Below are 72089 nucleotides of genomic sequence, written 5' to 3'. Positions count from 1 at the left end.
CGCGCGACAAGAAGGTCAAGATTAGTAACAATAGTAACAGTGGCTGTAAAGGGAAAAAGAACGAATATCCTTCTTCTTCCGGAAACACCTACTCTAGTAATAGTGTTGGTACTTTTGACCTTAGTGAGATCCTAGCCATGGGTAATCGAAAGCAACTGAGAAAGGATTTCACCCCTATTGGAATTAGCTACGATAAGACTTTCGATCGACTCCATGCCAAAGGACTCATTACTCCCATTGGACCTATTCAAGATCCCCCACTTGAGAAGAGATCGCCTATTTGGAATCCAGACGAACACTGCAAGTACCATCAAGGTAGGGGTCATGCTACTGAGAGATGTTGGAAGCTAAAGGAGGCTATCCAACATTTGATTGATAAGAACAAGCTTCCCATGCCTCCAGTTAACAAGAAGAGCGAGTGATGATAAAGGAAACAACACAAGACAAGAGGCGAGCTTCAACGACAAGATTTCGTGACCTCTTTTTTCTATTTCTTTTTTATTTACCCTTTCCCCAATAAGTCTAGCATAGGCACCTTTCTATTCTCTTTAGATTTATTTTGTAGGATCATTATTTATTTTCCTTTAATAAAAATGAGCATTTATTTCCTTGCACATGATCATTTCATCACATTGCATTGCATAAAAAAAAAAAAAATATCCATGTCGAATTAAGCACAAGGTATACCAATGATTTGAGGCACCCCTTGTAGCCACATCATATCTCCTTTCACCATTCAAATATGCAATCCTTTCTTCATAAACCACTATGAGCCTCGTCTAACGATAGACCTTTTCTTTTTTCAATCTACATCTACCTAACCTTGGGATGGGATGGTGTGCAACTTATGCAATCCTAAAAAAGGCTTGAGTGAATTCAAAAGAGTAAAATAGCAAAAAATAAGTAAAAAATAAATAAAGTGTACAAAAGGGCAAGTGTTCCAATGTCTTTGATATGAAAATGTCCTTGATAAGAACACGTCTCAGATTGCGTCTCTTATCGAGTGCTCGGTACTGTGCCTGAGAAACATGAATGCCAAGTGAGTGATAGACCGCATGATCAGGATTGCCCACACTTATTAAAATAAAATAAATGCTAAAGCAAAAATAGCTAAAAAAGAGTAAAAACTCAAGCATAAAAATATAAAGATTCAAAAGCGAGGTTGCATACCTTGGGGGCTTATCTAGGGTCTTGAGCCTTTTTTATCCCTTTCTTCTTTAACCTTTATCCTAACCACGTTACAACCCTTAAAAAGACCTTTTTGAGGTATACACACTTGTGCGAGGTTTGGCTAGAGCTACGTTCGGCCTGATTCCTAACGGATACGTAGGCAACCTCACATCGAGGTGCGGCCGTAATAAACATGCATTCATATTCACATTCACACACTTACACCATGATAATATCAAGGGATCTCCAATTCTCATCCCTTTTCATGTAGAGCTAGACTTGGGGGCTTGATCCTTATATCATTAGCTTACCTAGCCTAAGAGTCACCATCATTTGACTCTTCTTGAAATAATATCTTTCCACGCACTTAGCTCTTGCGGCCTAGCTTTAGTGTCAATTTCACACACTGCACAGATACATGACCAAATATACTTCCCTTAGGAATCCTTTGTCATGAAATCTTAACATTGAAGCATTCCTTGTCATATCAAAATCACTCATCGGTCATAATTGTCATTGCATCACAAAGTATGAAGTGCTTGGCCTCCGTGCCTAAGTTACCCAAATACTTTCATCATTGAGTCAACAATTGAGATAGCTTAGGATGAATTAATCCTTGCACCTTGAGAGATAGTATCAAATGACATTTGACTAAGCTCATTCAACATGCATCTTCAAACTTTGATTCTTTTTTCGCGTCTTTCTTTTTCGGTAGAAAGTCGGTACCCTCCACAAAAATGACGGAATTTTTTTTTTTTGCATTTTCGAGTCGCACGATCACATTACAATGCACATACGAGTCATGTACACATTAATTCATGTCGTGTCATATCAATTTGATTTGAGTCTAACACATGTGTCAAACAGTTTGAGTCGAGTCAACCTCGAGTCAATCACAGCGAGTCAAGTTTATACCTTGAGTCGTGTCAAGTCAATGAGTCAAGCAATAGGTCAACCCTAAGACAATTAAAGAGATTAGCAAAGTTCTATAGTCAGAAATAAATACAGGTACAGCAGAACAGGGAAGACCCTACTCCAGCGCCAGACGAAAACATTTAGCGTCTGGCAATAGCTTTCAGCGCTTGGCGCTAGATCACAGCGTTCGGTGACAGAGTCAATTCTTGGCGCCAGAGATATTTCAGCAGCGATAGAGCTCGAAGCCTCTCAGAAAGGTGATTCCGACCTCATACAACAATTTTGGGTTCCTTGGTACGCCAGTTAGCCCCTATAAGAAATTTGACATGATTAAGTAGTCAGTTTGATTACAATCACAATAAGTGGTCGACCTGATAAAAGATCGTCTCACTTAGCTTAAAGCGCCTAAGAATTGGCTCATCACGGAGACACCGACATACTGGTTTTAGCGGAAGCAAAGTTCAGGCGAGCTTTAGAGATCGACAAACGTTGGTCTTCGGAAATTTTTCTTCAGAATATTATCGCAACAAACGTTCAAGTACCGAAGCTCTTTTGTTCAGAGACGCGTGAACATCTCCATCAAAGCTCTTTGCTCCAGAGACGCGTGGGCATATTATTCAAGCTCTATTGTTCAGAGACGCGTGAACATTTCCATCAAGCTCTTTTGCTCCAGAGACGCGTGGGCATATCATGCAAGCTCTTTTTTTCAGAGACGCGTGGACATTTCAAAAGCTCTTTTTGCTCCAAAGACGCGTGGGCACATCATCAAAGCTCTTTTGTTCAGAGACGCGTGGACATATCATCAAAGATCTCCTATATTCTAGCTCTTTCGCTCAGAGACGCGTGGGCATCCTATTTTCAAGCTCTTCGTTCAGAGATGCGTGGTCACATCATTCAGAAGATCATATAAAAAAGAAGCTCTTTGTTCAGAGGCGCGTGAACATATCCCAAAAAAAAGAAAAGAAGCTCTTGTTCAGAGGCGCGTGAACATATCAAAAAGAAGCTCTTTGTTCAGAGATGAGTGAACATCAAAACAGCAAGGTGGCGTTCCCTAGATTGTGGAGAGTTGTCACAAACAACTGAGGATTGTTTCAAGAGAAGCAATCTTCGATAGTATTCCCTTGGACGTGGAATATTATCATAGCGGAGGAGGATAATTTCAGGCGAAGCAATCTTCTAATTTGGAAGCAGTTATAGGCGTAGCGGTTTTCAAGCGGGATGACATTCTCCAGCTTGCAGGAGGTCATCAAAACAATCAGTTACTTTCAGAGACGTGTGCTCGACGGTGCAAGATACGCGTTTCTTAACTCTTTTATCTGTTTAACTAACGCTAGTTTGTAGGTATCGACGTTACAAGAATGATTTCGGATCGCAGAACGTTCTGAATCATTCTCCGTCCCTATCGATACTTTGACTTTTGTTTTCGAAACTCGCGTTTCTCCAAACTCAATCAAAGTGGGGGCTTCTGCAGACACCCATTTGTGTCTCCCCAAAAACAAACTCAGTGATGAATACCTTTCACGTCGAATCATAATCGAATGAAGTGAAAGTGTGGAAAGTCTAGTGTTGCGGATAGTTTTAATTCTTTTCTCTTCTCTCTGTTTTTGAAAACTTATTTTAAGAAAACAGCCAATCCAGTTTGGTTGGTCCATAATATGGGTCCAATAGTAGTGTAGTTGGATGGGGCTTGACAAAATCTTTCCAACGATATATTATAAGCCCAATTCCGATGAATATTGAGGAAGTTATGGCCAATTTACCAAATTGGGCCCTGTTTGAGCCTTATATGCGGCCCAATGATCTAGGGGAGGGCCTAATATGATTTATCATTCCTTATGAAATTAGGAATGGTTTTAGTCTTCTAGATTCTTCTAGAAGGTTCTTTTCATTCCTAATTCAATTAGCATTGATAAATTGACTTTTGTTGACTTTTCAGAGTTTTAATTAAAATCAAAGAGCATTTTTGAGGAAAATACGATTTTATCTTCCTGTACGGTAATTTTTATCTGATTTTAGAAAACGCGTGAAATTATGAAATCAGCGCCAAATGCCAGCTGTAGCGCCTGGCGCTACGCTTGGCGCCTGGCGCCAGCCTTGGTGCCTGGCGCCAGTGTTGGTGCCTGGCGCCAACAACCAGCGTTGGCGCTGGTTCGGTTTTATGTCCGCTAATGCTCTGTTTTGTTAATTTTATCTTTTTGGCTGATTTTCTCTATAAATAACATATTAAAAACTTCGTTTTCATTCATCAACAACCAGCTTTTCAATTATATTCACCTACAACCAGTTTTCATTCATCAATTCTCTCATTCACCATCTTTCTCTTTCATCTCTCTTTCTCTAAACTAGCTTTTTACATACAAATTCCGCATTCATTAGATCTAGAAACACCTAGCCATATTCGAAGTTGCCTTTCGCCCTAGACGTGAAAGGTTTAATTTATGAGGATTTGGTCCCAAATCTCTCTTTCAATTATTTAATTTAATTGTTTATTATTTTCCTTGAAGTTACTAACGTGTGTATTTTGTTATTAGAAAGAGGTACGAGGCATCAAAGTAAGTACTTTAATTGATTTATTGATGTTATGATGTAGAAATCATGTTTAGATTGTTATGATATTCCTATTATCATGTCTAGGGTAATTTTAATATTAAATATGATTGTTATGATGCTTCCTATTTTCTTCCTAATATTTATGATTGTTAGTATCATGTTAGGGTTAAAGATTTGATTTTTATTGCTTAGTGATATGGTAGGATTTGTTATAATATGTACAAAAAATATAAATATAACAAATTAATACCTTCGCATCATCCATTAGGATTTTATTTGGCCAAATTTGACCATGACAACTCTAGATCTAGAGTTTTCATGGTCAAATTTAGCCATAAAAACCTCAAGAGCTTTAATAGATATGATGAAATTAAAAAAAAAAAAGAGAAACGATTGAAAGGGATTCGATGGAAAGGAGAATGGGAGGCGGCGGCGAGCTCCGGCAAAGTTCGCTGGAGAAAACAAAATTACAGCTTTATTTAATGAAATTTACAACAAAATTTTGCAAAGAAATCCAAAAACCTGGTTTGTTGGATTGAAGGTGAGAAAATAGGGCAGAAAAATGAAGAAAAGAGGGAGTAATTTGAAGAAGAGCTACCGGTTTGTTGGATTGAGAGGAGAGAAGGAAAAAGCTTGTTTAGGAGAGACCCACAATGGTGTTGGTTTTTCTCTCTCCTGTGATGTATTGTCAGTTGGGAATCTTGGGATTAGATACTTAAAAAAATCAAAAGTTTAGGGAGTTTACCTGGGGTTATGGATGGCAATAGGGCGGTCAGATGCGGATGATGGTACCTCAATACCCATACCCGCCTAAAAATCTTATACTCATCCCCGCCCCACCACCCGTGGTGGGTACAATATCCACATCCATACCCGCCCCACCGGGTACAAGATATGATCCATCCCCGTCCCATCACCCACTTGGATATTCACACCCACCTCATACCCGCCCTAAAATCGTCTCAAACCCTTTGACATGATGCTCTATTGTATCACATTAATGACGATTATATCAAATTAGGTTAAGAAAATTGGGACTTTCACTATTCAAGTTTATTGGGTCTTAGGGGGTATCATGTTTCATAAATTCTCAACTCTTCTAAAAGAAATATGGTGCGGGTATAAGGTGGGTACGGGGCGGGTCTACTCTAAAATCCATACCCACCCCATCACCCATGGCGGGTACACATTTTATACCCATCCCTACCCCATCACCCGCCAAACCTCCCATCATCCCCGCCCCACTTGGGCGGGGATGGGGCGGGTCTCCCATTTAACCCGACCCACTGTCATCCCTACCCGGGGTAACCAGTTACTACCAGATTTTTTTACCTCCAACGACCGGATGAGTGAGTAACTTGCAAGTTTTGTAAGTTTAGGGAGTGAAGTGCAACATTTAGCTAAGTTTAGGGAGTGAGTTTGTAGTTTAGTCAAACTGTAACACTTATTAAAACGCGGAGGGAGTAACAATAATTCATTTTAACTAAATTTTGATGGTTTAATTTTAACTAGATTTAAATCCGTGCTATGCACGTTATTTATTTATTTTTTGATCTATTGGTATCCTTAATAATTATTTTTATATTCTAATTTCTTTTACATAAATCGAGTAAATAATTTTTTTTTTTACTTAAAGTCTAAGATTTTTTAATTATTAAATTAACAGTATTGACAGTATTATTCATTGGTACTGAACTATTGATGTATAAATTCCCATTATATTGTGATCAAATTTTAATAGAAAGGTAAAATTTATATATTTTTTAATGTAATTAAAAACGTGAGTTCATTTGTTAAGACATATGAATTATTCAAAGTAAAATAAAGGGTTTTTCTAAGTTATGCCCTCAAACTTCATCGATTTCTAAGCTGTGCCCATGCTTTTTCAAACGTCTAATCTATGCCCTTAACCTAACTAATTTTTATTAACAATAACCTTTGACGTTAACAATAACCTTTTTTTTTTATTTTGTTTTCTGATTTTAAATTTTTTTTAAGCGTTAAACCAATTAGAACGGGACACGTGTCAAATTAATAATGTCACGACACCATTGTTGATAAATTAACTTAAATTTCGTTAAAGGAAATGGCTGTCAAAGGGTATTGTTGATAAAATATCGTGAGGTGGAGGGCACAGCTTATAACTTTGAAAAAGCATGGGTACAACTTAGAAATTCAATAACTTGGGGGGCATAGCTTAGAAAAACCCTAAATTAAATTTGTGAAAATTCTTTCACGTAATATTTATCGGATATTTGGATAAAATCTCTAATATGAAAATTTCCTTTTTAATTATTTAAATCCTCAATCACTATTCGTCGTTTTTAAACTACGTGGTGATTGAATTTAAAATCTTAAATCTCAAGGCTTGTTTGGCATCATTTTTTGTTTTTTGTTTATAATTTTTTTAAAAATAAAAAACCAAAAACAGGAAACAAGAAAAAGGTGTTTTCACTTTTTTGTTGTTAGTTTTCGAAATTATCATGATCTTAACAAATTTGAATAATTTTTTATTCATTATATGACATATATCATATGATTTTGAAAAAAAAAAAAAAAAAAGCAGTGATGCCAAATGAACCCTCAAATGTTAATTTTGTTGGCGAATAAATTTTTTAATTCCAAAGTAAAATATAAATCATATTTTTCTTTGGCCGAAATAATATTTTTGCTTATGTAGTGTGACGAATGCTTTCGAAAAATGCCTCCATTAATTTTGAACAATGTTGATGATAAAAAAATACATGGTTAAGTCATGCTCATAAGAGTAAATCTAATCCTATCTTCACCTCCCTCATTAGATTGTTACCAAATATATTTAACTTAAATTTTGCTCTAGCATATCCTAAGCTAATCAAATTCATTTCTTTACGTGGAATCCAAAGATGATAAAAGATTAGCTAAATCCTAGTATAGTACTTTGTTAAACTCAAAAGCAATACTAGCAACCTCATCCAAATTAAACAAAATAGCTAATCTCATTATCATTCCGTTGTCAAATTCTTAATAAATCCGTAGCCACGTCCATCAACAATAGAGATAAATTCAAATATGTTCCGGTGTCAAACAACATAATAATAGGAAAGACGTTATTATATATCACCAAAAGTCGTTCATTTGACATATACACTGCATGATATTTAGGATTTGCTAATATGTTATTTTGGGTGAAGATAAAAAGGGTTTAAAAATGTGATAAAGTAGTTCGAAAAAGGGTGAGGTAAATAAGGAAGGGGGAAAATCATGAGTTAAGTTTGAGTTTATTTTTGTGTATGTATATAATATTAGGAACAATAAATATTTGGTATTTGATTACAAAGCTAAATATACAGTATTGCAAATAACATATAGGACCGGACCACTATATCTTATACACACTAAGAATCTAATATATTTTTAATCATAAAACTTTAAACAAAAATTATATTATATATAATATATTCTATATAGTTAAACTCATAAAGCAACAATAGCAACCTCATCCAAAATGAATTAATATAACTTAGTTATTATAGAAAATCTCATTATCATAACTTAGATTACAAAGCTAAATATTCAATATTGCAAATAACATATATTTCATACCACTTCACACGAAAAAATAAAATAAAAAAATCTTGTTGTATATAGCATAATGTATCTTATACACACCAAGAATGTAATAAATATTATTAATCGTAAAAATTAAAACAAAATTTATATTATATATAAATCTAATATAATATATAATATATTCTTTCAAGTGGAATCCAGAGATGACAGGAGAGCAAATAATACCTAGTTGAGTAGTTAAACTCGAAAGCAACATTACAATCTCATCCAAATTAAACTAATGCAAGTACTAAGTATAACTTAATTATAGAAAAACCTCATTATCATTAGATGTTCCATTGTCAAACATCATAGTAGTAAGTAAGACTTTATTATATACCACTAAAGTCGTTCATTTGATCTGACACATATACATTAGTTAGGATAGCCTCGTAGTTTGTTAATCTCGATCTTATTTTGGGTGAAAATAAGGAGGGTTTGGGAATGTGACAAATTATTTCGATTAAGGATGAATAAGATGAGGAAGAAGAAAGTGGGCAAATGAAAGTCATGGTACTTGGATTACAAAGCTAACACGGAAAAGAAATGGATTCATGGTGTGTATATTATCATGTATCTTATACACACCCCAATAGTGTTGTAATATATCATATACTCTTTAGGTAGAAATTTGGAATCCAAAGATAATAAGAGAGTGATAAATTCTAGCAGAGTAGCTAAACTCAAAAAAGCAATATTAGCAGCCTCATCCAAATTAAACTATATGATATAACTTAGTTATAGTAAAGTTCATTATCATTCCGTTGTCAAGGTAGAAATTCTTGATAAATCCACAATCGCGTTTATCAACTATGGAGATAGATTAGGTGTCGAACACCATAGTATGAGGGTAGACTTTATTATATAATATCAAAAGTCTCATTTAATACATAAACAAACACCATAGTAGTAGGGAGGACTTTATTATATAACACCAAAAGTCGTTCATTTGACACATAAACGTTAGTTAGGATAGCCTCGTAGTTTGTTGATCTCTTATTTTGGATGAAGATTAGATAGGGACGGTTTGAGAATGTGACAAAGTAGTTTGAAAAAGGGTGGAAAAGATGAGGAAGAGGAAAGCGGGTAAAGACTTGAGTTAAGTTTGATTTTATTTTTGTATGTGTATAACTATAATTAGGAACAATAAAAGTTTGATATTTAGATTACAAAGCTAAATATACAATATTGCAAATAATATATAAAACCACTTCACACAGGAAAAAAAAGACTCTTGTTGTGTATAGTATCATGTATCGTAAATAACAAGAGTCCTATACATTTTATATCATAGAACTTTAAAATTATATATTATATTACATGTAAATATATTTGACAAATATAACCCCTCTCTTTCACCAAATAAATAAATAAATAATTTTTTTTTTTTCTGAATCAGCATATTGTATTTTCCATATCAAATAATATAATTTAAAGGAAAATTTGAATTTTGGTACCTAAAAAATGGACCCTGTTAAATTTTGGTACCCGTTTAAAACTTTTTTTTTTTTTTACTTTGGTACCCATCAAAGTGTAAAAATATAGGTGTTGGTACCTCCGTCCATGTTCCGTTAACTTTTCCGTTAGTGGGCCCTGTAACCTTCTAGCCACCCCTTAGCCACCTTCTAGCCTCTAGCAACCAGGCACACAATCACCTTACCTCGCCACCATGACTGCAACCACCGTTAGCCGGCGAATCAACCACCTGCACCTCCAATTCGCACCACAACAACCACCAATTTGAGCACCATCACCTCTAATTCGCACCACCGCACCTCCAATTTGCACCACCGCACCTCCGATTTGCACCACCGCACCTCCAATTTGCCGCTCCATCACACCACCACCACCAAAATTACCCCTTGCAACTTGCACCAGATTAACCACCTGAAACATCCCCGCAATGGCCGCAAAACCCACTTGAAACAACCCCAGAAAATCACTCGTAATCTGGGTTGTTTTAAAACCCTAAACGGGTTATGTTTTTTGGGTTGTTTTAAGTGGGTTTTAGGGTTTCAAGGGGCGGCAAAAGGGGATGGTGATTTTTTTAGGGGGAAGGAAGGCGGCGACCAGGGGAGGGGGTTGTTTTCGGCATACCGTGGTTGTTTTGGAGGGTAGTTGCTGTTGAGCGGTGGTTTTGCAATAACTGCAGTGAGATCGGAGGAGGGAAAGGGAGGAGGTGGGATCGCCGGTGCCGAGGGAGAGTTTGGGCACCGGAAGCCGACACAGGGAGGGGAAGGGTGGCTGACGGGGAGGGGTGGCAGTGGTTGGTTGATTTTTTTTTTTTTAAGTTTTTTTTTAATAAATTAACTTATTAAATAATTAGAAAATGGACCCCACTAACGGAAAAGTTAATGGAACATGGACGAAAGTACCAAAACCTATAATTTTACACTTTAATGGGTACCAATTAAAGTTATAAAAAAAAAGTTTTAAACGAGTACCAAAATTCATTAAGGCCCATTTTTGAGGTACTAAAATACAAAATTCAATCGTGGTGTGATTAAGATGTGTTTGGTTCGATATTTATAGGGAGGGGCGAGGGATAAAAAGGGACAAGTTTGGCACTATTAGTGTCAACACTAAAAGGTTTTTACAAACCAATGAGCCATTTGCTATGACATCCCAAGTTGGACAAGTCTATTACGTGAGGGCACACAATGAGCCAAATTGGAGAATCGTTATTAAGACAATTCCTCGTAACTTCTACAATTTTCCAATTGTTGATGATAGTGATTGTGATGATGAGAATGATGATATACCTAACTCAATAGTGAATGATGTAGATGATGAGATTTTACCAAGAAATGATGTCCCTCCTATGTTAGTGAACTCAATTGATTTTGAGTCAAAGGAGAATGAGATTTTGGAAGAAGAATTCGAAGAAGAAGAAGAATTCGAAGAAGAAAATTATGATGATGATGATTTGGACTCGGGCAACGACTAAACTTGTTGCTATTCCCTCTTTTGTCTTTTTTTTTTTTAATCTCAAACTTATGTAAAATATGCTACTGGTTTTATAAGTTTTCATTTCTGTTTTTTTTTAATTTTTTTTTTATGTTTCTATTTCTGTCTACAATTTTATTTTCTTTTTTTTTTATTTATGTTTCTGTTTTCTGTTTATGTTTTTTTATTTTCTGTTTTCTCTATTTATGTCATTTGTTTTCCCTTAAATTGTTGATAACCAGAATTTTTTTGTTATAGAAGGAAGAACAATGAATCTGGAGACTCAATCATCGTTATCGTAATTAGATTCTAATAATAATAGTAATGAGTTCGTAGGGTCAACCTCTCAACAACCTAAGATAAGAAAAGGTAATGTGTTCTGCTTTCTATTCTGTTTTCTATTTATAGTTCTATTTTCTAGCTGATTTGTGTAATGTATTTTCAATAAGGTCCCTTTCGTGGTCCAAGTAGAGCACTCAAGTATAAAAAGTTGTGAAGCATTCAACCTGGAAAGCTCAAGGTTAATATTCCTCCGGCATTAGGAGCTGTTGTGGGTTAGCGTGCAAATCAATTTGTTGCTGAGTGGCTTATTGGGTAAAGGAGATTTTCCCCCTTAATGTTCCCAAATGGAGTGATATGCCTGAAGGAATTTCATATTGATTATATGCAAGGATTAAGGTATAGTTTTGGAATAAAAATTTTCTAATTTTTCTAAAGTCTGTTTGTATACTGAAACTCTTATTGGCTTAGCAAGTTTACTTAAACTGCCATATCTAGTAGCTAAATTTAGGGGTGAAAGTTTGATTTGCGGTTTGGATAAACCAAATCCAAACCGGATTTGGATTCAGTCCAATCCAATACATATTATTTCGGTTTTGGAAAACTGAATCCAAACCGAACCGAACTTCGTTGGAGAAATTCAAGCGAAGTAGCAAACCCTTAAATATAATCAGAATTATTCAAGAAAAACAAAGAGTAATTACAAAATTATATAGAAATGAACAAAATTTAGGGAAAATTCAATCAAAATTCAAGCAAATTCAAAATATAATAAACAAATCCATCCCCCAACAGATTTTCTATATAATCTAACACCACAACCCCAAATTTTAAATCAAACAAAAACTAAATCGAAGTCAAGAGCGGTGGACCGTTGGAGAAGACTAATAGTAAGATCATTGGAGAAGAATGGTATGAACACCGGAACACCAGCAACTTTGAGAAACCGTGGCATGAGGGAGCATGAACACGAACTAGTGGAGTGGTGGTGAGACACGTTGACCGAACTGGTGGTGATCGACCTGAGGAATGTGGTGGTCAGACTTAGTGAGGTGGTGAGGGTGTGAAAAAGAAAAGGGGGAAAATTTGGAACCTTAGGGTTTTGGTAAGGAAGATGCCGCAGAAAGTGAAAGTTGAAAGAGAAAATGGGAAAAGAGTGGAAGAAACCTAGGGTTTTGGTATATATATCATATATGTAAGGGAAATGGGCTAGGATTAGTGGGCTTACTAAACTTCGGTTTGGATTTTTGGTTTTCGGATTTTGAAAGCCCTAAACCGAATCCAAACCGAAAAAATTCGGTTTTGATATTTTGGAACCGATCCGAACCGATAAAAACCAAACCGAATTGCTAATTCGGTTCGGTTTGGTTTGGTTTTCAGTTTTTATCCAGATTACTTTCACCCCTAGCTAAATTTATGCACCTTGCTTGCTTGCTGTTGCTGCAATGTATCGAGTTTTGTACATCTTTCTATGTCTGTCTTATTATGAAAGGAATAAATAAAAATGGGCTGGTGTAAATGAGCTGTTGTGATGATTTTGACTCTGAAATTAAATTTACTGTAATGAGTTATTGTAAGGCGTCGCTCGAAGTGCGCCTACGTTAAAAGCATGTGTGAATATGCTTGGCACTCTTAGGAAGTGGGAATTGACATATACGATTAGGGACAAGAAAAGTAGGGAGCCGCCAACAATTTTTTAAGGAACTTGTAAACCGTTCATGGATCATTAAAGGCAACCACGATAAAGGGACAACGAAAGGCAACAACGATTGACTCGTGAAGGTTACACCCCATTCATAATCCATGAGATTACTAACTCCATATGGTTCGGAACCACGAAAGGAGGATCGGGGATGATGGTACGAAGTGAGTCATGGAGTCACATTCGCCCGTGTTGGCCTCTACTCGATTCTTATAGTGAAAAGTGATTCCTGCGATCTCAAAGGCATACAAACAAAATATTCAATTTGCTCCAAACTATTATTATGCTAAATTGGTTGAATATTAATGCAACATATAATTCTATAATATCGTGATCACTTGATTTAACAATAAGATTAAAAAGGAACCTAAGCCGGTTGTCCAAATTATCTTATTAGGCGTGATTTTCAATTACATATCCCCTTTAAACATGCAATATGGTGATCATAAAAATAATAGAATAACATCAATATTGGAAGCAATTTAACAATAATAGCGTTAGTCAAATCAAATAATAATAATAAAAATAACCCTAATCATGATACTAGCAACAAAAATAAAAATAAAATAAGAGTAATTAAATTAATTAATTACTCACATTCCGCGCGTTCCTTTAAATTGCTACATCATGAATAAATTGTTAGTAACTTCAAAAAAAATATAAAGAAAATGAAAATTAAATTAAATAAAGATTAGATTTGATCCAAACCCTTAGTTAATTATACCTTTCACGCCTTGGCTAAAGTATAGAACTTTGGGTATTGTATGAACTCCTTGGAGTGCTTAATTAGGGGAAGTATTTTGAGAGAATAGGGTGGCTAGTATTTAGGCTAAAAAGGGAGAAGAGAATTATTTTATGATCAAGCTTGTTGATCCTTGGAAAAGGGGTGATATGACCTCTATTTATAGGGAAAAAGGGTCGAAGAATCAAGAAAAGATCGTGTTCGAATCGGATTAAAACTCTTGCGATAGACAACAGTTTTTGCGGTTTTTGTTTTTATCATATCTTTTGATTCAAAAATTGTAATAAGATGAATAAGATATCGTTGGAAATTTCTTAAAGTCTACTTTCTAACCCAATTGGAATCAGATTAAAATAATTTATAGAATAAAAGATATGGCCGAAATAGTGAGACGGTGTCAGTTTTGGATAGAGTTTGATATTTTATTCATATCTTTTTCGTTATAGCTCGGAATTGATATTATAATATATAATTGGAAAGATAATTTCAAGGGATATCCAACCATATAAAATTTGGATAAAAACTATGATGCACGAAAATAATATCTGTCTATCTTTGATTGTCTTTCAATTCGAATAAAATTAGGACTTTCAAAAAAAGGAGTTTTATTCAATTTCAAACTCTTTAATCTTATCTTTTCAAAAAGGATAATTAAGATCTTTTAGAAAATTATAGAAGCTTCCAATTAATCCTAATTGTTTTAGGAATTGGATCAAATAATTTGGATCCTCCACATGATCATTGGGTCGTAGGTAAGGTGGGCTTAGGTTCGGTTTGGGCTCGGTTTAATATTTTGGCCATAACTTATTCGTTATAACTCGGATTTGGGCTTATAATATATCGTTGGAAAGCTCTTTTAAATACCCATCCAACTATTTAACTATTGGACCCAGATTATGGACCAAAATAAACTGGATCAAACGTTTTTATAAAAAGGACACGAAATGAATGATTTTAAAGGACACGAAATGAATTATTTTGGGTTTAAAGGCACGAAAAGAGGAAAATAAGTTATAGTTTGGGGAAATGGGCTAGGAATTTAGGTTTTTTTATGAAATGGAAATATGGATTTAATCACTCCAAGATTAAATACTCAACCCGACCAATAATGGCGGTGAAAGGTTGTTCATCATCGAGACATTTTTAGGTGTCTACAGTTATTGAGTTGGGTATTGTATTGCTTGTTCAATCTTAAATTTTGTCTAAAATTAAATTTACTGTAATGAGTTATTGAGTTATTAAGTTTACTGTGATGATTTGTCAAAAAGTCAGAAAGATTTTGTCTTGAATATTCTTGCAGTCAAAGTACGAATTGGGTGAAGGTGCACACATTCGCAAAGCAATAAATATTCAATGCTCCACCATTTATAGGCATTGGAGAGAAAGGTTGAAGGCTGACTATTTTTCAAATGGAAAATATTTATTAGAGGCGGAGCATGCTTGCCCACCTTTAATAAAACTTGACCAATGGAAGTGGCTTGTTTATAACTATTGGAGCTTTCCTAAACAAAAGGTAAGTAATGGGAATGCTCTTGTAATCAAAATTCTGCAATTGGCATTTCTTCCCCTTTACTAATCCTATATGCTATTTTGTAACCTTTAGGAAAGGAGTGAGAAGAATCGGGCAAATGCTCTTGCAAAGAAGATCAAGTCGGCATGTGGTGCGAAATCAATAGCTCGCATAATTTATAAATTGGTGGGTATAAATGTTAAAATTAATTTTTAAAATCCTTAGGTAAATCAGGAAAGTGATGTGGGAATGTTGTGTTGTTGGTTTTTGTTAGTATTATAAACATATACGAAGTAATTGTTGTTTGTTTTATAAGTCTGTAGAAGTTGTCTTCGCTGAATTTGTCTCTGTCTTAGTTGTTATATCTATCTCTGTGAGTTGTGACTGTGAAACTGTTGCCCTTGATGTTTTGATGATAACACAAGTCAAATAAGTGGACTAATGATTTATGTGAGTCTTGTGGTTTATTTATAAGTTGCAGGAAACACTCAAGGCAAAGGAACACGAGGAGCTAAAAATAAAAGAGATCAGTTGCAGAGTTCCTATAAAGGAACTAAAGCTTCGGAGCAGAAGCTAAGGAAAGAAGACTCGAAGCAGAGACTTCTTAGAGAAAATAAAGTCTGAAATATTTTCTATTTTAGGTTTTATGTAAGTGAAAATTAATTAGGGATTAATGCTTAGTGGAATGCGTTTAAAAAGATAAGTATTATTGACTTGCTAGAAAATAGGATAGTTTGTTTGGAAAAATATCTTTTCTGATTTTATCTTTTAAAGTTGATATTTTTATTTTTAGAAAAATATCTTTGAAAACTAAATCCCTAAACTTGCGCAACTGACTGTTGATTCAGTCTTCACCACTTACGAATACACTGCTTCCTTGAGGCTCAACGTGTCCTAGTTTTTAGGACATCATTTGAAACATTTTAAAGTAGTGGATAGTGGTGGAGTTGATATGCAGCAGTGGTGGCGTAAGTAGTGGGAGGTATGGCGTTTTCTCCAAGCAATGTTCTCTTATAAATATCGAAGTTATTTTCTGGATAACTTCACCTTGCTCAAATACTTTTATCTTTCTTTTAAGTTTACAAAAGAGTCAAGAGTCGCATTCCACTTAAGTGTTTTTTTCTTAATTACTTTCACTAGAGTTTTATAATTGAGTTGCATTTTGGGAATTGGGAGTTTGAGTGAACTCTAAGAGAAGTAAGTAAGAGAAAGAGAGAGAAGAGAATAGAAAAGAGAAGAGTGGCAAGTAGAGGGACTTGCTGCTGGGAACTTCAAGTTCATAGAGGAACTTGAAGATTGATTCTTTAGTTTTTAATAGGTTGTTTTCCCTGTTATAGTGAAGAATCTTTCCTAAAATCCCAAGTGGTCGTGGTTTTTCCTCTTGTTAGGGCCAAGAGGTTTTCCACGTAAAATCTCTCTGTGTTTACTTTGAGTTCCTGTAGCTTAGATATATCAATTCCGCAAAAAGTTAGCTCAATTCTCTCAAACTACAATTCACCCCCCCTCTTGTAGTATTCTTCTAAAGTAACAATTGGTATCAGAGCCTAATCCTCTCGAAATCAGGACACCCTGAAGAGGAGAATCTTGGCACAAAATGAATACGCATGAGAAACTTGAAGAAGGGTACTCAACTCAACGACCTCCTATGTTCAATGGAAAATTCTATACATACAAGAAGAATAGAATGGAAATCTTCATCAAAGCATAAAACTATCAAGTTTGGGGATTCATCGAAGTAGGAGACTTCGAGGTAACTAAAACCAACGCTCAAAACGAGGTAATTCCTAAACCAATGTCTGAATATGAGAAGGAAGACTTTGATAAAATGGAAATCAATGTTATGGCTGTTAAATTGCTTCATTGTGGACTTGGACCACATGAACACAATCGTGTCATGGGGTGTAAGAACGCTAAGGAAATTTGGGATCTTCTTCAGATAACTCATGAAGGAACTAATGAAGTAAAACGTTCTAAAATTGATTTGCTCATGTCTAAGTACGAACGTTTTGAGATGCAACCCAAAGAATCTATCCAGGAAATGCTTACTAGATTCACTAACATTATTAATGAACTAGTTTCTCTTGGTAGAAAAATTCCTACTGATGATCAGGTTAGAAAGGTGCTAAGAAGTCTTCCTCAAGATGAGCGTTGGAGAGCTAAGGTGACTGCCCTATGACAGGGTAAAGTCGTATCCACTAATCAAAAGTAATACCTAAGTCCTCTAACTAATGTAGATAGGGAAGCAGGGTCGAATCCACAGATAAACGAGTCTTTCTATTCCTAATTAACTAAAGTAATCTAAATTATAAAGTAACCAATATATGAATTTAATGTGAAACTAAACTACGAGGATTAAGAATAAGGAGAAGATAATATATAAAAGGATCTAGGGCATAGGTTCACAAATAAATAATATTCCAGGGTAGAATATAATAATCATTCATCAATGCATACATTAATCAGATTATAAAGGGTTTTCCCTACGTATTACAATCACACAATTAATTTACCGGTATTAAATCTCATCTTTCGAATCTCGACTTAACCATTTATAAATTAACCCGCCTATTGAAACTAGACCTAAACATCAATTCTCATCTGTCGAATCTCGAATCAATATTGTCAAACTCATGCATAAAAGATCAGGCCTAATCTAGTCACAGAGCATTAAATCAATCAATAGGAAATTAATTAAGCATTGACAATCAATAACAATAAATTACCCCTTCATATTATTTATGGATCCCCATAAACCCTAGAAATAAAACTACTCACACATAATAAAAACTAAACTAATCAAAGAAATAAAACAAGACATGATCAAAAGAATAAAGTAAACAACTAAGATTAAGAGAAGAGAAATCGTTACCAAAATAAATCTGGAATTAAGAATAAAGTTGAGAACAAAAGTATAAGAGAAAGAATTAATCTAAAAGCTAAGTAGAGAGAGAAAATCTAAGAAAACAATTAAGAGAGTAAAGAAGAGAGTCCGGAGATCCTAAAATCATTTTACGGAGAAGTATTTATACTCCGTACAAATCCTAAACTAACACAAACTTAAACGACGAAATTAACCCCTAATAATTACACGCGCCCGATCGGGCGAGGCACCGCCCGATCGGGCGCGCCTTTTTACTCGTCAGTACGCTTCTCGCGCCCGGCCGGGCGCGTCACCGGGCTCCGACCTTTGCTTCTCTCGCCCGGCCGGGCGCGCCTCCGGGCGCCAGCCTTTTTGGCCGGGCGGCTCTCTTGGGCCACTATTTGGACTACTATTGGGCTCCAATTCTTCGGGCCAATCTGGGTTTCCTCTTCGAGTCTTGAATACTTGGTCCAAATGCCCCGGTATCACACATACCGAGCCCTTAATCACCGGTTCGATGGCTCTAACCGGCCCTGGGCTATAAAAACTGGTTGTGCTTCTCCCATGCTTGTGATTGCTCCATAATATCTCGGGAAAATGCTCCAAAAGTGCAAATCCCTACAAAAGTCAACCAAATCTACGAAAACACTAGAAAACACCAATTAGTAATAAAAGTGGCTCTAAAGAGTCAAAAACACTACTAATTATGACCAAGGGACGGGGGTAAAATACTATATAAAATAGACACATCACCCTACAGGAAACAAAGGACTTCACGACGTTCAATATTGAACAACTCGCAGGTTCTCTAATGACACATGAGCTTCATTTAGGAACTGGCAGCAGTGAAGGCATCAGGAACAAGGGCCTGGCTCTCAAGGCTGATCAAGAGGAATCTGAAGTGGATGAAGAAGAGGCTGCAATGTTGGTCAGGCGTTTCAAACGAATGTTCAACAGAAACAATCGGAACTCCAAAAACTTTCAGAAGAGAACCTCTAACTCCAAACCAGAATATAGCTGTCACAAATGTGGATCAACAGACCACTTCATCAGAGATTGTCCTCAATGGGACATCGAGAAAGGAAAAGGGAAGATCAAGGAACAAGGAAAAGAGAAATACAAGACTCCCTTTTCAAAAACGGATGTCAAGAAAGCTATGATAGCTGCATGGGGAGATTCCGATAGTGAAGAAGATGAAGATCAACCAGAAGAGGAGGTAGAAAATCTTTGTCTAATGGTCAAATCAGATGACATGCGTTCATACTCAAGGAACTGGAAAAGGAGGTCCTAGTGAGGGGGAACAACCTATGGTACCTCGACATCGGTTGTTCAAAGCATATGACTGGAGACAAATCAAAATTCCTTTCACTAGAGACCTATCCAGGAGGAACAGTGACTTTCGGAGACAATAAGAAAAGAGAAATCATTGCTAAAGGCAAAATTGGAAAGTCAACCTCCCATGCAATATAAAATGTGTTCCTGGTCGAGGGTTTGATGCACAATCTACTTAGCATATCACAATTTTGTGATAGAGGAAACTCGGTAAGCTTTACTTCTGATGAATGCCATATCTTCAATAACAGATCAGGAAAGGCTATTCTAAAAGGAACGAGAAGAGGAAACACCTATGTGGTTGACCTTGACTCAATCTCAAAGAGTAGCCTTACATGCTTGAGTGTTATTGAAGATGACTTTCTACTTTGGCACAAACGCTTTGGACATGCTAGCTATGCTTTAATTGATAAACTCGGGTCAAAGGACTTGGTTGTAGGACTACCCTCCATCAAGTTCCTAAATGATAAAATCAATGATGCCTGTGTAAAAGGAAAGCATGTCTGAAGCTCATTTAGATCCAAAAAGATGGTCAGTACCACTAAGCCATTAGAATTAATTCATATGGATTTATGTGGTCCCATGAGAGTCCAAAGTAGAAGTGGCAAGAAATATGTGTTAGTTATAGTTAATGATTACTCTAGATTTACATGGGTGATTTTTCTAACAAGTAAAGATGATACCTTTGATGAATTTGTAGCATTTGCCAGACATGTGCAGAAAACAAGTGGATTCTCAATAATCCATCTAAGATTTGACCATGGTACAGAATTCAAAAATTCAAAATTTGATGAGTTTTGCAGGGAATAAGGAATGAATCATAACTTCTCTGCACCTAGAACTCCTCAACAAAATGGAGTGGTTGAAAGGAAAAATCGAACGCTGAAGGATATGGCAAGAACAATGTTGATTGCAAGCTCACTGCCAAGGAACTTCTGGGCTGAAGCCGTCAACACAGCATGCTACATGATTAACAGAGTAACCATAAGAGCCATAAGTAACAAGACTCCCTATGAACTGTTCAAAGGGAGGAAGCCAAATATCTCTCATCTCAGAGCCTTTGGATGCAAGTGTTTTGTTCACAATAATGGAAAAAGGAACTTGGGAAAGTTCGATGAGAGAAGTGAAGAGGCTATATTCCTTGGCTATGCCTCAAACAACAAAGCTTATAGAGTTTACAATAAGAACTATTTGTGTGTTGAAGAAAGCATTCATATCATATTTGATGAATCTAACTCTTTTATGAATGTGCAGGAACATGATAACAATGATTTTGAAATTGGATTGATCAGAAACAGGGATGAAGAAGAAGAAACTCATAAGCAAACCAGAGAAGAGCAAAGAGATCCAAATGAAGAGATTGCGGAAAATCCTCAGGAAAATAATCAAGAAGCTCAAGCAAATGAAGAGCAGATCAATGAAGAGCAAATCCTCGAGGATCATGAAGCAGAAGAAGAAGGTGGAAATGTAGAGCAAGAAACTCCTCAAATCGGAGTTCCGGCAAGAGAATTCCAGCCTAAGCCCTTCAAATATCAAGGATCTCATCCCACCGATCTAATAATCAGTTATATAGGCAGAGGAACTCAGACCAGATCACAGATGAGGAACTTCTGCGCATTCAATAATGCATTTCTCTCCATACTGGAACCTCAAAATCATCAGGAAGCCTTAGAAGATGCTGATTGGATTGTAGCCATGCAAGAGGAACTAAACGAGTTTGAAAGAAACAAAGTCTGGCATCTTGAAGCCAAACCCAAGGAAAAGAAGATAATTGGTCTCAGATGGGTATTCAGGAACAATCTAGATGAATATGGAACAATCGTGAGGAACAAAGCTCGTTTGGTTGTAAAAGGCTACAACCAACAGGAAGGTATTGATTTCGAAGAAACCTTTGCTCCTGTAGCTAGATTAGAAGCTATTAGAATACTGATTGCTTTTGCTTCTTACATGGGTTTCAAACTTTACCAAATGGATGTGAAATGTGCTTTTCTCAATGGTTACTTGATGGAGGATGTTGATGGGCGTTAGAACGGTCGCACATTCCACACTCAATCAAACACATTTATTAACAAACACCTTACAAACCAAGCATAATGACAAGTAAGAGTTCGGTCCACAAGGAACGGGATATGGTTGCCAAAGATCTTAACACTTAAGCTAATTCGAAGTCAATGGTGAATTAGGGTTCGTCAAGAAGACAAACAAACTATGGTTCTAAATCAATGGATTGAGGACACTAGGGAATGGGATCCACTCGACCAAGGCAAATAGACAAACGGGGAGTGAAATTGATAAGATATAGCAAGGACTATATGTAAGATCAACCTCATGCAATTAGAAAACAACTCACACTACTAAACTTAGATTCCTCATTAGTTTAGCAATAGGAGATACATAATCAAATTACAATAAGTAATGCCATGCTTCATTCACATTTCCATGTCAAACTAAGCATATCATGCTATCAAGCTCCTAAATCAAGGGTAGCTAATCCTATCATTGAAGAACTAACAAGCAATCTCATATAATCAATTTAATTGCAATACAAGCATCAATGCTTCTCCCACATTTGCATAATTAACCCAAAAGGTTGAGCTTCACCCAACCCCTAGCAAGTAGACTACTCACAACTCATATTTATCAACATGCAAACAAGTATTAGGGTTCTAACTTCTTCAATAATTGGGGAAAAATGATTAACAATTGAAATAACTATCATCCAATAACAAATTATCAAGAACTAAGAAGATTTAAATATCATGAAACAACAAATAAAATCAGAAATTAAATGGAGAAAAGTAGAAGGAAGTTACTAATTGAGGCTTGAAATTGTTGAATACAAAGTGCCAATCTTGAGAAACAAACTTGAAACCAACTATTACAATGATTGAATTGATGAAAATTAAGCTAAATTAATTAAAAGGAATGTTTAAAACTAAGAGGAGTCTCTAAAAACTAGACTATATCTGTCTAGGTTACAAATGAATAAAGGAGGAAGTATTTATACTCCCCGTAACACATAGGGAAATCCGTCAAAGAAAACGGATTTCCCAGCGAGGAGCGCCCGCTCCAAAAGTAGGAGCGCCCGCTCCACAGCCATGAGCGCCCGCTCCTCAAGGCTGCACGCCCGCTCCTCACAGGGTGTGCAATTCTTGAAGCTTTGGCAGAAAGTTGGCAGAAAGATCGGAGCGCCCGCTCCTGAGGGGTGCACGCCCGCTCCTGCTGGAGCGCCCTCTCCATTCTTTAATTCTCTTGCCTTAAACACAAACCATGCACCGAAAGCTTGCCAAATTGAGTCCATAGACCTGCAAAACATGGACAAACACAAACCAAGAGGGGGAAAGCGGAGAAAAAACATTTTCATTCAAAATTGGGTTAGAAAGAGGGGAAATGATCGCAAAACCGGGTTTAAATTAACACAATAAGTGGTCAAATAAACCACTTATCAGATGTGTATGGAAAATCCAAAATTTCCAAATCATGTGTTTAAGCTTGACAAAGCCCTTTATGGTCTTAAGCAAGCCCCAAGAGCCTGGTATGAAAGGCTCTCTAAGTTTCTTTTGCAAAATGATTTTAAGAGAGGAAAAGTTGATAAAACTTTGTTTTTAAAATCAAAAGGAACTGATCTTTTAGTTGTACAAATCTATGTGGATGATATTATCTTTGGTGCAACTAACGATGTCTTGTGCAAGTACTTCGCTGATCTCATGAGTGGTAAATTTGAAATGAGCATGATGGGATAATTGAACTTCTTCCTTGGCCTACAAATCAAGAAGACAGAGAAAGGAATCTCAATTCATCAGCAAAAGTATATCAAGGAACTACTGAAAAAGTACAACCTTGATCAAGCAAAAACAAATCACACACCCATGGGAACAGGCACAAGACTGGATGATGATCCAACAGGAACTAGTGTGGATCAAAAGATGTACAGAGGTATGATAGGTTCCTTATTGTACTTAACTGCTAGTAGACCTGACATTGCTTTCAGTGTTGGATTATGTGCCAGGTTTCAGTCGAATCCTAAGGAATCTCACCTAACTGCCGTAAAAAGGATACTTAGATACTTGAAAGGAACTAATGAGTTATGTATCTTCTATCTTATAAGTGATTCTTTTGATCTGAAAGGTTTTGCAGATGCAGATTATGCAGGAGATTTAGTCAATCGAAAAAGCACATCAGGTATGGTCCAGTTCCTAGGGCCATGCTTAGTCTCATGGGGTTCTAAGAAACAGAACACCGTAGCTTTATCTACTGCTGAAGCAGAATATGTAGTTGCTGCTGCCTGCTGCTCTCAAGTATTGTGGATAAAACAACAACTCAGAGACTTTGGTATGAAATTTGATTGTATTCCCATTTTCTGTGATAACACAAGTGCCATATGTATCTCTAAAGATCCAATGCATCATTCACGTGTTAAGCATATTCATATTCGTCATCACTTCTTAAAGGATAATGCTGAGAAAGGCTTAATTAAATTAGAATTTTTTAAAACAACTAACCAAATTGCTGATATTTTGACTAAGCCTTTAAACAGAGAAAGACATGAGATGATGAGGATGGAGCTTGGAATGATTAAGTTGTGTTAAGGAAAAAGCCTTGATGTTCCCTCAGGTAAAATCTCCAAAATGATGTACATTTTATCTCACACAAAAATGATATGTTTAATTACATAGATATGGCAAGTGATTTAAGCATGTATATTCAAAGTTGTGCATAAAAGAAATGATAATTCTTGAAATCCTTGACTAATGGCATGAGCTATGTTGACTTGTTCCGTGCATTAATTTGTATATTCACAAGTTTATCTATTCAACAAAATTAATCGTTTTGATAACTTTCTCTAATTTTTTATTTTTATCTTATCAAACATGGTTTATCTGATGGATACATTCAATATTCATCCTCTTTTGTTGAATTAATCCCTTTACATGCAAAATACATTTCACTTTCTAGAATTATCTTTTTATTTACCCAATGCTATAAATGCAAGTGAGGCATCATCATAATTCACCTCACCTAACCTCTACCCTGAAGCGACACCTCACATTTACTCCAGTATAAAAGGTGATGGGTAATTCCAGAATTTTCACACCACTTAAATCAATTATTCCTCTCCCTTACAAAGAACCTCACTCATACTCACCCATGGACATCTCACAAAAAGTTCAAACCCTAGCCTCAGAACAATCCTCTGCTGTGAAAATCCAAGAGACCACCACTGATAAAACCTCATAAACTCTCAAACAACTCCTACTTGAGTATCCTCCGTCTCCAAAAAATACCAAAATGGAAGAGGAACCAGAGCAGTCCAAAGAAGAAATCGAGGAATTGGGGGTTTCTCTCAAGCACAAGACAGCAGCGATGAAGCGTCTTGAGGATAATGCAAGGAATTTTGTGTCCGGTCTGAGTTTGAATCTTCCATGGTGTAAAGCTAGTAAGTTCAATAAATTTCTTGAGTTGATCGAATTTCAAAATTGGACTTATCTGTTGAGTGAATGCTTTAATAAGCCATTGTATGTTGATGCTTTGAGAGATTTTCATTCTTCCTTTTCTTGTGAGAAAGGGAAAATTTCTTGCGTAGTCTTACGAAAATCTATTGATTTTGATGCCGAATATTTAGGAGAATTGTTTGATGTTCCTAATTCTGGCTATGAGTTGTATTTTAAAGGTTCTGTGCAAAAACCTCTTCCTAACACCTCAATTGATTCAATTGTTGAACATTACCAAGGAAACCCTAAAGCCACCTATGTCAATCACAACAACTTTACCCCTCTCCAAAAACTGCTGTTTGAAATCATACACAATGATATTGTCCCAAGAACCTAGAAAAGAGATTCACCCAACAAGCTTGACTGTATCTTCATGTATTGCCTTGAACACAAAATTCCCATCAACTTTCCTTCTATCATGATTCAGCACCTTGACCATTGTGTACCCCGCAATCGGAAAATAGGTTATGGTAACCTTCTAACTACAGTCTTTGAAAGCTTTGACATTAACCAATCTGCATGTGAACCCCTGCTCCTAAAGAACAATGAGTATGTTCAGAGAACTTTCTTTGAAAATAGAGGATTGCATGTAGTTTATGGTTGTTTGGAGGTATTGCCTACTGTCTCAGAAGGAGAAGAGGAAACAAAAGTTGAGGGGGAAGCATCTGGAGCAAAAGTTGTTGAAGGAGGAAAACCAAAAGAGAAAAAGAGAAAGGGAGAAAGGGTTAGAGGTTGAAGCTCGGGAAGAGGATGTATTGGAGACAGGGGGAGGAAGAGGAAGAGTCTCAGGTTGTGATGTGTCCATTTTATATATTATTTTACCCCCGTCCCTTGGTCATAATTAGTAGTGTTTTTGGCTCTTTAGAGCCACTTTTATTACTAATCGGTGTTTTCCAATGTTTTCGTAGATTTGGTTGACTTGTGTAGGGATTTATGCTTTTGGAGTATTTTCCCGAGATATTTTGGAGCAATCACGAGCATAGAAGGACACGACCACTTTTGGAGCCCAAGATCGGTGAGAGCCGGTGATTAAGGGCTCGGTAATTTGGATCACGAGGCATTTGGACCATGTATTCGAGACCCGAGAGGAAATATGGATTGGGCCGAGAAATCTAGCCCAATCGAAGTCCAAGCCTCGAAGATGAAGACCGGGCCCGATCGGGCGGCTACGTGCATTGGTGCCCTCAAGGAAGAGGCGCGCCCGATCGGGTGAGCTAGGCTCGATCGGGCGCGGCACATCAGTAGGAGCATAGCAAAAAAGGTGCGCCCGATCGGGCGCGTGTTTCTGGAAAGGGTCTTTTGACGAGCAATTAGTTTCTAATTAGGAGTTGTTCTAGTTTTGTTTTTAAGTACGTTTTTAGGACGATTAATTCATCTACCTTCTTCTTAGGATTTCTCTCTCTCTACCTAGTAGTTTTCTCTCTCTTAATCTCTCTCAAAAACCTTTGTTCTTATTTCTTTCATTAATTCCAGATTTATTTTGGTAACGATTTCTTCCCTTAATCTTATTTATTTATTTTATTCCTTTCATCATGATTTATTTTATTACTTTGATTAGTTTAGTTTTTAATATGTGTGAGTAGTTTAATTTCTAGGGTTTATGGGGATCTAATAAATAATATGAAGGGGTAAATTATTGTTGTTGATTATCAATACTAGATTAATTTCCTATTGATTGATTTAATGCTCTGTGACTAGATTAGGCCTATCTTTTGTGCATGAGTTTGACAATATTGATTCAAAAATCGAGAGATGAGAATTAATGTTTGGGTCTAGTTTCAATAGGCAAGTTAATTTATAAATGGTTAAGTCAAGATTCGAGAGATGAGATTTAATACCGATGAATTAATTGTGTGATTGTAATACGTAGCGAGAGCCCTTTACAATCTGGTTAATTGATGCATTGATGATTGACTATTATTGATTATTGATATTGCATGATAATTTCCTATTGAATTGTTTTAACGTTTTACAATTGCGGCTTGTAAAAGTATAGCAATATTAAATTGATGAATCGAGCAGATGTTAATTTGATATTAAAGGCCATTTTCAATAAGAACTTAAATCTAGTAAATTGCGAGAGCCTGTTAGATCTATGTTGATTAATAAATTGCGAGAGCCTGTTAATCATGTTATCTATGCAATGTCAATGATTGATTACTATGTTTTACCCTGGAATATTATTTATTGGTGAACCTATGCCCTAGATCCTTTTATATATTGTTTTCTTCCTATTCTCAACCTTAGTAGTTTAGTTTCTTACTCATTCATAAATATTGGTTACTTAAATAATTTAGATTATAATAATTAATTAGGAGTAAAAATACTTGTTTCCCTGTGGAGATCGACCCTACTTCCCTATCTACCTTAGTTAGTGATTTAGGTAATTATTTTTTATTAGGGGATACGACTTTACCCTGTCAGGTTGTCAAAGAAGAAAGAAAAAGAGCTTGAGCCTGTTCTCATTGATCTAGGGGAACAGGACACTATGAAAGAAGCTCAAGTTCCTACTCCTCCTGTGTCTCCTAAGTCTGCACCAAAGGAAACAAGGTTTGAAAAGATTAGTTCTCCAACTATGCTCAATGAAGCAGTTTCAATTGAGCTGCAGGAATTGAAGGACATGCTCAAAGATGTCATCTCAGAACTCAAGAGCAATACAGGCAGGGTGGATGCTCTAGAGAGAGTTGTATCTAGTTGTGCTACTGATGCAAAGTCACTACTTCTCCAGGTTGCTCAGGCAAGGGATGAAGCAATCAAGCAGGTGGTGGAGAAGATTGCAGCCAAGCTTGATGATCTCAATGCAGTAGAAATATGATCCTGTTCCTGTTCCCTTAGCCTATAATGATGCTGCTTTTGTGTTTATTCTGCTATTTCTGAGCAATGGTTTTTCTTTTGGGTCTGTAACTAAAACAGGGATTATTGGCTGTTTTTTTTTTAACTTATGGATTTGATGCACTTTTGGCCGATGTTTAACATTGGTTTTGGATGGATGTTTTATCAATATTTTGTGCATATTTTCTGCTTTGGATTGCTTATATGATCTCTGCCTTATCATTAAACCATGTTATGGTGTTGTGCTTGAGATAATTTGTTATATACATTGTGTTTTTGATAATGCCAAAAGGGGGAAAGTATACAGGCAAACTACTTACACACTTATCATCCATCTCTGCCTCAAAAGTTTTGTGTCTCTCAGATTCTCAGTCAGGTATAAAACTTGCTCAGAATTCATTTTTTTCGGTAGTTTAATTGATCTCTTAACTTATTGTTTGCTCTAACATGTTTGCCTTGTTTGTCATCATCAAAAAGGGGGAATATTGTTGCCCTTGATGTTTTGATGATAACACAAGTCAAATAAGTGGACTAATGATTTCTGTGAGTCTTGTGGTTTATTTATAAGTTGCAGGAAACACTCAAGGCAAAGGAACACGAGGAGCTAAAAATAAAAGAGATCAGTTGCAGAGTTCTTATAAAGGAACTAAAGCTTCGGAGCAGAAGCTGAGGAAAGAAGACTCGAAGCAGAGACTTCTTAGAGAAAATAAAGTCTGAAATATTTTCTATTTTAGGTTTTATGTAAGTGAAAATTAATTAGGGATTAATGCTTAGTGGAATGTCTTTAAAAAGATAAGTATTATTGACTTGCTAAAAAATAGGATAGTTTGTTTGGAAAAATATCTTTTCTGATTTTATCTTTTAAAGTTGATATTTTTATTTTCAGAAAAATATCTTTGAAAACTAAATCCCTAAACTTGCACAAATGACTGTTGATTCAGTCTTCACCACTTACGAATACACTGCTTCCTTGAGGCTCAACGTGTCCTAGTTTTTAGGACATCATTTGAAACATTTGAAAGTAGTGGATAGTGGTGGCGTTGATATGCAGCAGTGGTGGCGTAAGTAGTGGGAGGTATGGCGTTTTCTCCAAGCAATGTTCTCTTATAAATATCGAAGTTATTTTATGGATAACTTCACCTTGCTCAAATACTTTTATCTTTCTTTTAAGTTTACAAAAGAGTCAAGAGTCGCATTCCACTTAAGTGTTTTTTCTTAATTACTTTCATTAGAGTTTTATAATTGAGTTGCATTTTAGGAATTGGGAGTTTGAGTGAACTCTAAGAGAAGTCAGTAAGAGAAAGAGAGAGAAGAGAATAGAGAAGAGAAGAGTGGCAAGTAGAGGGACTTGCTACTGGGAACTTCAAGTTCATAGAGGAACTTGAAGATTGATTCTTTAGTTTGTAATAGGTTGTTTGCCCTGTTATAGTGAAGAATCTTTCCTAAAATCCCAAGTGGTTGTGGTTTTTCCTCTTGTTAGGGCCAAGAGGTTTTCCACGTAAAATCTCTCTGTGTTTACTTTGAGTTCCTGTAGCTTAGATATATCAATTCCGCAAAAAGTTAGCTCAATTCTCTCAAACTACAATTCACCCCTCCCCCCTCTTGTAGTATTCTTCTAAAGTAACAGAAACTCTGCTGACTGTATTTTCCTTGATCTTCTAACAACAAAATCACCAACCATTAAAGGCTGTGACGAGTGTACACCATTCAAAGTAGTACAATTTTAATCTGGTTTTGGAGAATTTTTTTTTGAGGTTGTATACCCAACTGGTTCATGTTAGTTTCTTTTCCATGAAGAGACATATTAACATATTTTTATGATATTTGTATCGTATCCACAAGAACTTAACTGCATATTACTATCCCTATTGTGTTACTTGTATCCTCATCTATGTAACAACTTTGCTAATTCCCTGCTCTGAAATGGATTGTATCAGAAAACAAAAATATTTGCTCTGATTATTATTGTTTCCTAAATGGATTGATTGTATCAGAATATCTGAAATACTATCATAAAACAGAAATACTTTCCTAAATGGATTGATCTTGCTGAAATTAATAAGTGTATGTATATGATTTTATAGGAACTTGAGGCACAACCTTGTTAAAATGAGAATGAGATCACCAAAATCAATGGTTCTAGTTCAAATGTAACCACCTCATCCCAAGCTAATGATGATCCCATGTATTTGAAGTTATGGGAGAAGTCAAAGAGGTATGTTGAATGTTTATCTAATGCACGAACATCACTTTGTTTTTCTTTATTTTAAAATTCTGACTTTGTTTTATCTTGTAAGGCATAAAAATGGGAAGTTTAATTAACAATGAGGCCGAGGAGAAGTTCAAGGAATTAAGGGAGTTGCATGAGAAAGAAATTGGTGAAAAGGGGGTTGATAATCTTACTCTTGAAGAAGCTTATGTGAAGGTTCTGGGACATCGTTCAGGTTATGCCCGAGGTTTAGGCAAAGGGCACCCAGACACCCGGGGTCGTCTAGAGATGGAAAGATAGGAAGAGCTGAGCCGGAACATAATGTTAAAAAACTACAAAATGAAAATAACATGATGCGATCTGAATTGGAAGCGTCTAATTAAGAAGAAACAAGAAGACCTAGAACAAAAGTTTCGGTTAGTCATGGAGAAGATTGGCCTTGATGGTTGATATAGGTAATGTTTTCTAGCTCACTCTTTGCAATAACTTCCTAAGGACTGTCTTCTAGTCTTGAAATTTTTGATGGATTATCAAGCTTTATAGTATACTAACTTCCAAAACCCTTTGTTTGCATTCCTATGTTTGAAGTTTTGAACTTCTAAAATTCTGATTAGTCTTTCAAGTGTGCATGGGTAAACAACAAAATAGGTTGCTCTTATCCACCTTTGTTGTTTTAGACGTCATCTAATGTATACTAACTCAACTACACTTTAGTCATATTATTGGTTTGTAATGGAATCACTGTCAGAGAATGATCCCCTGCTTTCCTCTTATTATTTCCTAACTAATTATTTGGGACTTCTCTATCCTTCCAACTTTCTTGAATTATTTCTGCTCCAATGTTGATAGTGGTGAATGGTGATTAAAGGACAAAAGTTCTAGTGTCGTTGAGTTATCATATGGTATATCAAGTTGCATTGTGCTTGTTCATAGAACACTCTCTGAGAAATACTAAGTTAGTATGGCCTATGTAGTTGAGAAATACTGAGTTAATATCTCAAGTTGCATTGTGCTTGAAAAATGATATTTGGTTGATATCTTTCTCTCTTACTCTGTAGTTGAGTTAGTATGGCCTATATATGTGGATGATATCTACCAAAAGAGAAATACTGAGATGTTGCTGACTATCTGCTCTTTACACTATTCTTTACTGCATGTCTAGTTTCATTGCTGGAAGATATATTGTTTATACTTTATTTGGTATGTAAATAGTAGTTCTTTTGAATCTGTTGTTATCTTTTCTTTCTCTCCCTAAATTTTCTTTAAAATGTTTTTCAGAAGGATCTCTTAAATGTTCTGAGGAGGTTGAAAATATTGATGGTAACAAAGAGACAGAATGGTTACATATATCTTAAGTGCAGTCAAGGTATCATGCTTTTCTTATACAAAGTAACTGCTATACTTTGTGATCTCCTTTCTCCAAATTTTTTGAATTGCGGTATCTTTGTGATGTAGAGTAGTAGTGGTGTAGTGGAGTCAGAACACTTATATTTATACCTCCATGATCTGACAAAATAGGATCTTATTGTGTAGTTGTTGTCCATGTACACATTCAGCTTACCTTTTTAATATCTTGATTGTTGGCAGGATAGATAGAACTGGAGAAGGATGAAGATAGACAAGATGAAGGAAGTAAGATAGAAAATTTTGCTAGCAGAACTGCAGAAGGAACATAGAGGGAACGTACATTATTAAATTTTAGTACTCTTTGGCTTAGTTATTTGCTATTAAGGAAAACTTGGTTTATACTTTTGTATATATAATGACAAAATTAGAATTTATGCCTATCAACACCTTTTTTTTTCCTAAATATAATCCCTTTTAGAATTATTTTTTTTTAAAACAAAAAATTGAACAAAGAAGGCGACTTTGATTTTGTGCTTTAAAATTTGATCAAACAGGGCAAATATTGAGCAAGGAGGGCAATATGAATTGACTTGTTTGAGTTGTTTACAGAGGGCAAAAAAAAATCTCATCTTGCTTGATTCAATCAAAGAGGGCGAAAATTTTGCCCTATTTGATTTTGATCAAAGAGGGCGAAAATTTTGCCCTATTTGATTTTGATCAAAGAGGGCGAAAAATTTTGCCTTCTTTGATATTTAACAAAGAGGGCGAAAATGTTGTATGCCCTTTGAAGCTAATAGGGCGAGTTGAGGGCGATTTTAAAATCGTCTTCTTTGCCTAATATGGCTAAATTTGAACCTAAGAGGGAGATTTAAATCGTTCTCTTTGATATAATATCTTGTAGTGTAACTTCATCATTCTTCGGATAAAGGATTGTGCCACATTGGGCTTGATAGGATCTGAAACTATTAAAGAGATAGAATCTCAACAGCTACGATCCTACGTAGATTTTTCCAATAGGACCCATACAATAGTTGTGAAGTTGTTTCCATTATACTTTCCAAAGGAGCTTAGGCCAGTTCATGAAAACATCATTCCGACTAAGCACTCCTCCACAATAGAAGGGGAGGATAAAAGCATGTGTCATGCTCCAAACCTCATAAAGAGAATTGGACCATATTGGCAGCCACATGAGTTGGTTGTGACTTCGGCTGGTGCTGGTGTCTAGTTTTTAATCAATCTTTCTCATTCGCCAACTTTATATGCTAGCCATTTTTATGTGTCAGCGAGAATTATGTCTAAAAGCTCCTTCACAAAGGTCTCTAGGATATTAATTTCAAAGTGAAATGGTCACCCCTACCCTTAGAGATTGACCATGTCCTAAATTTCACAATTACTTCCTAGAGTTGTCGTTTAATTTGACAAAGAAGTCGTCAAAGTCTATAGCGGTGTCGATGGTGTCAGTGACGATTTAATGGAGGAATCTCGGACATGATGAAGATGGTGGTATCGGTGGAAGCTTTGATGGTGGAAGCTTTGATACCATTGTTAGCGTTGACAGACGGAGTGAGGATGTTAACTTGCGTTCTTGGTGACTAAGCAGCTGGCAGTTGTTACTAAGCACTAACAATTTAATGGAGGAATCTCGGACATGATGAAGATGGTGGTGTCGGTGTAAGCTTTAATGGAGGAAGCTTAGACACCATTGTTAGTGTTGACAGACAGAGTTAGGATGTTAACTTGCATTCTTGGTAACTAAGCAGCTGACCAAGCACAAGTATGAGCTTGCAGTTGTGACTAAGCACTAAATTGGCATGCTTTGTTGTTGATATAATAGATCAAGTGAAGCTTGCTCCTCATTAAAATTAGCTGAAGCTCTTATTTTTTTCCCCCCAATTATGTTAAACAAGTTCAAAATAGGTATTTTACTTGAAAACAAAAAAATACTCCCACCAATACAAAAAAAGGACTAGCAACTTGAGTCTTAAACTACAATTCCAATGAAATGTCATCTATTACACCGATGAGCTGCAAGGAGGATTGGAAGGATGCAAAGTTTTTCTACAGCTAACCTTCAACTATTTGCCTCCAAGGGTTCAAACTACTCTCTATGATGCTATCCATTGGAATACTGTCAATATAACTTAATCGTATATCCAAAGCCCTTATAACTCGTCCTTTAATTCTTTGGTACTCCCGCTATCTTTGGAATCAGAACCCTCTGTCTTTGGGTTTGATGAAGGCTTTGAAAGCTTGAATGGGATTGCTGCATGTTTCTTCAAGAACTTGTAAAATGCCACAACAGTACGATCTGTATCAACAGTGACCTGCCACATTCACAAAATTCATGCATTTCTCTATCAAAATTTGTGTAAAAAGCAGACAGTCTCACAATCAAATGAGTTAATAGAGAAGGTGAACTTTAAATGGTGAAAAGATTCATAGGAGTAGACATACAGGATCAAAGCTTTTATTCCCAGCTGGAAAGAATAAGATTGTCGGGTACCCATCAGACTGAAAAGCAATAGCACAAGTAATTAGTTCCAAAACAGGAAGAGGGTTGGTTGCAGTAACCCAAGAACACAACAGAACTCCTAAGTCTTCACAGCCATTACAAATATAAACTGATGCAATGTCAACTAAAGAAGGCAACTTGACAAAATTATTAGAACAAAGGCAGAAGCTGGAAACAGGTAAGGGTCCTGTGCTACCTTTGCTCTGGGGTGCTCATTCGTTGTTCCATCCATTTTGGCAACGACAATAGAGTCAATTCCTCGCAAATGTCTAGCTAGCTTATTGTATATGGGCTCTAATGATTGGCAGTGACCACACCAAGGAGCATAGATCTGAAAAGGAAAAAGCATTGAAGTAAGAGCCTGATCCCACAAGGAAAATGATAAAGCTCAAAGATCAAGTTAACATTAGGAATAAAACCTCAAGCAGAACATCCTTTGACTCATCCAGAACTATCTCGTCAAAGTTATTCCCAACAACTATCTTCACATCACCATCATTCTGTTTCATACAAAAATGAAAATTAGATCAAAAGGATTATAATTAACCGCCAAGAGAAAGAAGGGCAAGGAGAATTAGTAAGTAATGGAGACTCACAGTTTCAGGGACTGGTTCAGATTTGTAGAAAGGCTTCAGTGTGTCATCCACAAAACCTTGAGCAAAAGCCTATAGATGAAATGATGGAAACATTAGGAAGTTCTACCATCACCATTACAGAATTACAATTCAGAAATTATAGAAGAGAATGAAACAACCATTATGCAGGTACCTATATAATTGAAGAAATTATTTTAACAACAATCAAAGAAATTATAAATACCTTCAATTTATCCAAAGTTACTTCTCCATCAAGAAAGAATTTCTTGCCATCGTCATTTCCTGAGTATCCAATAACCTGTACAGACGAGCAGGATGCTCAATGCTATCAAATCTGATTCCATTTCTAATACAACTAATAGCATTAGAAAAATCACGAAATAAAAAGCAACAGAAAAATCACAAATGCTGTACCTTTGGTTCATCTCCTGAAACACCAAAAAATTCAGCAACAGGCTTGCCAGTATCTTCATTGTCTAGTTGAACGTAAACAAAGATAAGCTGCATATCAACAACCATCATCAGAAGCAAGACATTAAATATCATTCCGTTTCTAATATGTGAAGAATTAAACAGATCAATGAACTAATGATAATCCATGGAGAACAAACGAGAATGAAAATCAAGAAAAAGCACGCTTTAAGACATGCATAAGAATAATTAACAGCAATCCCCCCCCCCCCCCCTCCACCCTCACCCACCCCCCCAAAAAAAGAAGGAAAAAAAAAAGAAGAAAGACACACACAAAAGCCATATAGAACCAGGATAGAAGGGAATTTGCTCTAAAAGTGCGGTTTCACTCAAGAATAAGATGGATGAAGATGGGAAGCCAAGAAAAAGGTGAATGATGAAATAGAGGCCATAAGGATTACTCCCTTCCTCGATGTCAAAAAAAAAAGGATTACTCCCTTCCTCATTTAAAGAGGGTTTTGCAGCCAGAACAAGCATCACATAGGACTTACAAGATTCTATAGCCTCAGATATCAGAGTTTGTAATGGATCTCGTACCAATAGACACAATATCAAGACAAATATCTACATGGTCTGACAGTAAAGAAGATAGCACAAACCATATTACCTTTCCTTTAAAAGATTTGGCAGCTTCCCGGAACACAGGAAGAACCGTCTCTGAATCATTTGAAGTGGCGAACAGCAAGATCTGGACAAAACATATGTTGTCAGTGGTAGTTGAGGTAATCCACACCCACATCGGATTAGGGTGATATCAGTTTTTAGCACATTAAATAAATCAGATGTTCACCTGCTTCTTGATCTGACTTTCAAAAATCACAGAAGCACTTTCTCTAGTGAAGGTTGTCACTAGGGGAAGTTTATTGGCAAAGACAAACTCGGAAATTGCAGATTTTTCAAATTTGCCATCTGCACAAGGCAACAATCTTAACAATCAACATCAAGCTGTTAAGAAATTTAACCCTGAACGGATCACTCAAAAGATCAATTAGGATTAGCTGAAAAATGATGAACTAAATCAGAACAATCAGTCAAGTAAAACACGTGATATAATGATCCACTCACCAAAATGATTAAATTTTTCAACATCCTTCTTTAGCAATACTAAAGCAGGTCGTTGAGCGTCAGCATCAATTTCAAATAGCTTTGCCACATTAGGCTTCACAGTTTGATAAAAGCTCAAATCATCTTCATTTCTTGAAGCAGCAGCAAGCTCATCACTTTCAGGACCCTGCATACAAATTAACATCAAAATAGAGCAATTAAAAGGAATGCAATCAGGAAAACAAACAGTTTTCAGTGGAAAATCACAACCAGTGTTTGATGAAATAATTAGGATGAAGACACAAGTTGATAAAATATCCAGCTCAAATATTCACAATCTTCACAGTTTCTCTTCTCCTTTCATTACAGGAATTTCGATCATATATTCTTATCATGCAAAGTTAAACATTCCTACTAATTCAGAACGTAGGGCTATATGAGACTCCTTGAAACTCCAACCATGAGACAGCCTAGTCTATTAGGCAGAAGCTAGATATAAAGATCCCTTAATTTTATTATCCTTTATAGGTTATACAGTGATACTACAATTGGAGGATTAACTTAAAGCATCCCAGTTACACACACACACACACACAAATAAAAATAAAGAGAGCATGATTCTAGTTTGGATACAAAATCACTACCAATAACAGCTTTTGACAGAAAAAAAATTACGAGTTGCACATGGTTTATCAAAAGCCAACATAGAAGGCATATGGGAGAACAGCTTAACAATAAACATGGTTGAGAGGTATATTCACATGAAAGTTACATTCACATGAAAGTTACAGCCATCTTGGAATTGCCTACAACATCCAAAAGAACCATCTCATTATCAATGGCAATAAGGCATCTAGACTATCATCCTACTTCAAAACATCTAGGTCAAAATGTCAAATAAATTTATAAATGTTTCCAAATAGTGGCCAACATCACCAGTATCCAAATCGTTTCTAAAGTCCAACATTTTGTTTCCAAATTCTGTTACCCAAATAGATAAATAATAATATAGAGCACAATAAATTTGTGCACGAGTCCATTTTACTTGATGACCTAAGGAACATTATGAAGCTTGATGGGTAGTTTACTAAATCATCTTAACTGTCAATTGCCAACAACGAAAGAACATGCTACCAAAGAGACCAATAAATCAGACATGTACGAAGCAATCACAGTCTATAAGTGTAAAACAGAGATTAAGATGTCACACACACTACACAAAATGTAAAACCTCATACTTCAACATCTCAATTACATAATAGATAAGTTGTAATTACCGTCAACGAGTCCAGATAGGCCAAAACAACTTTCTCATTTGAAGTTAGAATCTTTTCTGCTTCTTCTGTTGTCGTAATGTTGTGTACACTAGGCCCTGTCTTCTTCTTAATCCATGTCACTATAGCCTCCCTACATATAAGCAAATAAATAAGTCTGAATCCAACCTTTTTTACATCGAAATTTCATAGTTAGCTGCTCTTGTATGCAATCACCATATTCCTAAATGAATAAGTTATTCTATCTCAAAAAGCCACTAAAAACAATCACATTACAATCAATTATTACAGCTATAAAGCTGTCAGCAATAAGAAGTAATTACTTTTAACCCCTACCCCCAAACACAAATATTACATAGATCAGTCTGAGTCTCCCAAATTCGATTGCATCCTTGACTTCACTGATCAATTTTTTTTTTTCTTACCCCGGTATAAATCATAATGGAAATTAACATTCATACAGAGGTACAAACTTCAACTATTCAACATAAATATCCTCCAATTCCCAAACATAAAATCAACATAATAAACTCAAAAAATCCCCAAATTTATAACTCCACAATCATACAAAGGTACAAACTTCAACTATTCAACAATTAATCCTCTTGTATATAAGTAATCGCTTAATCCGTAACAACCAAATTTAGCAAATCAATTTATATAATTAAAATCACATTATTAGAAATTCAATTTCCCACTACCAAATCACATATTTTTCATTAAAATAGTTACTCAATTATTAGTGAATCTCAATGATTAGAATCTTCCCAAATCTAAAATGGGATTCCAAAAATTAAATAATTGCACAAATCACATTCCCCCAATTAATTAATCAATCAAAATCAAATCAAGACAACAATATTAAAAACAAAATCACCACTTAAAAATCGAATTCAATCAAACAAACAAAATTAAAGATCTTACTTGGTACGCTGACCATTGTAAAGCTTATGCTCCCCATCAACAAAGAAATAAACAGTAGGAAACCCTTGAACATCAAACTGATGAGCGAGTTCATTCTCTTCCGTGGCATCAACTTTAGCAAGAACAACATCTTTAACACCCTCCTCTTTAAGCTGAGTAGCAGCAGCAGCATACTCAGGCGCGAGTGACTGACAATGTCCACACCAAGGCGCGTAGAATTCAACCATAACAAACTTATTCCCTTCAATCACATCAGTGAAATTCCTCTCCTTCAAAACGACGACGTCTTTGTCATCAACCTCAGGAACAGAGTATTCCGACGGGTCAGAGTCGTCGCCGAATTGTGACTCGTCGAAATCGTCGAAGTTGCCAAAATCTTCGTCGTCTTCTTCGTTGGATTCATCGGCGTGGTCGTGATCGTGGGGTTGGTGGGAGGAGATGTGGGTGTCGGTGTCGTCGTCGGCGTCGAGGAAGCTGAGGTCTTCGTCGAGGTCGTCGGAATCGGTGACGGCGGTCGTTGGAGCGGAGAGAGAGAGGAGGAGGAGGGAGGAAAGGAAGAGGGTGAGGATGAGTCGAGTCGGCATTGTTGGTGATCTGAAGTTGGGAAATGTGAAAGGAGCGAAAATGGTGGGGAGTGGAGTGAGATCTGAACTGAAAAGTGTTGAAGTGAGTGTAATAGGGTTTAAGAAGAGAGAGATTAAGTCAAGGAATTTTAGGATTAATTAATTTTATTTATTTATTTATGATTAACTGAAAGGAAATTTTGGTTAACGAAATTTCACCGACATCTAATGTTCTAATCCGTTGTCCGTTGATCTGTATTTTGGATTCTCAGTTAATTTGCGTTTATTAATTAAGAACTAAAACAAGCGGACTTTATGATATATATGTTAAATTTCTGAAACAATATGAAATGGGTCTGGGCTACTCGAACAAGGAGGAGGAGAGTTTGGTCCACAAACAAGGCTTTGGAGCTTCATACTAAAACTAATTGGCAATAGTAGGAGGTACTCCTCTACCTTATAAAGTGAAACCATCTCTCCTCTTTCTCCAATGTGGGACACTCATAAGTGGGCTACAATGGGTTTCAACACTCCCCCTCACTTATGAGTGTCCTTAGAACTTCAGAGCTAACTGGATAAGGCCAGATCAATAATCCTCTTAGGGGCTGGACATCCTGTCAAGGTAAACCCTTATCCAGTAGCGATTAAATACCCAGTTTAGAAGAGACCCACAACCTGGGCTCTGATACCATGTTACATTTCTGAAACAATATGAAATGGGTCTGGGCTACCCGAACAAGGAGGATGAGAGTTTGGTCCACAAACAAGGCTTTGGAGCTTCCATACTAAAACCAATTGGCAATAGTAGGAGGTACTCCTCTACCTTATAAAGTGAAACCATCTCTCCTCTTTCTCCAATGTGGGACACTCATAAGTGGGCTACAATGGGTTTCAACAATATATATTTATACGAAGAAATTTAACACCGAAGTCCTAATAGCTTAGTGGAAGACCGTCAGTCTTGAAAACTGAAGGTCCGTAGTTCGATTTTGCGTGTGGACATAGGATTTTTTTTTTTTTCCTAAAAAAATACTTTGTGTATATGTATGATTCGAAATTTCATATGTATGAGCACTATCATTCAATTAGTCAAAATTCAAATTAGATAAAGTGAATTGTGGAAAAAAAATTCAATAATAACTAGTGTTCTTAATCAAATGGAACTCTTTATAAATTATGAATACTAATTACACGCACATTTTGAATTATGAACTCTTTAATTTAGGTTAATTAGGTTAGATCCCGTGCCATGCATAGTTTTTCAACCTTTTTCAAAAAAAAAAAAAAAAGTAATCACTAATATAGGAATTTATTTATGCAAAGATATGGTTAGATATTTAAGTTTATAAATATATTATTATACGATTTTTGGAAGTAAATATTTTGCGTATATTTTTTGTCAATTTTTAAATAGTTTTATTTTTTTAAAAAAAAAATACTAAGGACACATCAGAAGATGACACGTGTCATTGCTGGTGTGTCTTTTAGTATATTGTTATTGATTTCAATAAGTGTTATTTTTGTAAAGCAATTAAGTCCAAAATCGGTTAGGTCATTTTTAGTATTTATTAATTTAAGACCAAGTCATTTCGGGTATAGTTCGGGTCGCTTCGCGTTTTGGGTCCGTTCGGGTCAAAATCGGGTCGAGTCACTTTGGGTATCGGGTCAATTCGGGTATTGGGTCAACTTCGGGCCGGGTTTATTCGGGTCAGGTCAATCCGGGTATCGGGTCAAGTTCGAGTCAACTCCACGGGTCGGGTCAGGTTGGGTCATCTTTGTGTTCGGGTCAACTTCAGGTCTACGTTTCTGGTCAATTTTGGGTCACGAGTTGGGTCATTCGGGTCGGATCATGATTGCCAGCTCTACTTGGAACTACTCTTAAAAAAATATCTTTTTTTGATCCTATATGTATGTATGAGATGTAAGTTTGCCTTAGAGGACTCTATTTACTACCTCCGTTAAATGTTATGTGCAACTTTGAAATATTTTATATCTCACAAATAATACCCCAAAGTTTCACATAACATTTAACGAAGGTAGTATTTATTTAGTGATTGTCCTAACTCTACTGCTTTTTGGTCTCTTGTTTTCAAAAAGTTTGGTTATTTAAACATTGATTTTCAAGTCTTCGTTGAATTCATCTGTGTGGTAGTGATCGTGGGGTTGGTGGGAGGAGATATGGGTGTCGGTGTCGTCGTCAGGGTCGAGGAAGCTAAGGTCTACGTCGAGGTCGTCGGAATCAGTTACGGCGGTCGTTAGGGGGGAAAGAGAGAGGATGAGGAGGGAGGAGAGGAAGAGGGTGAGGATGAGTCGAGTCGGCATTGTTGGTGATCTGAAGTTGGGAAATGTGAAAGGAGCCAAAATGGTGGAGAGTGGAGTGAGATCTAGACTGAAAAGTGTTCAAGTGAGTGTAACGTAATAGGGTTTAAGAAGAGAAAGATAAAGTCAGAAATTTTAGGATTAATTAATTAAGGAAAATTTGATTTTAATAATTTAACTTTTTGTCTGTCTTGGATTATTAATCCCACCTTGTATCCCTATTTTTTTTTATCCGTACCAACCGGTCATCTACCCACTACAGCAGGTCACCTGTACATGTGTCACGTTATGATTGGTCCATTTTTTTCTTCTTTTCTTTCTCCTTCTTCCTTCCTCCTCCTTCCTTTCTCTTTCTTTCTCCTCCATAATTTCTGGCAGCTCCCCTTATGCTATTTTTTTTCTTTTCGTTCTCCTTCTTCCTTCCGGCCTCCCCCTTCCTTTCTCTTTCTTTCCTCCTCCTTCCCTTCTCCTCCATAAATTCCAGCAGCAACCCAATTTTGTTTTTTTTTTTTTTCTATTCTTTCTTTCTCCTTCTTCCTTCCTTCTCCTTCTTTTCTCTTTCCTTCTCCTCCATAACTTCCGCCATCTAACCCACCCTCTTTTGTCTTCTTCTTCCCTTTCCCGCCGTGATTTACAATTTAGCACCCCCTTAAAACCGCCACAATTTGAAGGGTGTTAGGGTGGTCGAAAACTGGAGGGGAGGGGGTTAAGGTGGTCGGAAATTGGAGGGGAGGGGTTAGGGTGCCCAAAATTGGAAGGGAGGTGGTGGCAGGGGCGGATCTATTAAGGTGTACAGTGAGTCACGTGACTCACCAACACAAAAAAAAAATCTAAGAGACCGCCTATTACAGATAGGCGGTCTCTTTGTTGCTTCTATTTGAGATTAGCCCACTGTCAGTTTTTAAAGTATCAAAGAGACCACCTATTAAAATATCAGATAGGTGGTCTCTTTGTTGTTGCTATTGCCACCACGTCATTAGAGACCTGTTATCTAGATAAGAGGTCTCTTTTTGTCAGCCTAGAATAATTTTTTGCGCTGCGTTCATATTTCATTAAAGAGACTCGTTATGTATAATAACCGGTCTCTTAAGTTATCTAACTTTTTTTTTTTAAATAATTCTTGTTTTTAAGTAAAAAAAAATCATAAAGTTAGTTTAATATAATAGTTTTATAGTATGTATTTTTATATCCTATTTTTGGATTGAAATCATTTTGGTGAAACATAATTTTTTTTATATAATTTTGGATTGAAACAAGTGATCAATTATTGATGGTGACTCATAAGTTCGAAAATCCTGGATCCGCCACTGGGTGGTGGTCAGGAATTTAGGGTTGCGAGTTCATGGTGGTTGATTTTAGGGGGTCGAGGGTTTGGTGGTCGGATTTTGGGGGTTATGGTGGTCGGAAAATTTGGGGGTTATGGTGGTCGGTTATGGAGCTCCATAACCATGGAGGTGGAGGGAAGAAGAAGGTGGAGTGGAAAAGGAAGGGAGTGGGGGAGGGGTAGGGGGTTTGTTTTTATTATTTTTTTATTTTCTTTTTTCTTTTATTAGCTAAAAATTTGGAAAAAAAATTGAAAAGAAAAATTACCTGGTGAACCGGTTCCCGGTCACTTGGTACGAATAAAAAAAGATAGGGGGTACAAGGTGGGATTAATCACGTATAATCGAAATGTGTGATTAATAATCCAAGACAGACAAAAGGTTGGATTATTAGAATCAAATTTTCCATTAATTAATGGATTTTTTAGAAAATAACACCACAAAATTGTCATGATTTTGATTATAACACCACACAAAACAAAATTTTTATTATAACACTACTAAAAAAAAAAAAAACCCCAAAAATTGATTTCACCACCACTTAACTTTGCCATAAAAAAAAAGTTTAGTGGACCCCACAATGTGTACGTGTCAATCAATTACTGGATTAAAAAAAAAAAACCCTAAAATCCTAACCCAGCCACCACCCCCACCACCAGCGCCGATTTCCACCGCCGTCACCACTATCGTACCATGGCCGTCACCCTAACCCTATCATACCAATGGAAACACCAGTTATTAATATATTTAATTACTAAATGAAACCTTATTAAATGTATTCGAAATTGCTAGTTTGACACATTAAATGTGAAGATAAAAATGAAATAACTTAGGGCTTGTTTGGCATTGTTTTTTGTTTTCAGTTTTCTGTATTTTTGAAAACAAAAAATCAAAAACAGAAAACAAGAAAAAGGTGCTTCCACTTTTCTGTTGTCAGTTTTCAAATATATCATGATTTTAATAAGTTTGTCTAATTTTAGTTTTATTATATGACATATATCATATGAGTTTGAAATCTAAAAAACCAAAAAACAGAAAACCACAGCGATGCCAAACGAATCCTTATATAGTTGTTTAAGAATTAAGAGTTATAAGTTATATATTGGAGTGGAGGTTAAAAATTCCACTAATGAATGTGATATTGTGAGAAAATAATGTTTTACTAATGTGTGCATAAGTACATAACAACGTCATGTCACTTATCAATCACATTTAACATGTTGAGATTGCAAAACATTGCCTAAATGTCGCTAGATTAGGAAGTGCAAATGAAGAGTTGTGAGCCACACAACCCTTTGCTTAATAGCTATTAATAAAAATAATAAAGGTACAAGGAAGAGATAGCTAGAAAAGAGTCAAAGGTAGAGTAGTCTCACTCTTTCGTGTCAGATATGAATTCACGTGCAAAAAGGGAGAAAAATTACTAAACCACTACTATTAAGAGTATATTTTGTATTCCCTTCGTTTTTTTTAAGTGCCCTATCAGCAAATATGGCAATATTCATTTGATTTACTTTGATCAATGTTTGTGATCTATGCAGAAGAAAAACACAAATATTGTGGATACTTGTTAGAATCGTCTCAATGAGTATATTATTAATATACAATTGTTATAATTTATTATTAATAATTAGAGATATTATTGATCATAGTTTTGCATCGACATGTGTATCACGTCACTATGGGGCATTTATGACATGCGTATTAAGTCACTATTGTGCACGTAATAAAAATGGAGGGAGTACCACTCAATGGGGGATCTATTCATGCATAATTATTCACTAAGTGCCTCTCCAAGCTTAGTATTCTAGATCCACTTCTGACACTATTGAAACTATAGTAGCATTTTGTGGTATTATTTGATAGCTCAATGAGATGTCTTTAAATTTGCAAGCAAAATGACACTCCCACCCCTGTTAGGCATCATGTTAACCATGTAAAATGCCTCGTCTCTATACATTGTTAACTTGAACTTTTCTTACATCAACTTTTAAATAAGGTGGATGCATAATAACTATACCTCAAGGATGCGAGGCGACTTCTTGTGTCACTACACCAAGAATTCTCCCTCGAGTAATGGCTCGAGTAATCGGGTTTAATTACTTGACAAGTTCGACTACATCGAGAAGTCTCCCACATGTCATCAAATTTAATTACTTGACACATTTAGTGAAGAAAATAAAAAGTAAAAAAGGATCCAATCAATGTGGAGCGTTGGGTCAATTTTTACCGGCTAATCTGCTATCATTGATAACTACTACCTCCGTTTTTATTTGGTTGACACATTTCTATTATCACACTTGTCAACATGTATTTTTAAAGCTTAATTACTCTAATTAGCAACATTGTAAAATTATAAAAAATGAATATTAATAAAATATATATCGATATGATTCAAACAAGATCCCAATTGATTACATATTATTGTATTTATAAATCACAAAATCGAGTCAAAGTGTAGTGCGTGAATAGTATAAAAAACAAACCATTAGTAAATCCGAATCTCTCAACCCAACCCGTTTCCCATCAATAACCAACCCACTAAAATCTCAATCTGCGAAACCGGCAAAAACTGTTGTTGAACACCAATCAACAGAAATCCACGACACAATGATCAGCGTTCTTGCTCAGGTTTCTATTTTCACTAACATCAAGTTCAAATTACGTTAATTGTAATCAAAAGCTAACAAATTGACCGAATCAACTTTGATTTTGTCGCATTTTTCAGGAGCGATTACTCGGCGCTGCGCTCGGAAGTGCCCTGACAGCTGCCGTCGTTTTCGAGAATCGACGAAATATCTACAAAACTATTTCTGAGAATAATGCTAAATTCGATAATCAATTACAGGTGATACTCGAAATGCTGTTGATTTTATGCTCTGTTTTTGTAAAATTTTGATTTCATGTTGTTTGCTTTTCAATTTTGGAACCCTAGATTTGATTATTTTGATTTTTGGGGGTATTTGCGATTTTATGTTTCGGCTTCATTGATTGTTGATTATCCAAGAACTTTAAATTATCAATAAGTTATTTTGACAGGAAGGATTGATGTTGTTATCATTTTGATTGATTATTTTGTTGCCGCTAAATGCCAATTGTTCCTATCGAATTTTTTTAGGACTTAAGGACTATTCTGGGAAGGTAATTGTGATGATTTGATATGCGTTGGCTACAATGTGCCATTTTTCATCAAATGTCAAATTTCCTTACATTTTGCAAAGTTTCAATTTTATGATGTGATTCGGTATTTCGATTTCATACTCGAAATGACCTCTTTTAGTGCACCCATTAAATGATGTTAAGCTTAACACAATTTTTGGTGCAAGTTAAGCTTAACATTATTAATCATATGTTTTTTTAAACAATGGATATGTGAATGGAGTCCTTAGATTAAATTATTGCGTCATTTTGAGAAGATGAGGCATTATACATATGTACACTATTTCACATTTGGACTTGACATGTTGGATAGGGACTAGTGCACCGCCCTCCTTTGTCTCTTTGCTGTTGCATGAGAAATTGTCATGAAATAAGTTATAGCTTTCCTAGGTGTTTTCTCTGCCTTATTTTTGATTTTGGTATATAGCTTTCCCTATGTCTCGTTACTTTTTGGTTATATTAGTGTCGTGAATTTCCAGAATTTGAAGTGGAGTAGTATATTATCCCTTCCTGCTACAAATCCAGTGGGAATTGTTGTTTTAATGCTTTTTCTTTCTTCCTGGTAACGACTATCTTGTTGTACATATTTGGCACGTAGCTCAGATTCATGAAATAAGTCACCTTGCACAAGTTTTTATTGTTATAAGATGATGATAAGAGTTGTAGGATCCTAATTATAATCACTCAACAAAAGTAGAGAGAGGAGAGCTCTTAACTATTTCTATATGTGTTTTCATACTAGTATTAAACTTGCTTTAAATTACAAAGACAGACTTTACTATTTTATATTTCCTTGCTTATGCTGATTATAATCAATGTAATGCTCATAATAATATATGAAAATATTTACTGCAAACTACAAATTAACTTTCACCCTCTCATAATGTATAGTAATATCTATACTCTGTAGAATTTTTAGTGCAATAATTCAAGTTCACTTTCAATGCCTCACTTAAATTTACCTTTTACAATTCCTCGTTGTGTTTGTGTATACAGTTTTTTTTTTTTTTTTTTTTTTTTTTTTTTTTTTTTTTTTTTTTTTTTTTTTTTATTAGAAACAATTGTGTATACATCTTTTGAATTTTTATTTTTATTTTAAGGTTGTCACTAAAATAATGGCTATTGATCTAGGAATTTTATGAGTCTTAGTTAGATCTCTCTTTAAAAACAAAAAAAGAAACCTTATACCAATATGTCTGATCAATTTGACCTTGGTAGCTTTTTTTTCTGCGGTTAAGAAGCTAAAAGGTTGCTTAATTGAACTTTGATTAATAGTATCATTACCCGTTGAAACACAAATTTAAAGTGCTCTTTCAGCATCATCACTAGTATTTGATAAGCTTGATCTATTGTTACTATGTCATCTGCCTTTTCTGTAAAATACCTTATTTATTATTTACTTTCTTTAATTCGGTGTCATCTACATACGTTCTTTCTCTTTTTGAATTAATTAAGAACCACAGACTTTGCATATTAATTATTTTCGAATGTGCAATTGTAGTGAATGTTTTCTCATCCAACATATTGCTTTTAACCTAGCCTGTCTATGTACCTTATTCACTTTTCGTTAGTGGCTCTCTTAACCTCAAGGCTTCCATTACTTTCTTTCTTGATTCTTCTTTTGGACAGTATTGTTTTCCTACTTAACTACCAGGTTCAGTGCCTTCTCAAGCCTAGCTCTTTTTTACTCAATGGTTCAATGTCTATAAATATACTAAACACAGAGACATCTTTAGGCCACTCAGTCACGTGTTATAGATAAGCAGGACTTGGAATATGTTTGGGCTTTATGTTGGATGAGTTTTGAATTTAGCTTGTTGAATGATGGGATGGAGTCTAAGTAGGTAGAGGGCCCAGAAGCCTTAGCAATTTAGCATAGGATGTATTGTACTTTTGCCTTCAAAATGAGGATATACCCTATTAATTGTATGATTTTGCACTCATTGAACTTCAATTCCATGAAGTTTCTTCATCATATCTAAATATCTTGCCATTCAAAGTATCATAGTTGATAATTCAAAAACTCACAAATGTGGACACACTAGGCTTCTATCCACTTCACTTATTCCACTGGCTTACATTATACTCTCTTCGCTTTTTTTTTTTTTTGTCTTAAAAAAATTTTACACACTTCTTTTTTCTTTTTTTTATTCACGGAAACCAAGGTATTTAAAGTTAGGAGAAAGGACAATTAAAAAAATGTTAGTTGTAAGTTTGTAAATAAAAAAAAAAAAAAAATCCAAAAATAAAGTGAGTAAATTAAAATTAAACAGAGGGATTATTAACTTTTGTTGGGTAAGCAATTAGTAAGTAATATTGCTCATGGAAGAGCTTCACCGTAACTGTCCTTAGACTTTTTCTTTCTTCATTGAATTTATCTTTTTAAGATAAAACGGAGGGATTATAAACTTTTTTGGGTAAACAATTGGTGAGTAATATTGCTCATAAAAATAGGGTCCTATCCTTACTTTCAACCACCCTAATATATTTTGGCGATTTAGGGGGCTGTAAGAGGATTGTTGCTGTCTTACGTAGTTATTTATTGGAAATGATAGTATATCCACTTTTTTTTTTTTTTTTTTTTTGGGTTTTTCTAAGCTATACCCCTAAGGTATTCGAGTTTCTAAGGTGTACCCATGCTTTTTCAACTTTCTAAGTTGTGCCCCTCAACTCACTACCATTAATGAATGGTACCCTCCTTGGGACTTCCACGTCACCTAAAGTTAACTATAAATTTAATAGAAAGATGATAAAAGGTAAGGAAATGGTAGGAGAAAGAAATCTTAGCCACCGCAACCCTAATAATGAAAACTGAAGCCACGAAATCACACTCTCAAATAACTTTTAAACAACTAATAAGGGTACATTTTAGTATTGATAAGGAGTTGAAGGGCACAGCTTAGAAACTTGAAAAGGCATGGGTACACCTTAGAAACAAGAATACCTTAGGGGTATAGCTTAGAAAAACCCTTTTTTTTTTTTTTTTTTTTTCTCTATACTATAAGTGCTTTAAACTTCTTATTATTATGTGCACTAACTAATGCAGCTTCTTAGGCCCCGTTTGGCATCAATGTAGTTTTCAGATATTTGTTTTTTTTTTTTTTTTGATGTCATATGATATGTCATAAAAAGAATAAAAAATTAAACCGACACATTGATATCATGATTATTTAGAAAACTGACAACAAAAAAGTGAAACTACTTTTTCTAGTTTCCTACTTTTGGTTTTTTGTTTTCAAAAAAGTAGAAAACTAGAAACAATAAACGATAATGAACAAGCCCTTATCTTTGTTTGGCTTGCTTTATAAAAGGCATCATTGAATGCTTGTGAAGTAAACAAGCTTGGCGATGTTGATTAGGATGAGGTTGGGTCATTTCAGGTCTAGTATACAGTTGGATCGGGTTCGCGTTCGCTCTGCAGCTTGTAAATTTATTGGAATATATATACAGTTTCTAGTCATGGACACCTAAACAATAGGTTCAAATTGTTTTGTATTCTAGACATTGTAAAATTGTTTCCCTTTTTCAATTTTACAACCGTTCTCACCTTTAATAGTTGCCATTAATTCCAAATGCTTTATTTCTTTTTTATTATCTTCCAGTTTAACCTTGGCCAACCTATTCTGAGCTAACCTTGGTCAACCTTTATTTCTATTTGTTATGGAGTCATCAACAACAGTTACATTTGAATTATTTTTGGATTATGATCTACAAATTTACTTTGATTGTATGATTACTTGCACCTTTAGCCAAGTACCATTTACGTTTCCACACGTGTTCTAATGAGCAGCATGTCATTGAAAAATGACCATATATGCCATTGTAACATTGGCTTTAATTAACTTGGCCACCTTTTCATCCTCTATCATAACCTTTTTTTAAGAGGTTGTATCTCTAGTAAATGTTGGGGAAAATCCAATTCTCTCTATGTCGAAAAGTATAGTACATGATTGAAATTTCATTTCTCACAAAATGATATTTGTATTTGTTGCAACACCATTACTCACCTTGTATTGATGTTAAATTGAATGAATTGTTCTGTGCTAATGATGTGTTGTAACCTTAAAATTTTTCTAAAGTCACTTTGAAAGGTAGTGTATTGGCTGCTTACTAAGGCAGGGGATCTTTGCTATAGGCTCTTTTCTTTAAATGTGAATATTGTTGGTTGAAAGCATGTTGTCTTCACAGCATTTTTTTATTAAAAAATTCTCAAATGAAAAAGAAAATAAAGGAATATTAGACTATGTTTTTGCCTTTTTTTTTTTCTTGTTAGACTTAGAATATATAGAACCTTTTTGTGTAGATCAAGAGATAGGGGATTTTGGTTGGAATCCAGATGAGGTGTAGATTATCAGTAAAACCAATACATTCTCATGCTATAGAATATTTTACCATATTGAGAAGGGGGAGTAGAAAAGTAGCCTTTATTGTTTATCTTCAACTACCCAGAGTGTAGGAAAGTGTTTTTCACTCAATAAGAGTTATATCCTAGTTTATCATTATGAGAATCAATGACTTTATCTGACTTACTCTTGAATGAGATCCATGCAGGTTAAGAGGCCAGTTCTTGCAACAAAATCTTTCGAAATTGCACATTTGTGGAACAAAGCTGTAGATAAGACTTTTGGGACTGTGATTGCATCTCTTAGTTCACGTGGGTGGTAAAATCTCTGTAATCGGATTGTTGAATGAACTGCATAAAAAAGAATGGAGATATATGCAGTTACTAGCATATGCATTCTTTCTGCAACTGTCACGTTTTGCTCCATGCCCCTGTGAGGGAGGTCAACCAGATTGTTATATGTGAGTTTGACATTCTTTGTATGACTGACATAAGTGACATTGTATCCAAGTTAATCCATACTCATAGATATAATTGTTCTTTTGAAAGTCCACTACATATTTTCATGGGTGAATTTTTTGTTTGATAATTATAATTAGATTTGGCTCCTGTACGTTATGTTTTCAGTTGGTCTGCATCTTTTGTGAACGTCCAGGAAAGTTTGAAATTTCGTGATGGTACTCAGGTTAAAATGTTCACTCGACTTGCACATTTTGCTATTTACTGAAGTAATCTGTTTATAGATGAACTCAGCTAGAGGTGCCTTTCTGTTATCATTGAGTCCATTATGGAATTATATTTGGCTCAAAAACCATGGTATGATCAGAGAAAAGCAAATGCACCACTGCATCCCTGTTCTTTTATAAATTGTTGTCTTACTACCTGAGCTTTGTGGCCTTGTTTTGTTGAAACCTACAGCAGAATGGTGTGCGTGCATGTTTTGCAATTCTTTGAAGATTGTTTTTGTACTATCTTCTTTTCAGGAGCTTTTTGTCGAATTTTATTACAGATTTGTGCTTGTGTGCGTGCGTGTATACGTGTGTGACTGTGGGATGCATTGACAAGAAATGAACACCATCATTGCCAAGACTGCTGGGAATTTACAATGAATTAATAATGCATTTTTTTTTTATAATTTAATTGTATGTTTTCACCTGTGATTCCTGGTTAAACTATGAATTTATGTCCAATTACCTGTGAATGCTTTGAAACACCATCATTACTAAGAGACATCTGAGTGATTACAGTGGATTAATTAAGTGCTTAAATACGAGCACGTCTTATTCTTAATTGATTGTATTCATCAAGGAACCCTAGTTAACTACGAAAGCCTTTTTAGCTACAAATTAATCATTTTACTTTAATATTTGTCTAAATCATGATTATCTCCTCCCCCATTTGCCATTGTTGCTTAGTTGCTTGTTTAAGAAGAGGGGTGACATGTTTGGCAAAGAAAATCATAAGACATGGGCAAACTTATGCTCAAAAATCTTACGTATACATTAATAAATTACTACAATAAACTCTTCGTATCGAAAAGAGAGAAGTAAAAAAGATCCTAGCTAGTACACGCGAGCTCACACGAGCAAGCAGCAACTAATGTCATAGTGAGGAGAATGGGAGAGGAGGGACGGTAGTAGTCCCTCTCATCTCCCATGCTCGTAAGCGATGGGGGTTCAATTGCTGCCGGAGTTTACCCCATCTTGTTCATCTTACTAACTAAAAAGACGAAAAAAACACACTATTATGTGGCTGGAAATCTGTAGGCCTGAAAGCTGAATAATACAGGCAAAAGACGGTTTCATTAAAACTATGAAACATATAATTAAACATCTGGTTGGATAGGTTTAGTACGATTGACATTTTCTTGACGAGTCTTAGCCACGTAGTAAACGCCTATTGCCAAGCAGAGAACTATGATGGCTGCAAAAGCAGGGCCAGCAATCGTTCCAGCTCCAAAAGCAGTAGTACGTGTTAATGGGGAAGTTTCTGTTGTTGCTGCTTCAGACTGCATTTCATGCACTTGAGCTGCTAATGGAATTGGTGCACAGTTTGATTTAGTACAAGGGTCTTGATGTGCATTAGGGTGGAAAAACTCATACGCCGTGGGAGATAAGGCTGCCGCCGGGCTCTGGTAAGCTAGCCCATGGGGTGCACGGTCTTGTGCTGCTATCCGGGAAATCAAGGACAGAGAGAAGAGAACGAAGAAACAAATTCTTTGTACCATTTTCGGTTGATACTTCAGGGGTTGGAGTGATAGGTTATAGATAGGTTTAATTTAGATTAGGTTATTGGGGTTTAGGCTTAGGATGAAGGGGTTTATATACAAGTAAAGTAGTGGGATTGTTGCTTGGCGTGAAATTTTAGTCATGGCAAAGGAAAATTGGAGAAGGGGAACAAAATGATGGAACAAGTGGTTTCAATTATGGCAAGCAAAGGTTAAAGATGATCACCTCCCCATGACTGTGCTATCCTCGTGACATTCAGGTTTTGCATGGGGAATGTACACAAGAACTACATGAATTTAGCACGCACATATTATTTATTTTTGGTCCCCGCTCTTCCCTTCTTAACGGACACTGCTACATCTACCCGGTGAGTAGACAACCCATCACTAATGAACGGCTAAAGAATACTTATCCGGATTTCACTACTACGATTCTCCACTAGTGGTGTTCAGATAAGATTTTTTCACTTTAAGCACTACATTAGTCAATTAAGTAGCACATACATTCATATATGCACACTCTCCTTCCGTTCTACATTGATTGTCGATTTCATTTTCCAAAATAAAACGTTTACCATCTCTTTTTTCTTACAATAAGTTCGATTTTTGAAAGTAAAAGCGACATTTAATATGAAATAGAAGGATATTTTATCGGTTATATAATTTTTTTAACAAAAATCATAAATTATTAATACATTACAAGTAGAATTGTAATGGAAGCAAGTTTTACCGATCCATTAATGTTTTAAATATTGAATTAAAGCAAAGGTGAGAGAGAGTGAAGATGTTAATTAATTTTTTTTTTACTGAAGCATACTTATTACATTGGGGTCTTTTGCGTGGGACTTTGACATCATATTGCTGCTTCTTTAATCTCCTCTACCTTATTTGGGAGTAGAATAGAATAGTCCATGCCTAAAATGTAATTGAGTGGTTTGGGAAATGGTGACAATGTATTTGTACAATTGTACTTTTGAAAAGTAGTAAAGCTAAATTAACATGAATTTCATGCAAATACATTGCCTTTTGGTTTCACCACGTATTGTTGCTCCATATCAATATATCATTGTGTTTTAGCTTTTGTCAAACCCATAATTTCCATCATTATATTGATTATATGAAGGGAATGATTACAAACTTATATTGAAATTATAAGTGAGAAAAACAAAAATTGGTTATAATAATCCTTAGGTTGGTCCATTTTTTTGTATAAAATAATTTCTTCTCAGATATATTTATTAGTGTTTATATACTATTTAACTTAATGTTTATATACAGTATATATTGTACAAATACATTGTCACCATTTTTGATTTTTCTTGTTTTAAATTCATGGGCCATATTAAATTAAAAACTCTAATTAAACCATGCATTTGTTTTTTTTTTTTCCTTCATCTTTTGTTATTAAAATTTCATTAGAATGGAACGTTAGATATGAAAAAAATAGAGTTAAAATTAGTAAAAATAACTCTGAGTAAAAGAAAACTAGTGAGATGCTTATTGATTGAATTTTGACGTCGACCATTCGATAGACCGACTTCAAAAGTTTGTGTCAAACAACGATATGAAAGAGCAAATTCAAAATTGTTTCCAAAAGATTTTAGTATACATGTATATACTAACAAAAAAAAAAAAAAAAGCTAACAATTGAATAAATAGAATGTTTATTTACTGTTTATATATATTGTACAAAATACATTGTCACCATTTATTGAGACGTTTTGATTTTTCTTGTTTTAAAGTCTTTATGAATCATGTTCAATTAAAAACTCTAATTAAGCCATGCATTTTTTTTTTCTTCATCTTTTGCTTTTAAAATTTTAAAATTTTATTAGAATGGAACGTTAGAGATGCAAAAAATAGAGAGTTAAAATTAGTAAAATAACTCTGTGTAAAAGAAAACAAGTGAGATGCTAATTGATTGAATTTTGACGTCGACTATTCAATAGACCCACCTTAAAAGTTTGTGTCAAACAATGATATGAAAGAGGAAATTCAAAATTGTTTCCAAGAGATTGTTGTGTTTCCATGAAGGATTATGTAGAATTTTTCTTATGTGAGAACACTCTTTATGTTCTATATTTTAAATCTGATGTTCTAAACTTTTCCTTAGATGTTCTAAATTAAATCAAATGTTCTAATTTAGTACTCACATGTTTTAAACCATCAATTAGTTAAGTTTAATATCATAAATTTTATTTTAAATAACTTGTTCCAAAATTTTAACTTATATGTTCTAAATTTTAAAATGTGTTCTAAGATTTTTAATTATATGTTCCAAATTTTAAAGCGTATGTTCTATTTTTTTACTCGTATGTTGTAAATTTTTTACTCACACTTTCTATATTCTACATCAGTTTGTTCTAAATTTTTATTCACATGTTCATAATCTTAAATAAAATATTCTACATTTTACTCATATGTTTAAAATTTCATAAAGTAGATTTTATAAATTTTTAATCACTAATTCTTAAATCAAATGTTCTAAACATATTACTCACATAGATGTTCTAAATTATTACTCAGATGTTCTAAATTTTAATTTCAGACACATGTTCTAAATTTTTACTCGTATGTTCTAAACTCACATGTTCTAAATTTAAAATCAGTTCTCATATAAGTATGAATTCTCACATATGAATTTATTCTCACCGGATCCCTCCCCTATATATATATAATTTAGAACATGTTGAAATTAAAATTTAGAACATCTGAGTAATAATTTAGAACATCTATGTGAGTAATATGTTTAGAACATTTGATTTAAGAATTAGAACACAAGTGATTAAAAATTTACTTTATGAAATTTTAAACATATGAGTAAAATTTAGAACATCTAATTTAAGATTATGAACATGTGAATAAAAATTTAGAACAAACTGATATAGAATATAGAAAGTGTGAGTAAAAAATTTAGAACATATGAGTTAAAAAATAGAACATACGCTTTAAAATCTGGAACATATAATTAAAAATCTTAGAACACACATTTTAAAATTTAGAACATATAAGTTAAAATTTTGGAACAAGTTATTTAAAATTTATGATATTAAACTTAACTAATTTATGGTTTAGAACATGTGAGTACTAAATTAGAACATTTGATTTAATTTAAAACACCTAAGGAAAAGTTTAGAATATTAGATTTAAAATTTAGAACATACGAGTAAAAATTTAGAACATAAAGAGTGTTCTCACATAAGAAAAATTCTCACATAAGAAAAATTCTCACGAGAGCCTCCCCATATATATATATATATATATATATATATATATATATATATATATATATATATATATATATATATATATATATATATATGGGAGGGATCCGGTGAGAATAGGTTCATATGTGAGAATTCATACTTATATGAGAACTTATTTTAAATTTAGAACATGTGAGTAAAAGTTTAGAACATACGAGTAAAAATTTAGAACATCTGAGTAATAATTTAGAACATCTAAGTGAGTAATATGTTTAGAACATTTGATTTAAGAATTAGAACAAGTGATTAAAAATTTATAAAATCTGCTTTATGAAATTTTAAACATATGAGTAAAATTTAGAACATTTGATTTAAGATTATGAACATGTGAATAAAAATTTAGAACAAATAAATATAGAATATAGAAAGTGTGAGTAAAAAATTTAGAACATATGAGTAAAAATATAGAACATACGCTTTAAAATCTGGAACATATAATTAAAAATCTTAGAACACACATTTTAAAATTTAGAACATATGAGTTAAAATTTTGTAACAAGTTATTTAAAATTTATGATATTAAACTTAACTAATTTATGGTTTAGAACATGTGAATACTAAATTAGAACATTTGATTTAATTTAGAACACCGGAAAAGTTTAGAACATCATATTTAAAATTTAGAACATACAAGTAAAAATTTAGAACATAAAGAGTGTTCTCACATAAAAAAAATTCTCACATAAGAAAAATTCTCACGAGAGCCTCCATATATATATATATATATATATATATATATATATATATATATATATATATATATATATATACTAAAAGATACACCAATAATAATGACACGTGTCATCTTTTGGTGTCCTTAGAGTTTTTTTTTTTTTTTATTTTATTTTTTTTATTTTTTATTTTTTTTTAAATGTAAAAATATCTATAAATAAAATTGTTACTTTTTAGTCAATGATAACTTAACTGATACCATTTCAATTTGTATGGAAAATATTATAGTTTTCATGTACAGAATAATATCTTACTTATTATGAAATCCTTATATTTTAACTAATGATTTTATTAGCTGAAATATACCCAGTACAATATCTACTTACATAAAAATAAATTTGGTTAGGATATTGTTATTGCTTATGACGCAAGTTTAAGTATCATATTAAAAAATAGTTACATCATACTTTATATTAATTAAAAATGTTATTTTCTGATTAAGCAAGTGTTACTTCATTTGTGATTTCGACTTGTGCAAAATTTTGTTTCAAATATGTTTTTTTTTTTTTTTTTTTTTTAATATATTTTTTAATATATTTCTTTACCTTATTTTCTATAAAATTTATATTAACATTAATGTTCTATTGACCAATAGCTATCTAAACCATATTAGCATTATAGCATATACCAGTACTTCATATATACTACAAATGATATCTGCCATTTTCAGGTAAATTTTAATCCATCAAAAAATTCCATTTCTTTAAATATATATATATATATATATATATATATATATATATATATATATATATATATATATATATATATATATATATATATATATATAACATTTACTACTTCATGAATGTGCTTAATTTTATTTATAATCACATACAATCATTAATCCAAGTGTTGTATGTATAGTGTAAAATTCAAATGTTTTGAAACACTTAAAATAATGGAGGGACTAAGGAGAAATACAATATAAAATTCCATAGTACTACTTTGCATACGTAATAAATAGTATATACTTCATATTTTATTATTATTCAATTTCTCCTAAAACTCCGCGCATGAAAAAATGAAACAAGTATTTAAAAACGATAAGAGTAATTCATTAAATAAACAAATTTGGGGGGGAAAAAAAAGATGATGTGATACTAAAACTAGTGCTGGCATATAAGAAAACTTATTACCTTAACCTTACATTCATTATTCCACTTTGAATATTTTCACGATTTATCCAACATAAACAATAAAATAAAACAATTAATATTTTAAATCTAAATGACTAATTAAAATATATAAGAAGTGTTACGCATTCATGCACAAATTTGTTTCAAATCAAATAAAGGCATACATCATCAACATCATCAAGTAGTCTTTCATGTTGCCATGCATTAGCAAGCTTAATTGAACTTTAATTTGAGAATCATAATGATGAATCATAATTTGAGAAGCCAAAATAATACACAAGGTACATATACGGTAAAAGTTAATTTGTAAAAATTAAATAAAATTGAAACTATATAAAAAAAAAAAACAAAGAAGATAAAAATAATGTTGGTTGCACAAACTAACTTGACTTGAAAGATTAGCAAAGGGTGCATTGGTGTGAGAGAAGAGCACACGCGTACTTAGAAATGATAGTTTGTAATTATAGCCATCGGTGGACATAATTGATCACTAACTATAGTGTTTTACTTATGTATCATGAATATACAATGTGATACTCAAGTATATCATAACATACAAATATTTTTGGCAACCGTACACCAAGTGTACAATAATCCGTACATCAAGTGTACAATAAATTTTTTTTACGTCACCTCATTTTTGGAATAATAATTAACAAAATTAGGGTAACTCCATAATTTTTAACTTTTAAATTGTTATTTTTGTTAAAAAATCTATATTTATTATTATTAAAACTCATGGGATTAACATGCTAACGTCATGTGTACCCTTATTATTATTTGGTGCCACATGTGCGCCATGTATCATCCTATGTGTAACACCCATCTCTCATCACCGCATTGAAATGTAATAACGTGTAACTAAATTAAAAAGTCTTCATTAGTGTAGACACCTAAAAATGTCTCCCCAAAATCAAACCCGATGATGAACAACATTTCACCGTCATTATTGGTCGGGTTGAGTATTTACCTTTGGAGTTCTTAATCCACATTTCCATTCAATACATTTCATAAACCAATCCAATTCCTATATAGCTCATTTCCCTAAACCGTAACTTACTTTTCACTTTTCGTTCCACATCAAAAAACCGAGAGAAACTGATTTTGTGACCCTATAATTTTGATACAATTATTATTTGGTTGGATAGGCCTTGAAATAAGCTTTCCAAAAATATATCATAAGCCCGATTCTGATTTAAAACGAAGAAGATATGAGCAAAATACTAAACTCGGCCCAAAACCAACACCCTTTCACTAAAACGGCCATATCTTAAAATCTACAAATGATTTTGACTTGATTCTAATTGGGTTGTAAAGAAGACTTGATAAGCTTTCCAATGATGTATTATATGCCTTATTTTGAGTTACAGATCAAAAGTTATTGTAGTTTTAAAAACGTGTAAAAAAAAAACTAGAATTACCGCGCATCAGCTAAAATGTTGCGACGCGACAAAGGCTGACGTGGCACAGTGCATATTTCCATGACACGGTATTCTACACTGTGTCACGGTGCTTTTTTTTGTGTATTTTCCGCCGCATTTTGAAAAAAAGTACACTGTGACACTGTAATCCCCCATATTTTTAAATATATTATAAATGAAATTATATATTATTTATAATATTTATTTGTATTTTTTCGGAATTTAATTTCAAAAGTTTCAAATTATTTTTGGGGTTGATAAACGATTTTATTACAAAGAACTTTTTATGAACCTTCCTTCTATAATTTATGTCCAACAAACAAACCAAACCCAGTTTACTTTCTTAATTGACCCATTAATTTAATGAGGCCCAATATCCCTACTTACCCTACTACCCTCTCTCCTATAAATACCCCATACATCCCCAAAAATTTCCCCACACAAAATGTTAGTCTTATTTTCTTTCTCCTTTATTTTATTAATTTGTGTAATTATAATTATTGATTATGGGTTTTGATTTTATTGTTTGAAATTAATTTAATTAGTATCAAATTGTATTTTGATGATTAAACTTTATAATTTCAGATTTTATAAATGTTATAATTTTCAGATTTTGTAAATTTAATAACCTAGGGTTTTTAATCATTGAAAATCATGATTTTTGGGTTTTTATGAACAATTGATTTAGGGCTTTTATAGTAATGATGTTTTGAAATTTTGGTGATTATACTACTAATTAGTTTAACTTAATCCCAAATTATTTTGAACACGTAAATTCGTGTTTTAATGTTTAGATTTTGGTTCGTTAATATTAATCCCGTTTTAATCCCGATCAGGTTCTGAACTCATCCGATTTTGACAAAAAAGTAGTGTTTTCCATGTGGAAACAACGTTTTAAGAAAGATTCAGAACCTTTGGTAGTGAGCATCACCCTCTCGTGGCCAAATTCAGCCTCTAAATATGATTTTTGGGCAGTTTTTGATTTTTAACGAAGTTTTTTTTATGCTTAATGTTTATAATTAGTTTTGGGTTTTGATTTTATAGTATAAAGTTTATATTTTTAGTATCAAAATCATGTTTTTATGTTTTAAACTAATAATTTCAGATTATAATTGTTGTTATAATTTTCAGATTTTATATTAAAACCTAGGGTTTCAATTTATTTAAATTTGGATTTTAGGGTTCTTATGACTAATTAAATTGGGGCTTTTGTTCCTATTGGATTTCTATTGATTAATTAAGCATAAAAACATGTTTTTAATGAAGTTTTAAGGATCTTTAATCAAATTTATATTGCTGGAAATTTGGTTAAGTATTAATTTATTATTGTTGCTTGTTTTCTAGGAAGTGATTATTTCTTAGGAGACTTTAAGTGATTAAAAGTGGCACAAAGGATTGTTTATACGAGGTACGTACATGTCTACTTCGTTGTAAGTAGTATCATGTTTAGGTACCAAAGAAAAGAACTTAGTTTCATGATTAGAGAACACTTGGATGAAAATTGTTTGGTTATACATTTAATTAATTCATTTGCTTATGTTTATGAAACATGTTTTGGTGAATTGATTATGTTTGTATGGAATTATGGATGCAAACATGTTGAATTATATTGGATTAATTGTTTGTATGGAATGTTGATACAAGCATATTTTTATTGGATTGGTTTGTTAACCACATTTGGATTATTAAAGGATTGAAACTGAATGGTTTAAGTGGAATGAATTTATTAATTATTCCACAAGGTTGTTATTTATTTTATTACTCAATCATGAATTGTTAGTATGTTGAGTAAAGGTGGATTAAGCCGAAATGGCTAGGTGGGTTGACTATGTTCAACAATTTTGAATAATTTGGAAGTTTAATGGAATTAAAGGTCAACTTGTGATGTGATCACCATTGTCCTAAATAAGATTAAAAGTAAATTGATGTATGATTTTTATGTATGGTCTATTTGATTGAGTCGACTATTAATTAAAATTGTAATCACGTAAAGTGAAACATGGATGAGCAATAAAACTCTGGAAAGCGTGCACTTCTAGAGTATTGACAATTATGGGTTGGGGTACACGGTGGTAGCCTGTGGCTTTCCGAGGCTTGTTTGATCAACATGTCCTCTTCTCTTTTGGTATTTACATTTTTATTTTACAATGAAAGTTAGATGAGATCCTAGACTAACTTTGTGAGAATGGAGTCGCGCCCATTCTTGCATCGCGCTAAACTTTTATTTTAAATGGTCATTTGGGACCAAAATGATTTGGTGGATTGGACAACCTCGTCTATTGCTTACTCCAACTAAATTAATTAAATTAAATATAAAGAGTCAAGTGTTTGGAATTGATTAGCAAGTATGTTGAGTCGATTGAATTGTTTAAGTGTGGAGTCTTGATTAATGAATTTATATTGTATGTTTATTTACTTTAATTAGTTGAGCATGCTAGGCTTGGTACGTTGTAGCTTGTATGTACTCAGCTTTGCTGATTGCGTGCTTTTGTGTGTTTTCTTTTGGTCATGGCCTTCGCCTTTCAATGACCCTGTGATGATCCAATTATTACATTTGTATTATTGGGGAGCAGTATTGCACAGGTTAGCTTGATGATGTGAAGTTCGGGGATTTGACATACGCATTGTCAAGGGATTGGTGTGATTGAGAGTATTCGTTCTTTGTGTTGAACTTATTTATGTTTTACTATTTTAATTATGTTTTGGGATTTTGGAATATTGGTTTGGTTTTAATAAGGGCCTTTATGGTTCCAATTTGTAAGCTTTGACTTATTGGTTTTCTAAATTATATTATTTTAATATTTAAGTTGGATTTCCGCTACAATACTTTGATAAATCCTTAACGTTTTAACACGTGGCGGTAACATGCCAATGGTTCTCCTCTATTTTTATTTAAAGTAAGTGGTTTGGAAAAGGGAGAATTATTGGGGTGTTACAGACACGACGTCACGTGTCGTGCCACGGCGGACTTTGCCGCGTCACGACGTTTTCTGGCGTGCCACGATACCCATGCTGTGACACAGGAATTTCCCGTGTTTTCTCCGCGTAAACCTGAACTTGTTTTATCTTTTTTAGGGCTGTTATTTCACCGCAACGCGGTATTATGTCCCGGGTCACGGAAGACTTTGCCATGTCGCAACAACCTCTACCGTGTCACGGCGCCCCAAAACTAGGGTTTTATCTTTTTAGTGTTCCGTGTGTTCCCTCTACTCATTTTCTCTATGAATATCCCCCTCCTTTCTACAGTCCGGGGCATCAAATCATTTTCTCTTCCTCTCTTCTACACCAAAAAAATCATTCTCTTTTCTTTCTCTCTCTCTCTCTCTCTCTCTCTCTCTCTCTCTCTCTCTCTCTCATATTCTAAGCCTTAAACCTATATTCCTAACTACACCATTCCTTCCTTAAGCACTCCAAGGAGTTCATACAATACCCGAAGTTCTAAACTTAAATCAAGGCGTGAAAGGTATAATTAACTAAGGGTTTGGACCAAATCAACTCTACTTTTATTTAATTTAATTTCCATTTAATTTATATTTTATTGAAGTTACTAACAATTATTCATTATGTAGTAATTTTAAGGAAAGAACGTAATGTGAGTAATTAATTATTTTAATTACTTATTTTATTTTTATATTGCTAGTATCATGATTAGATTAATTTATATTTGATTTGACTAACATTATTATAGTTGAATTGCTTTCAATATTATTGTTGATTCTATTATTATTTATGATCACCATATTGCATGTTTAAAGGGAATATGTAATTGAAAATCATGACGACTAATAAGATAATTTGAATGACCAGTTTAGATTCCTTTTTAATCTTGCTGTTTAATCAAGTGATTACGATATTTTAGAATTATATGTTGCATTAATATTCAACCAATTTAGCCTAATGATAGTTTGGAGCAATTGAATATTTTGTTTAATTTGCATGCCTTTGAGATCACAAGATAACTTTCCACTATAAGAATCGAGTAAAGGCCAATACAAGTGAATGTGACTCTATGACTCACTTTGTACCATCATCCTTGATCCTCCTTTCGTGGTTTCGAACCATATGGAGTTAGTAATCTCATGGATTATGAATGGGGTGTAACCTTCACGGGTCAATTGTTGTTGCCTTTCGTTGTCCCTTTATCATGGTGGCTTTTTATGATCCATGAACGGTTTACAAGTTAGTTAAAAACTTGTTGGCGGCTCCCTACTTTCCTTGTCCCTAATCGTATTATGTCAATTCCCACTTCCTATGAGTGTCAAGCATATTCACAACATGCTTTAACGTAGGCACACTTCGAACAACGCCTACAATTAGTATAACTTTAATTCTCTATATTAATGATTTATTTACCTCAAAACTATTCATATGTATAACCTTCATATTTATATTTGACATTTTAATATAAATATTAATAATAAAAAAATAGTTTAAATTATTATATTTTCACTTACTCAATTATAATTGTTCAACATTAACCTTTTTTATTAATTTGGGAAATTCTCAATGGTGAACTCTAACTATTTAATTTTCCAAGTGGTGAACATTCTTAAAATTAAATATCAATGGTAAACTTAAATTTTTTATTTTAAATCAATGGTAACATTAATGATTAATTTAACTAAACATTTAACTATAGTTAGTTAGTTAGTTTTTATTTAAAAAAAAAAAGAAGAAAATCACCTAATTCCCCCACTTCTCCCTTCCCCACCCCCACCCACGCTGGCGCACCGGCTGCCCAACCATCCTTCACCGGTGTGCCACCTAACAACCAACCGCTGACCGCCCTAACCACCCCGAAAACCGGCCCCCTTCCCCGGCGACCCTCATCCTCTGTTCGCCGGCCCAAAAACCCTAAACCCAACCCAAAAACACCGCAAAACCCAAACTCGTTTAGGGTTTTTAAACCAAACCCAGAAATCGGGTATGGGTTTTAAGGTGGTTTTGGTGGGGTTTAAGGTTTTCACACTGCGCGAAAGGGGAAGGGGACTCGTCGGTTTTCGGGGACGCGTAAGGGACAGGGGTCGAATCGGGGTAGGGGTCAGGGGAGGGGGGCCGATTCCGAAAAGGAGAGGGTGGTGTCGGGGAAACGGGTTTGGGTTTTGCGGTGGTGGGAGGTTATTTTCGAGGGAGAGTGGGTGGTCGCCGGCGCTAGGGGGAGAGTCGCCGGTTTCCGGCCGCCGGGTGGGGGCTGGGATGGGGGAGGGGGTTGTGGGAGGGTTGTTTTTTTTTTTTTTTTTTTTTTTTTTTTTTTTTTAATTTTAATATAATTAAAAAAATAAAAAACTAACTATAGTTAATCAATGGTAATCAATAATTTAGGTTTACCGTTGATAATTAATTTTAAGATTGTTTACCACTTGTAAAATGGAGAAAGTGGAGTTCACCATTGAGAATTTCCCTATTAATTTTGATAAAGTCTATAAATTTACGTTATACCGGGGCATCGCCCGGGCCAATAACTAGTTTTATAATTATATACATTCGGAGATGATATTAAGTTTAATAAAGGATTTTCATTCATGCTTGTTGACCTTAAGGATTTAACTTTAGTGATTACTTTTTTTTTTTTTTTTTTTTTTTTTTTTTTTTTTTTTTATAAAAAAAGTTCGAATGAGTGTTAATAAGTTAAAGATAAAAAAGTTCATGAAAATTAGTTCTAAGAAGGGCTAATAAGACTTAGTCATGTTCAATTTATACAAATAAGTTCCAAGACTTCTAACAATAAGATCTTACAAACTTACATGAATTAGGCGAAACCAGCTAAGGTCATATAAGTTCAAATAAATAAAATTTCAAGTGAATAGAATAACACACCAAATGCATTATTTTGAATCAAAATTTTGACTATTAATTGTCTGTTAAGTACTATTCTCTTCACCTCATCTTTATTCAGTTTAAATTAATTTTGTTAAAATTGAAATTATTTTTATTTAAAATAAATTAAATTAATTATTTTGCTAAAGTTACTAATTTACAGTATATTATCTGCGTTCTTTATTGTTTAACTAACTTAATTATCATTTACAAGGCCGGTCATAATATACCATTATTTATGATCTTGTTACAATCATTTTCATTGCTCATGTGGTATCCAAATTCATAATTTACACTAGTACGGGATTATTAAAAAGATAATTGGTCAAACATATGTATAGGAGATCAGACCACACAAAATGCAATAAGTAGAAAAAAAAAATAGAGAGAGAGAGAGAATGAACAGAGAGAGTAGTTATTAAAACTTGCTTTTTTGGTGTTCTTTAACTTATTTTAAACACAAACACATTTCCAATTTGGAGTTTGAAGCTTTCTTACATATTTTGAGAGATAATTCAAAAAAGTTGAAAACACTCTTGTGAAACAACTCTCAACTTATCAATTGTTTGTGCACACATTTGGTGATGAGCTACACATTTTCTCTTCCCATAGCTTTGTGAGAAAGCATTATTAAGGGAATCTAAGTGTTTGTAATTGAATCACTAAGGGGTTACCGATTTGATAGCATCTATGTTGTTTTGATGTCAATATGCTTGAGGCCTGACTGCTTGTTGCATAAATAGTACTTGGAAATTTTGCAAAAAACCACCTTTTATAAGCAATTCTTTGCAATAAACCACCTTTTAAATTATTTTTTTTATTTTTATTTTTTTGCAAAAACACACCTTGATCAATTTTTTTTTTTTTTTTTTTTTTTTTTTTTTTTTTTTTTTTGCAAAACCATACCTTTATGCCAAAAAATGGTGTCAAACCCTATTTTTCGGCGTTGACTACCCCAACCCCACCCACGAAACCTTCCCATCCCCAGCCCAATTCACAAAATAAACCCCTCCTTCGCTCCACCCACAAAACCGCCTCTCCTCCTCATCCCCACCAATGAAATCAAACTCCCTTCTTTCCACCACCTTGCAAAATCTGGATTTAAGGTGGTTCGAGTGTTAATTTTAGGGTTGGGGGAGTGCGGCTAGGGGTGCCGGCGCTGACAGTGGAGGGGAGAAGGGTGGCTAGGGCTGTAGAAGAGGGTTTAGGGTGGTCAACGTTGTTAAAGGGGTGTGTTTAGGGTGGTCAACGCCGTTAAAGGGGTGTGTTTAAGGTGGTCAATGCCGTTAAAGGGGTGTGTTTAAGGTGGTCAACGCCGTTAAAGGGTGGTTTTGTGGGTGGAGTTGGGGAGGGAGGTGGTTTCGTGGGTGGGGCTGGGGAGAGAGGTGGTTTCGTGGGTGGATTGGGATAGTCAACGCCGGAAAATGGGGTCAAACCTCATTTTCCGATATTGTAGGGAATAATTTCAAGCCTTAAAATCCCACTAGCTTGAACCCCACTGTGATCATACACTAAAGTACGGTGGCGTCCAAAAGGGAAGAAGATAGAGCAAAAGAGTCGCCAACAAGTTTTTTAGGAACTTGTAAACCGTTCACGAGGTGAAGGTTACACCCCTTAACGATCCAAGAGATCGTCAACTCCATAAGGTCATGAACCAAATAAGGGTTCGGGGATGAAGGTACAAATCCAACCTAAAAGAGATTGAACCTGCCCTAATAATAGGCCTCTACTTTATTCTGATCGTATTCATGTGCGCTTTCTGACTAACATGCAATCAATAGAATTAACCCTAAACCTGTTTAATCTATGTTGGTTGAATTTAATGCACAAATAAATCTATTATTGGCGATCACTTGAATTATAATCATATTAACCCTAACAAGATTATTAATATCTTATTAAGCGTGATTACAAGTACCAATTCCCTTTAAACATGCAATAAAAGGTGTGATCAAGAAATAACAATAAATAATATCAAGCAACATAATAAATAATCATAATAATAATTATAATTATAATAATAATAATAACATTCACAATCATCATAAATTATAACAATTATAATCATAATCATGTTAATATTAAAGCATAATAATAATAGCAAGATCCTAGGCATGATACTAACAAGATTAATAACAAATCCTAGCATGTCACTAAGCAATAAAGATCAAATCTTTAACCCTAACATGATACTAACAATCATAAATATTAGGAAGAACATAGGAAGCATCATAACAATCATATTAAATATTAAAATACCATAGACATGATACTAGGAATATCATAATAACAATATAAACATGATTTCTACATCATAATATCAATAAATTATTAAAGTACTTACTTTGATGCTACGTACCTCTTTCTAATAACAAAATACACACGTTAGTAACTTCAAGGAAAATAAGAATCAAACAATTAAATTAAATAATTGAAAGAGAGATTTGGGACCAAACCCTCAGAAATTAAAACCTTTCACGTCTAGGGCGAAGGCAACTTCGAATATGGCTAGGTGTTTCTAGATCTTGCGAATGCGGAATTTTGTATGAAAAGCAAAGTAAGAAAGAATTGAAAGAATGTTGAAGAGAGATGAATGAAAGAATTAGAAAACTGATTGTAGGTGAATGATCGTGAGAATTGATGAATGAAAACGGAGTTTTTAATGCGATATTTATAGAGAAAATCAGCCAAAAAGGATAATTTAACAAAAGAAAGTCTGACGCTCAGGAAACAGAAATGGCACCAACCCTGGTTAGCTGGCGCCAGGCACCAACACTAGCGCCAGGCGCCAATGGCTAGCGCCAGGCGCCAAGGCCTGGGGTTAGGCGCCAAGCCTGATACCAACGCGTTTTCGAAAATCCGATAAGTTTACCGTACTGGAGGATAAAATAATATAATTTCCTCGAAAATGCTATTTTATTTTGATTAAAACTCTGAAAAGTCAACAAAAGTCAATTTATCAATGCTAATTGAATTAGGAATGAAAAGAACCTTCTAGAAGAATCTAGAAGACTAAAACCATTCCTAATTGCATTAGGAATGATAAATCATATATATTAGGCCCTCCCCTAGATCATTGGGCCGTACATAAAGCTCAAACCGGGCCTAGTTTAGTAAATTGGCCATAACTTCCTCAATATTCATCGGAATTGGGCTTATAATATATCGTTGGAAAGGTCTTTGCAAGCCCCATCCAACTACACTATTATTGGACCCATATCATGGACCAACCAAACTGGATTGACTTTTTTCTTAAAATAAGTTTTCAAAAACAGAGAGAAGAGAAAAGAAATAAAAACTTTCCGCAACACTAGACCTTTCCACACTTTCGTTTCATTCGATTATGATTCGATGTGAAAGGTACTCATCACTGGGTTTGGTTTTGGGGAGACACAAATGGGTGTCTACAGGTATAAAGGTATTGATTTGCAAAAAAAAAAAAGATTGATTGAGGTTTGTCATTGCAAATTTTTTGTTTTTTTCTTAAAAAAACAGGTGGTTTCTTGTAAAAAATTTGCTTATAAAAGGTGGTTTTTTTGCAAAATTTCTATAGTACTTAAAAAATTTATCTTTCAAACCGAAAGTACTACAAATAATATATTACAAGCACATAATAAACTATTACAATTGTTCATGAGAGTTTCATATTTTGATATCTATCTATAATGTGATCCATTTTAACATTGGAAAACAAATCACTTTCTAGATAAAGTAATCAAACAATCATTCAACATTTGATCTCCCATGCTATTACGTAATTTATCTTTCATGATTGTCGTTGGAGCTCGCCTCTTGTCTTGTGTTGTTCGCGTCATCATCACCCAGTCTTCTCGCTAGCTAGAGGCAATGGGATCTTGTTTGCCTCTATGAGGTTTTGAAACCTGTAGCATTCATCAATAGTATGACCGTTTCCTCGATGGTACTTGCAATAGGAGTTTGGATTCCATCTCGAAGATCGATTTTCTGGTGTTGGATCCTCAGTAGGGCCAATAGGTTTGATTAATCCTCGATCATAAAGACGGTCGAAAGCAGCATCGTAGGTCATTCCAATGGGTGTAAACTCTCGCCTAGGTTTCCTTTTAGATCCTTGATTGTCCATGGCTAAGACATCATTATGGTCAAAGGTACTAACATTATTACTAGAGTGGGCGTTTTCGGAAGAAGAAGGATTGTCGCTCTTCTTTCCTTTCCAGCCACCGTGGTTATTATTGTTAGTAGCTTTTTTCTTTGCGAGGTCGTCTTCGATTTCAATTCCGATGTCATAAACGGCCTTGAGAGTATTCAAGTTGTGTTGATATTTTAAGTGCTTTGAATATTTTTCTTGGAGATTCTTGATAAACATCCTCACATACTCCTTTTCGGTGGGGACCTCAATCATCTTGGCGGAAGTTTCCCTCCATTTATTAAAGAAAGAAGTAAAGCCTTCATTCTCCTTTTGTCTTAGCATCTCAAGTTGTCTATGGTCGGTTTCAACTTGAATATTGCACTTGTATCTATCAACGAAAGCGTTTACTATCGATTCCCAGGTAGAGGTTTTCTCTTTGTCAAGGAAGAAGTACCATTGTTGGCAAACGGTCTCAAGAGATAGTGGGAACAGAGAGGGGAGAACCTTCTTATCGATACCCTTAATACTCATTATGGTTTCAAAAGCTCTTAGATGAAAGTAAGGATTATCCGTTGCCTTGAATTTTGGGATGTCGTTGGCATTGAACTTCTACGGAAGAAGATCTTTGTCCACCAAGACCCCTTGTGATGTAAGCTCTTGAAACTTGTAATCGCTAGACAACTTGCTTAGGCTCTCTTGCATGAGGTCCATTTGTTGTTGCTTCACGGGATCATCGATCCTAAGTGCGAGAAGCTTCAATGTCTCAGTCACAGTAGCCAGCTGGTTCTTAAGATCATTGACTTCTTCTTGAGTTGCCATTATCTTCTTAGCCTTCCTCTTTTGACGAATCGGTTTATCAAAAAGCGAGACTTGAATAAAGAGGTTGTTCTTGATTAATCGCCCTTCTCTCCTCGACCAAGTACTGTGGAAAAGGAATTTGGGGATACTTATTGTTAATTATTTGACTCAAACTTTATTCAACATGCAATGGATGGAGGACGTGAAGAAAGATGGAATAGAATGTGAAAAAAGAAAAAGATGATGGAGATGGAGGGATATGAAGAATTAGGAATAGAATGTACCCCCCAACTCAAATGACGGAAAGATCGACTCATGCATGGACCTAAGACATGGTCATGGTGATGTACTCAAAGTGTGTGCTAAGACTAGTGAGTGTAGATGGTACGTTAAGACTCGTGTCATGACCATGTGGCTAGACTATGTGACTAAGACTCGATTAATGACTCGACAAGGTGTTATTGACAGCGAAAATTAACCGAATTGATTAGCAAACCGGTTAATTAGACCCTATGTGATGACTCGACCAATAATCCGAACTGTCGGCCAAGCGACATGACTGGCGTCACACTGTGGAGCTTAGCGACAGACAACATTGCTGTCATCAGGCGCTACACTCCATAGTGTGGCGCTACAGCTCAGACCTTGGCGCCAATATTGGAGCTTCGGTCTGGGACTGTTTTCGGTGTTATTAGTCAACTGGGGTATGCCTAAAGTCGTACTAGATCAATTCCGATTAAAAAAAAGACTTTATTGACTCAAATTGAATAATTAATTAATTAATTAGGCAAAGTTCTTTAAGTCAGTAATTTATTTATTCTCAACACAAGTCAACAAACGGTTAAGAGAAACATAGAATATATATGCACAACAAATAATGCACAATTAGTCAAGTAGGCACAATATGATGCAATGCGTTCGCAACCTAACCATGGCTCTAGTTCTCTAAAGTTCGGGATATGGTTTAGTCAATAGGGTCCATGGTTAATTGTCCGGATGCACCGCGCGGAAGCCTAACCGTGAAGGGTTGGCGCGAGTGGATGGGACACCGCGAGTTTTAGGAAAAAACTCGCTTCCATGGTTTGGTGAATTCAACATCTCGGATGTACCCTTTGTTGCACGGAGCGTTCAATTGGGTAGATGGAGCATGAATTCCCAGAGGGTTATGTCCATATGTAGAACACATATGGGTTTCAGAAAAGTGAGAAAAAATTCAATCAAGAAGTAGGATCGAGCAAACAATACGAAAAACTGGTCAAAATTAGAACGCATATTTCTGGCTCGGTATCGGGGGAAATTGGCGCCAGCAAACAGAGACTGGCGCCAGCTTTTAACTGTAGCGCCTGGCGCCAATGCTGGCGTCTGGCGCTACGACTAAAAGTCTGGCGCCAAGCTCTGGCCCCTGACGCTACTTCCCACATGCCTCAGCAGCTTTCTGTGCTCGATAAAATTTTCCAGTTTCGCGCGATGTTATTTCAGTCCTAGTTGTGAAAGATATTTCTCAAATTTCCTACGTGTAAAATCCTATGTTTTTAACTCATTACGGATGGTCTTTCCAATGAGATCTTTTTTATGCATATGACAATAATGTTAATCAAAATTACGCACATGAAATACTTAGAACTTTTTGAGTCTCATCCACTCATTCTAAATCATTGCCGAAACAAATTCAGGAATTAAAATAGAAATCCTCCTAAGTGGAGTCGCCAAAAACTGTAGGGAATAATTTCAAGCCTTAAAATCCCACTAGCTTGAACCCCACTGTGATCATACACTAAAGTACGGTGGCGTCCAAAAGGGAAGAAGATAGAGCAAAAGAGTCGCCAACAAGTTTTTTAGGAACTTGTAAACCGTTCACGAGGTGAAGGTTACACCCCTTAACGATCCAAGAGATCGTCAACTCCATAAGATCATGAACCAAATAAGGGTTCGGGGATGAAGGTACAAATCCAACCTAAAAGAGATTGAACCTGCCCTAATAATAGGCCTCTACTTTATTCTGATCGTATTCATGTGCGCTTTCTGACTAACATGCAATCAATAGAATTAACCCTAAACCTGTTTAATCTATGTTGGTTGAATTTAATGCACAAATAAATCTATTATTGGCGATCACTTGAATTATAATCATATTAACCCTAACAAGATTATTAATATCTTATTAAGCGTGATTACAAGTACCAATTCCCTTTAAACATGCAATAAAAGGTGTGTTCAAGCAATAACAATAAATAATATCAAGCAACATAATAAATAATCATAATAATAATTATAATTATAATAATAATAATAACATTCATAATCATCATAAATTATAACAATTATAATCATAATCATGTTAATATTAAAGCATAATAATAATAGCAAGATCATAGGCATGATACTAACAAGATTAATAACAAATCCTAGCATGTCACTAAGCAATAAAGATCAAATCTTTAACCCTAACATGATACTAACAATCATAAATATTAGGAAGAACATAGGAAGCATCATAACAATCATATTAAATATTAAAATACCCTAGACATGATACTAGGAATATCATAATAACAATATAAACATGATTTCTACATCATAA

General features: G+C 34.6%; 4 protein-coding genes and 2 long non-coding RNA genes across 6 annotated transcripts; 4 read left to right on the top strand and 2 right to left on the bottom strand.

Annotated features, from left to right (window-relative positions):
* The first annotated feature begins 17197 nt into the window (after positions 1-17197).
* Positions 17198-20104, top strand: LOC145557432 (uncharacterized). Its single transcript, XM_081618615.1, has 3 exons — positions 17198-17566; positions 19026-19549; positions 19849-20104. Exons 1-3 carry the CDS (start codon positions 17198-17200, stop codon positions 20102-20104), a joined length of 1149 nt encoding a protein of 382 aa, XP_081474741.1.
* A 306-nt stretch (positions 20105-20410) lies between these two features.
* LOC145557431 (uncharacterized) lies at positions 20411-24186 on the top strand. The gene is made up of 4 exons (XM_081618614.1): positions 20411-20706; positions 20896-21467; positions 23477-23533; positions 23726-24186. Exons 1-4 carry the CDS (start codon positions 20411-20413, stop codon positions 24184-24186), a joined length of 1386 nt encoding a protein of 461 aa, XP_081474740.1.
* A 9244-nt stretch (positions 24187-33430) lies between these two features.
* Positions 33431-38913, bottom strand: LOC145559542 (protein disulfide isomerase-like 1-4). Its single transcript, XM_081620959.1, has 12 exons — positions 38299-38913; positions 37378-37507; positions 36122-36287; positions 35847-35965; positions 35664-35744; positions 35000-35086; positions 34809-34883; positions 34586-34654; positions 34409-34489; positions 34186-34320; positions 33932-33988; positions 33431-33801 (listed from the first exon to the last, which is right to left on the bottom strand). The coding sequence occupies exons 1-12, from the start codon at positions 38880-38882 to the stop codon at positions 33640-33642; spliced, it is 1746 nt and encodes a 581-aa protein (XP_081477085.1). The 5' UTR covers positions 38883-38913; the 3' UTR covers positions 33431-33639.
* Positions 38914-44979: 6066 nt separating this feature from the next.
* On the top strand, positions 44980-50616 carry LOC145559541 (uncharacterized). Its single transcript, XR_014092756.1, has 3 exons — positions 44980-45133; positions 45231-45350; positions 50213-50616. It is a non-coding gene; the product is annotated as an uncharacterized LOC145559541 (long non-coding RNA).
* A 1212-nt stretch (positions 50617-51828) lies between these two features.
* On the bottom strand, positions 51829-52230 carry LOC145557430 (uncharacterized). The gene has a single exon (XM_081618612.1). It carries the CDS (start codon positions 52228-52230, stop codon positions 51829-51831), a length of 402 nt encoding a protein of 133 aa, XP_081474738.1.
* Positions 52231-60158: 7928 nt separating this feature from the next.
* Positions 60159-61604, top strand: LOC145559540 (uncharacterized). Its single transcript, XR_014092755.1, has 2 exons — positions 60159-60196; positions 61362-61604. It is a non-coding gene; the product is annotated as an uncharacterized LOC145559540 (long non-coding RNA).
* Positions 61605-72089: the final 10485 nt, after the last annotated feature.

Source organism: Chenopodium album, chromosome 9, assembly GCF_948465745.1.
Source record: "Chenopodium album chromosome 9, dcCheAlbu1.1, whole genome shotgun sequence".
Taxonomy (NCBI): domain Eukaryota; kingdom Viridiplantae; phylum Streptophyta; class Magnoliopsida; order Caryophyllales; family Amaranthaceae; genus Chenopodium; species Chenopodium album.
Note: the sequence above shows the minus strand (reverse complement) of the source record. Positions and strands in the feature narration are given on the sequence as shown.

Bases quoted from the DNA above. Each gene is read 5' to 3' on its own strand.
- LOC145557432 (XM_081618615.1), top strand. From the start codon at position 17,198: ATGTCTGAATATGAGAAGGAAGACTTTGATAAAATGGAAATCAATGTT. The intron at 17,567-19,025 runs GTGACTGCCCTA...ATCACCCTACAG, and splicing joins ATGAGCGTTGGAGAGCTAAG to GAAACAAAGGACTTCACGAC. The intron at 19,550-19,848 runs GTCCTAGTGAGG...CTTCAATAACAG, and splicing joins TCAAGGAACTGGAAAAGGAG to ATCAGGAAAGGCTATTCTAA.
- LOC145557431 (XM_081618614.1), top strand. From the start codon at position 20,411: ATGAATCATAACTTCTCTGCACCTAGAACTCCTCAACAAAATGGAGTG. The intron at 21,468-23,476 runs GTATTGATTTCG...CCATGGGAACAG, and splicing joins AGGCTACAACCAACAGGAAG to GCACAAGACTGGATGATGAT. The intron at 23,534-23,725 runs GTATGATAGGTT...TTGATCTGAAAG, and splicing joins GGATCAAAAGATGTACAGAG to GTTTTGCAGATGCAGATTAT.
- LOC145559542 (XM_081620959.1), bottom strand. From the start codon at position 38,882: ATGCCGACTCGACTCATCCTCACCCTCTTCCTTTCCTCCCTCCTCCTC. The intron at 33,989-34,185 runs GTAGCACAGGAC...ATTGCTTTTCAG, and splicing joins ATGAGCACCCCAGAGCAAAG to TCTGATGGGTACCCGACAAT. The intron at 33,802-33,931 runs GTATGTCTACTC...TGAATGTGGCAG, and splicing joins GGAATAAAAGCTTTGATCCT to GTCACTGTTGATACAGATCG.
- LOC145557430 (XM_081618612.1), bottom strand. From the start codon at position 52,230: ATGGTACAAAGAATTTGTTTCTTCGTTCTCTTCTCTCTGTCCTTGATT.